The sequence below is a fragment of the Eleginops maclovinus genome, chromosome 12, assembly GCF_036324505.1.
Source record: "Eleginops maclovinus isolate JMC-PN-2008 ecotype Puerto Natales chromosome 12, JC_Emac_rtc_rv5, whole genome shotgun sequence".
Classification (NCBI taxonomy): domain Eukaryota; kingdom Metazoa; phylum Chordata; class Actinopteri; order Perciformes; family Eleginopidae; genus Eleginops; species Eleginops maclovinus.
Genome location: NC_086360.1, coordinates 27380465 through 27441412, shown reverse-complemented (window position 1 = coordinate 27441412; position 60948 = coordinate 27380465). Strand labels below are relative to the sequence as shown.

At 40.6% G+C, this 60948-nt stretch overlaps 1 protein-coding gene across 1 annotated transcript; it reads left to right on the top strand.

Moving 5' to 3' along the window:
- Positions 1-1499: 1499 nt before the first annotated feature.
- On the top strand, positions 1500-39948 carry htr7c (5-hydroxytryptamine (serotonin) receptor 7c). Its single transcript, XM_063896480.1, has 2 exons — positions 1500-2243; positions 38261-39948. The coding sequence occupies exons 1-2, from the start codon at positions 1756-1758 to the stop codon at positions 38997-38999; spliced, it is 1227 nt and encodes a 408-aa protein (XP_063752550.1). The 5' UTR covers positions 1500-1755; the 3' UTR covers positions 39000-39948.
- The last annotated feature ends 21000 nt before the right edge of the window (positions 39949-60948 follow it).

Genomic DNA, 60948 nt, shown 5'->3' with positions numbered 1-60948 from the left:
AGAAAAAAATTGGAAACAAGGGAACAAAATAAAAAAGGGGAAAAGGAGAATAAGAAAGAACAGAGCCAGGGGGCAACAAACACACCACAGATGTTGCTGCCTGATGCAAGCAGCCAAAATTCTGGGATGCTTTCCCATATGATCCTCTCCCATCGCCCTCCTCTGTTGATCTGTCTTCCGTGCTTATGCGTCTGAGGAGCCAAGGCAACACAGAAAGGCTTCAGCACAACATAAAGGCGTTTGATTTGAGTTTGACTGAGATGTTCTATTTGTAGACAGGCTTTTTTTTTTTTGCTTGTTAGAAGCACTGGCAAAATGCCATGAGGTCCATTTCCTGCGTCTTCTTCAAATCCGAAGGCATGTGTGGGAAAATATGCAGTTAAAAAAAAAAAAGAGCAAGATGTATGTTTCTCCAAAAAAAGAGTCTTATTCTTGTTTAAATAAATAATTTTAAAATCCCTGCATTTGTAGAGCACCAGGTGGAGCTCAAAGTGCTTTAAGACCAGTTCAAATATGATAATCTAAAGAAAATGCAATAAAATAAATAATGATCCCTCCCAAAATGTAAAAATACAGTAAAATAAATTATAAAACCTTTAAAAATAATAAAAAACTAATGAAATAATAATAATAATAAAGAAATAAAGAAAAACAATAAAAAATATTAGACCAATTTAAAAAAGCGGATGCCGAACTAAAACTATAAAATAAATAATACAAATTAAAACCAAGAAATAAATGAATAAATAAAACAAGATACAAATAAATGTATAATAAAGATTAAAGGACCAATTAAAGCCAATCTAAAAAGATGTAAAGGGTTTTTAAACACATGTCCCATGTTACATGTACTGTATGTGTCCAATAACAAGGAGGAGATAAAGTGTTATATTGTGTGAGATATTTCTGTTTCTAGAAATAGAAAACGTTAAATGATTTGACTGCACAGAAGAAAACGATGAGCTAATATTCTACATTTGGTTGTCAGGAAAGGGAATCCTGTTCCCAAATGTAAAAAACTATTACATTATTCATGCTTTTGCAAGCTTGATCTCCTTAAAACCTGGGATTTCTTTTTTTAAATGCAAACTTTGCTGCACGATTTATGTTCCTCCAAAAAGGCTTGTGTCACATGGGTGTCCAATAAGGAGGAGGAGATGTAAAGTGTTATATTGTGTGACATATTTGTGGTAATAGAAATAGAAACTCATAACTGCTTTTCTATATCAGTAAATATTGTAAATTGAATTGTCAGGGGGTGAGTTTGGAGAGGGAGTCCTGTGCCCAAATGTTACAAAAAGCCAGTAAATTATTCACGCTTCTACACACTTGGAGCTCCCTTAAATCCACTTTGAAACCGCTGCCGTGTCCTTCATGTTTGCTTTCTAGTCGGGGGACTGTCTGCGCGCCCTCAGTGATGCGTCACATGGGTAGGTGCGGTTTGCGCTGCGCAACTCTCCAAATACTCCTCATTTGTCCATTAGTGAGCTCGGGAAACAAGCACATCGGGACCATCTATGATTTGATGGTGTAACTTTTTTTTGGTTATATATATGTTGTTTTGGATTTCCCTGTAGGGATGGAGTACACATCTTTTTCTTAAACAGCCAAGACGTCTCAGTGAGTAGTTTGAAACTGTGATGTGGAGCAGCTGCTGCAACAGCCACCATCTAACACCTCTGGACAGGCACCAGGTTACTCACATCCAAATATGCGCGTAATTGGAGTGCACTTGCGAGGCATCCCTTGCAACCCATGCGGGATAACGTCGTCGTGATGTTCAATACTTCGGGAATTGAGCTCACTTTTACTAAGAAGGAGGATATTTCCGAAGTTATCAATGGCTCTCTGCAGCTTCTGTACGACGCCTTCACCACCATCGGTCCCACGGCCATGTGGAACCAGTCTTGCGGGGAGCAGCTGCAGGATTTCGGGCGTCCGGAGAAGATCATCATCGGGGTGATGCTGGCCATCATCACGGCGGTCACTGTCATGGGAAATACGCTGGTGGTGATCGCGGTGTCTGTGGTGAAGAAGCTGAGGCAACCTTCAAACTACCTGCTGGTGTCTCTGGCAGTGGCGGACCTGTCCGTGGCCATAGTGGTGATGCCGTTTGTGATAGTGACAGATCTCACCGGGGGAAAGTGGCTTTTTGGAGAGGTGTTCTGCAACATCTTCATCGCCATGGATGTAATGTGCTGCACTGCCTCCATCATGACCCTGTGTGTGATCAGTGTCGATAGGTAAGTTGCCAAAGTTATAGTAACTAGAAAAAAGCGTGATAATTTGCACTGGCATCAACATTACGCATGAAGCATGGGCGGTTCTAGGGAGGTAACTCTGCTTGGAGCCCCCTGTGGCCCCCCTCCGAAAGAATACATCCATGATAATGCATCTGATCGTGTACAATAAAATAAAATAGCCTAAAACGCAGGACTCAGGAGCACAAACATAGGGTTATTTTAAACCAGCTGTAGTCTTGATTGAGATTACAGGAATGCCCAAATAAATGTATAATAAAGATTAAAGGACCAATTAAAGGGGATGTCGCAAAAGCCAATCTAAAAAGAGGTAAAGGGTTTTTAAACATATGTCCCATGTTACATGTACTGTATGTGTCCAATAACAAGGAGGAGATAAAGTGTTATATTGTGTGAGATATTTCTGTTTCTAGAAATAGAAAACGTTAAATGATTTGACTGCACAGAAGAAAACGATGAGCTAATATTCTACATTTGGTTGTCAGGAAAGGGAATCCTAAATAGCCTAAAACGCAGGACTCAGGAGCACAAACATAGGGTTATTTTAAACCAGCTGTAGTCTTGATTGAGATTACAGGAATGCCCCCCCCCCCCCCCCCCCCCCCCCCCCCCCCCCAGTAATGTAATTAAATAAATTCAAAGTAAATTACTCAAACAAATTCTGTTACTTAAAACAAATACCTACACATATTAAGAACGTCTGGCTGCATAGTTAAAGTATTCATTACCCCAAACTGCATTAATGTCAAATGTGGAGTAAGAAATGAAACTAAAACTCACAGCTGTATTTTAAGCTGCTCTATGAAGGGCCAGAAACAAGTTCAAGCTGTTCAGCAATGAATTTGTTTTTGGTACAACGGAATGATATTCAAATACATCACCGTACATGATCAACTATTCCTCTGTGCGGATAAAACCACTGAACCACAAAATGAATACGCAGAGTGTGATTAAGGAAAAACTGAGGTGGTACAGGACCTCTAAGAGATGCAGAATCCGAACACAGGGACAAACAATGACTTCAATTAGATCCAACATGACCATAAAGAGATGCATTTATCAAAGAGATGGATATTAAACAGGACTATAGACCTACAGAACAACCAAAAAAGGGACGTAAAAAAGAATTGACATATGAAAAACATCCACAAACACATGCCTAGAGGTTGTTGCTTCCACAAAGAGGATACATCTGTATTGACAGTTTGCAGAACATGAATACACAGACATGTGATTGAGGAGAAACTGAAATACCACATACACCACAAAGTGACAGAAACCAAAGGCACACATTTGACTTCAGAGAGACGCAAACTGACCATAAAGAGATAAAGAAACCAAAACAAGACACACAGAACTCACGTAAAGACGAGCATGCACGTAACAAAGAGATTGATATGAAAAAGGACTCTAGACATACTGAACAACCACAAAAGGGACGTAAAAAATAATACAAAACATCCACAATAAGATGCCTAGAAGAGGATGCAGCTCCATTACCAGTCTGCAGAACGAATGAACACGCAGACTGTGATTAATTTGAGGCTTAATTAATTTGCCTGACCGGATGATGAGCTGTGTTTCCTGTAATTACGCTTGATTTGCGCCGATGGACCTTACAGCTGCTCTGACATTGAGACCTACGGATCGGTTAGGCTCACACCGCACCTGCTCTCTGTCAGTGTCTCACGCCCCCTTAACCTTAACTCGTAGTGCTGCTAGGGGAAGTTCATTTCTGAACTACAAATACTGTTTCGCTTTCTCACTCAACGTACGAAAGTTCTTTATTGTCAGATCAAGTCGGGCCTTTTCTTGCATCACAGCAGCTCCTTCTGCAACATCAAACAAGCACAAATATCAAGACGCTATACAAGACTGAAGACAACATGTTCAGGAGCCTCTAACGTACATTCGACTTTTGGATTCAACTCTGTGTTTAATTTTAGGTGCACAAAGGAGAGCTTCAGTCTCCCTTTATTAAATCGTGGGACCATGTATCTGGTAGCAATTCATCCTCACTGTTCAGGACCTGGTTTGGGTCAGAGATGATGTTGTTGGACAACGTCACTATTTTATTATGGTCTGCTGATTCGTAGAGTCTCTCTCAGGGTTGACCTATAATCTTTGAGCAGATTGTGAACTGGTGGAGCAGTTTTGAGTATGAAAATGAATTTCTTCGTCCCGGGGTTTTGCTAATCTTTCCTGAAGTATTCATTCAACTTAGCTCCCCATCGCCCAACAGTGAGGTGCATTACATTCCACATTCAACATGGGAAAAGTAAATTCATTCATCGAGATGCACTCTCACTATCTCAAGGAAAGTGTATTCATAACGCACCTTTCAACACAAGGCAATTAAAAGAGCTTTACCAGAAAAAAAAGACATCAAGGGTTTAAAGAATCATTAAACAACAAAGAATAATAATAATACTTTTATTTATAGAGAGCTTTCCTTGGTATTCAAAGACACTTAATGGGCAAAAATTCCTAAAAATAACACGCTTAAGATATATGAAACCCAAGGATTTAAAGCAGTTCTGAAGAGGTGCGTTTTTATTTTAGATTTGAATGAAGACAGCTGTAGTATGGAATAAAATACATGCATAGAAGTTACAGTGCAGTGTGAGATTATAGTCTTCATCCTGGATTTGTCTCAGGTGTGCTGCAGCTCTTCTGCAAAGTGCTCATCCTGATTGCTTTCCACACATGAGACATTTCCAGTGCTCCCACTATAATACACATTGGATGAAGTGTCAACTGATCGTTGTTCTGCCTCAGTACCCGTATTGAAGACAGGGGCTCATTGTAGTTTTGACGGTCTGATCAATCCTCCAGCTGATCCATCAGGTGTTGTTCCCTTAGTGCATTATGTGTATGCATGCTTCCTGCTCGTGGGAGAACTGTGGGAGGGGAGGTAAGTGTTCCTGAGGAGGGTAATGATATTATGGGAGGAAGTGGATCCCAGATATCATTGTGTGATATACTGTAATTGACAATGTGTTTGGAGCCTGTTGGACAAAGGGTTAGGTCACAGAGAGGTCACAGAGGTCACGTTATTGGACACTCACTCCCCAAGGAAGGCTAAAACACATCATTTGTCAATCTTATATTTTAGTTGTTCTATAGGCCACTAATTCCCAAACACAATCGGACAAATAATATCAATTAAGAGTGCGTGAAAAACATTTAGCAACGCAGAATAGAAATTTAAACCAGGGGATAAACGTAATGACTGAGTGGTTGAATTAATTAGTCAAAAATATATCAAAATATCTTCAATTTTAAGCTTTAAATGATTGGATAATTGTTTAAAATAGTCCAAAGTAATGCAAACGTATTTTAAAGTAAAGTAAGCCGGCTAAAAGAGTTCAAATAACTACCTTCAATAATTAGGAAAGAGTTTAAATAACTATCTAAAAATAATAACACCAATAATGGATAAATATGTATTACTTTTAATAAATACTAAGTTAAAAATATCATTATAGACGGTTAAAATAAGCTAGAAGTAAGCTATCGTGATGAATATATAGCTAAAATCAACCTCATAAACTGTTGAAATAGCGAATAGTAATACAGTATGGTTAGCAGAAAGGTGTGTTCTAAGGTATGGTTGGAATAGTAAGCTAAACATAACTTTATACACCTTATAATGTTACTTATATTTATAGGACAGGGTTGAAAACTTTAGATAAAAGTAACTTTATGGATAAAAAGCTGAAATACTTTACTAAAAAGTGACGTAATAAATAGAGATTGTTAGAATAATGAGCTAAAAGTAACTTTATAAATGGTTGAAACGTAAAACTTCTCTACAGATAGAAGTAGTTGGCTCTTTGTTGAACATAGCAACCTAAATATTACCAGTTCAAATGGATGAGTTACCAGTATCCTCTCATGAATAATGTAAGAAGGGTTGTTCTATACACCCGCATCGCTGGAGATTTGTCCAATCTGCTTCGACCTCCTAGATCTGCATTTTGAAAGAGGTATATAATAATGAATAACATTAATGTGTTAAACCAGCCTCGGTTTTCATTCTGGTGGAGCCGAGGTGGTGGGATGGCCAGAGTCTGTGATGAGTAAACAGATTTGCTCTAATACTCAGACGGGTCAAACGCACCCACCTGTGAGCGCGCACGACTGAGGAGACAGAGTAGGAGTTTAAATCTGCTGCCGTGAAATCAAAAGAACACCCACTGACCCAAACGCTACTGGATTAGCTTCCTGAGTCTTCCTGCTTCCAGACCGAGGGGCGAGAAGTACTCAAGTAGTCAGATCTTGTACTTGAGTAAAGTAGAAGTACTCAGATCTTGTACTTAAGTAAAAGTAGAAGTACTCAGGTCTTGTACTTGAGTAAAGTAGAAGTACTCAGATCTTGTACTTGAGTAAAAGTAGAAGTACTCAGGTCTTGTACTTGAGTAAAAGTAGAAGTACTCAGATCTTGTACTTAAGTAAAAGTAGAAGTACTCAGATCTTGTACTTGAGTAAAAGTAGAAGTACTCAGATCTTGTACTTGAGTAAAAGTAGAAGTACTCAGGTCTTGTACTTGAGTAAAAGTAGAAGTACTCAGATCTTGTACTTAAGTAAAAGTAGAAGTACTCAGATCTTGTACTTGAGTAAAGTAGAAGTACTCAGATCTTGTACTTGAGTAAAAGTAGAAGTACTCTGATCTTGTACTTGAGTAAAGTAGAAGTACTCAGGTCTTGTACTTGAGTAAAAGTAGAAGTACTCAGATCTTGTACTTAAGTAAAAGTAGAAGTACTCAGATCTTGTACTTGAGTAAAAGTAGAAGTACTCAGATCTTGTACTTGAGTAAAAGTAGAAGTACTCTGATCTTGTACTTGAGTAAAGTAGAAGTACTCAGATCTTGTACTTGAGTAAAGTAGAAGTACTCAGATCTAGTACTTGAGTAAAAGTAGAAGTACTCAGGTCTTGTACTTGAGTAAAAGTAGAAGTACTCAGATCTTGTACTTAAGTAAAAGTAGAAGTACTCAGATCTTGTACTTGAGTAAAGTAGAAGTACTCAGGTCTTGTACTTGAGTAAAAGTAGAAGTACTCAGATCTTGTACTTGAGAAAAGTAGAAGTACTCAGATCTTGTTCTTGAGTAAAGTAGAAGTACTCAGATCTAGTACTTGAGTAAAAGTAGAAGTACTCAGATCTTGTACTTGAGTAAAGTAGAAGTACTCAGATCTTGTACTTGAGTAAAGTAGAAGTTCTCAGATCTTGTACTTGAGTAAAGTAGAAGTACTCAGATCTTGTACTTGAGTAAAGTAGAAGTACTCAGATCTTGTACTTGAGTAAAGTAGAAGTACTCAGATCTTGTACTTGAGTAAAGTAGAAGTACTCAGATCTTGTACTTGAGTAAAGTAGAAGTACTCAGATCTTGTACTTGAGTAAAGTAGAATTACTCAGATCTTGTACTTGAGTAAAGTAGAAGTACTCAGATCTTGTACTTGAGTAAAGTAGAAGTACTCAGGTCTTGTACTTGAGTAAAGTAGAAGTACTCAGATCTTGTACTTGAGTAAAGTAGAAGTACCAGAGTGTAGGAATACTCTGTCTCAGTAAAAGTATTCTAAATGTTCCTCCAGTGAAAGTAGAAAGTACTCTCCTCTAAATGTACTTAAAGTAGCGACAGTAAAAGTAGTCATTGTCTGATTGGTCCATTTCAGAATAATATCTCTGATATGTTTTATAATGATTGATCATTAAAGTGTTCTCAGAGCTGGTAAAGGTGCAGCTAGTTCTAATGGCTTTGTATACTGCAGGGTAGCTGCTGGATTTACTGCAGGTGAACTAAAGTCTGATTTAAGGGAGATTATATTTACCATCTTTAATCCTAATCTGCCTAGCAACTAAATAAATGTAGTGGAGTAAGTACAAGTACCTTAAATTGAATTTCAGTACAGCACTTGAGTAAAAGGACTTAGTTATTTTCCACCTCTGCTTCGAGACAACTTAATCATAGTTCTCTGAGCCGTTTCTGTTGTTCTCCCTGAAAACAGACTCATTTGAATTAGAATTCAGTGTGTGTTTGGCATATGACTCACAATGGGAATCTTAGAGATAATTCATCAGGATGGGAGTTGCCAATTAGACCCATGATTAGCTGTAATTAGGGCTCTCTTGCTGTCATTTAAGGCTCCCCAAGGACATGCATTTTAAATTTAAACCATACAGTAGCTGCAGATGAGGCTCAGGTTTGAACAGGTTTTGGGATTATATATATATTCTCCCTGAGGAATATGATGCTCTGCTGCAGGGGGATATTGATTGTCTCTCTGAGCTCCTTTAGGTTGACTGAGGGCAGCTTATATGTATATGTCAATATGGACAATGTGGTGCTGTATGAGTGGTCCCCTGGTGTACGGTGGATGAGTTTATGATCCTGCACGGACTTGACAGGCTTTCATAGAGAGTCTCCTGGTGGAATACACACCCTCTGACATTCAGTATCCACTTAACACAAACCTAATCAGCGCCAAATTAAACCACTGTAGGGTCCTGGGGACAGAAAGAAATGGTAGGGTAATATAATCTAAAACATATGACACTACATACTGATATACACCTGAACATCAGCAGGAGAGGACTCTTTAAAGTAGAGACACTACATACTGATATACACCTGAACATCAGCAGGAGAGGACTCTTTAAAGTAGAGACACTACATACTGATATACACCTGAACATCAGCAGGAGAGGACTCTTTAAAGTAGAGACACTACATACTGATATACACCTGAACATCAGCAGGAGAGGACTCTTTAAAGTAGAGATACTACATACTGATATACACCTGAACATCAGCAGGAGAGGACTCTTTAAAGTAGAGACACTACATACTGATATACACCTGAACATCAGCAGGAGAGGACTCTTTAAAGTAGAGACTCTACATACTGATATACACCTGAACATCAGCAGGAGAGGACTCTTTAAAGTAGAGACTCTACGTACTGATATACACCTGAACATCAGCAGGAGAGGACTCTTTAAAGTAGAGACTCTACATACTGATATACACCTGAACATCAGCAGGAGAGGACTCTTTAAAGTAGAGACTCTACATACTGATATACACCTGAACATCAGCAGGAGAGGACTCTTTAAAGTAGAGACTCTACATACTGATATACACCTGAACATCAGCAGGAGAGGACTCTTTAAAGTAGAGACTCTACATACTGATATACACCTGAACATCAGCAGGAGAGGACTCTTTAAAGTAGAGACTCTACATACTGATATACACCTGAACATCAGCAGGAGAGGACTCTTTAAAGTAAAGACTCTACATACTGATATACACCTGAACATCAGCAGGAGAGGACTCTTTATAGTAGAGACACTACATACTGATATACACCTGAACATCAGCAGGAGAGGACTCTTTAAAGTAGAGACTCTACATACTGATATACACCTGAACATCAACAGGAGAGGACTCTTTAAAGTAGAGACTCTACATACTGATATACACCTGAACATCAACAGGAGAGGACTCTTTAAAGTAGAGACTCTACATACTGATATACACCTGAACATCAGCAGGAGAGGACTCTTTAAAGTAGACTCTTTAAAGTAGATTCGGGGAATAAATCGTGATAATGTGGAAAATAATTGGAAAAATAATAAAAAGACTACTATGTGTAAAGTTTTTTTAAATCTTGAATGCCAAATCAAAGTACTTCATCTTAACAATTATGAAAAAATCAATCCCTGCTCATTGATTCGCAACAGCTCCCTCCATCCCCTAATAGACCCGGAGATATTAAACAGATATCATGGGGTAAACCATATGGGGAAATCTCCGTTCCCTGACAAATTTATATCATCTGCATCTACTTTCCACCCGGCCCTATTTAAAAACCCATTATGATTCAAATAAGCGGAAATTACTTTTCAACTGATGGAATAATATTTCACTTTAATGGATAAACAAACAAAATAATCTGACCTGAATTCTAAATCTAAAAGTCCGACCTATTGCCTCGTTTCCCCCCCCCGGATAAATCAGCATTAAAGTCACTTTTAAAATCTACTTTCTCCCCAAAATAACAGCAGGATTTTGATACACTACTCTTCAGTGGTATTGATTTACTGCATGTGCAATGGTGGATTTATGGCTGTGAAGGCCATGCTTATGGATGAGTACCCATTCAACACCTCCAGCCTCTTTAAGTGGAGATTCAACAGTGCAGATTGACCCCCTCACACCGCGGCATCGACCCATGCAGACACAGCAGAAGAGTCCAGTCTGAGTGCTGGGAAGTGATTAAAAGAGACCTGAAATATGAAAGCAGTTTTGCAAGATAACCCAGCATGCAAAGCAGCTTTAGTGCCAACTTCCCCTTAAAATAGTTAGTATCCCTTTTGGCTACCGTCACTTCTTACCTTCACTGAGAGTCATGTGTTGTATGCTCAATAATTCAATAGTCAAATATGAATGATTTATTCACCACCGTGGTGAGAGATGGTAGCCCTTTTTGTGTAGACATTTAGTGCCAAGAAATAGAAGCCAACCAAATATATCCTGTTTTAACTGTTTGTGAACTTGTGGAAACCCGATGGGATGTAAGTCGAGAGAAATATCACATAACTGCAGCACAGTAAACTTTTCTGCCAAGGTTCAGACTGCAGAAAAACACAGTGTAGGTGTGATCACACCCGTAAGCTTCTGCAGGGGATTGGAGGGAGGGAATCAGCCTGTAGCGGCAGCCTTTAGATGACAGCAGGATTACCCGCAGCCTTCACATGCCAACTGGTGTGTAAATGATGAGCCGAGTTCACACACAGCTCACACGACGATGACCCATCCGCAACGGCTGACAATATATATTTTTTGCGAGGTCGGCGAGTAGGTTTGTCCCGAGAGAGACAGTTAGTGCAGCCGGGGAACATGCACCACCCGGCAGCAGCAGCAGCAGCAGCAGACACAGATGACTTGACCTAGCTGACTGTTCCTCAGGTAATACGATGTGACGCCTGAGCTCCACTCTCTCAGGCACTTTCCACTTCCCACTTGTAGGCCACCTCGATGAAATGTGGAGGATTGGAACATTTGCTGCTCGGGCCAGTGGGATCAGAGTAAAAGCACTTCATGCTTGTAAGGGAAGGATGAATCGAGACAAAACTTTTTAGTATTTTTAGACTTACAGTGAAGGCTTGTGATTACAACCACTTTCCAGAGAGTGCTATATTTTAAGAGAGTTTAGAGCACGGATGTCTAAAGAGAAGGGGATACAGCGTTGGAGGCGGGACCCTGTTGAAAGTGTCTCAGTGGTCTGCTTACGCCTCCAGTCCACAGCATCATGGTCAACTCGGCTCAGTCAAATAAATGGAGTAACTCTGGATTTAACTTTTAGCTCATTTGACAACTTTTAGACTCTACTGATTTAAACAAGAGCCATAAAAGTGTTCGGACTGAATAGTTGATTAAGTAAAAAACATATCTGCTAATTTACATATGTCTCTCTCCCAATGTAAGTCAATGGGAAGACTTTTTGGCCACTAGGAACATTTGCTTCAATGCCCGGCACATTTCCTTGGGAGTTCAGAAAGCTTCAAGAGACGCTTTTATTGTACCTACTGCTGTTTCATACTGAGAAGTCTAACCACTGTGGTCTTTAAAGCGGAGACAATTCTAGAATTTACTGGTTTCAGATCACCATTATTATGAAATGCTGGGAGGAAGACATTGCACAAGTTAATCATTAATAAGTGCTGCTTGTACTGTCGACCGCAGCTCAGTTTCCGTCCTGTTTGACTGTCTGTTTGACTTGTGAGACGTATTTTCTGCTGATCGTGTGGTCAGATGGAGCGGTGTGTCTGGGAATGAGCTCATTCAAAGGGGGATGGGGAGACTGAAACAGAAAGTCGTAAGGGGGACAATGACGTCAGGGACTTGATGTTTGTTGCTTGACTTGTAATATATTATCATGGATTAACGGTCACTGCAAACATTTTTAGGTGAGTGATCGTTAGAAATTCTACTACGTAAGCTATCATTCTTTTTGGTTCTTGTCGTTGGTTCATTAAACACAGATATTTTTAGCTCTGGCTTGTTGTCAAAAAGCAGCATTCGGTCAATTGTGGTATGCTGCATTTACGTCGAACAGAAGATACCATGTTTATCAGATCTCAACTTGCTTTTTGTGTAGTGCAGAAGGGAGTAGTCCAGTGCAATTTACTATAAGAAGGAGAAAAACATTACCAACAAGATATATATGCACAAAAGTGTTTTAGGACAAGGAATCTTGTATGTTCAAAAACTAAATCCATTTCTGACTCCGATCATTCAGAAATATCTGAAAAACCAACATAGGCGGTTCATGACGGCCCGAGTCAATCACTCAAGCTAACTGCACCCTAATTACATTCACTGAAAATGTAAATAACCCACTTTATTACTGTCTGATGTTGTCAAATGGAACAAACAGTTTCATTTCATGACCGAACATTTCCCTTCCTCACCTCCCACGGGACATTTATAACTCATCCACCATCATACACGATCCTAGCATTCAACTAATCAATAACATGTAAGTGTCTTTAACTCTAGAGGGTAAGTTATGTTGTTCTAAACCACGGTGCACAATGTCAATGTGTGGCCACATGCATGTTTCCATTTCCTTTATTTCAATTTTCCCCACCCTTTTGCTCTCCCTGTGTTCATTGTCAAGAGACCCTACTTTTTTGAAAATAGTTCAAGGAAATTGGTACTCAGCGAGGTGCAGAAATGCTGAATGTTATCTGATGAACAAAACAGGAAGAAGAGGAAGAATAGAACAAGGCTAACAGTCTCCGGCAAAAATAGCTGCCATTGGAGGCTGAATTTAAGACCCAGTGGTGCCCTTGAGCTAAATGCTAACATGAGCGGGCTAACATGCTCCAAATGGCTAATATTCTGATTTCTCAGCAGGTATACATTTTAAAAACACACATGCTTATATTTGTCTGCATGACATTTCATTCAAGTATGTTGAGACATTTCACTGGCAGAGGGAGAACTATACAAATAAAGCCTGCACTCTCTTTCTGAACACATACATGTGTATATTTTTAACAATACTCTCGTTACTTATCTGTATGTTCTTTTAGTTTGAAGAACTCTAGAATTTTTTATTTGTTACTTACAATGTGTGTTTCATATCGCTGTTTTTCCTCTTTGTTGCTGCTTAAACATTCAAATTTCCCCACCGGGATTAAGAAAGGTACATCTTATCTTAAAATACAAATGCTTGGGCTAAATGCTAACATTAGCATGCTAACATGCTCACAATGATAACATGCGGATGTTTAGCAGGTAGCCTATAATGTAGGGTGACCAAACGTCCTCTTTTGCCCGGACATGTCCTCTTTTTACATCCTGTCCGGAGCGTCCGGGGGGGTTTTATAAATTCATGAAAACCTGGTTTTCACTGTTGGGACCATTAAAAATTGACTGGCGCTTCCCCCCACCCCCCAACAATCGCAAGTGTCCTCTTTTTCGCCACCTCAAATCTGGTCACCCTACTATAATGTTTGACATTTGCATGATTTTGGTTTAGTTTGCTTGCATGTTAACAGTAGCTGTAGTTGTTGAGATGCTTTATTCTGGACCAAAGTTGTAATCCTGCAAGCTACGTTGCTAGCATGGCTAATTTCAAACCAAAACAGTGTTTTCTCTCTGTCTAGATAGAAGATAGAATCGGAGGATGAAACCCTCTTTATTAGTCACATACATGCACACAGCAGAGCACACACAGTGAAATGTGTCCTCTGCATTTAACCCATCCTAGTACTAGGAGCAGTGGGCAGCTATCGTGCAGCGCCCGCCTTCAAGTAGTGCTACATGTTTCACAGTGCATTATTTTGACTACTGCTCCTCATAGCTTTGTAAGAGGAATGCTTAAGCTGGACAACTAAGAAGAAGAAGAAGGATAATAAGGGACTTAGTCAGGATTTAATGACAGAGAAAATATTTGAAACTGCTCCTCGTTTTTTAAACAGCACAGCTATTCATGCCTCACTGACACATGATCTGCTATTTGATTTATGTTCTTGGTTTATGTGTTGTCTCTGTAGGGAGCCACTTAAATCGGATTTGCCTACGCAACTAATCAGTGAGCTCTTGAACCAGATCCAGCTTTGCATCATATTTGAGTAGTAGTAGTAGTAGTGGAATTGATGGATCAGAGACTGAAAGGAAAAGAGTGTTTTCCCCACTGAAAATGAGGTTATGAAAGGGGGTTATTTTGGGCTGTTCTGCTGATGTTTTGAATCACTAACTAATTAATTAATGTCCCTTCTTTTGGGTAAAAAATACATTCTAATCCGAGTTTGATGCTTCTGTTTCACTCTCTTGATCTGAAATTATAAACAGTTGTTGATGTTAGGGAGGGAGTTTGATCAACACAGTGGAAAAGAAAACTGCAGGAAAAGCAGGGGATTCCCACGTCATTCCCAGGAAGCTATTGTTGCACTTTACTGTGCATTTTGACCCAGAGGATGATGGATTAGTAGGCAGTCCACAGATAGAAATCTAAGGTTTGTTTCCACCAGTTTGTCACCCTATTTACCCCGCAATCTCACGGAACAAGAAATATAAAAGGGCAAAGTGACTTTAGTGTGGCATTAATCATGCTTTGTGTTTGCCATAACAAAGGTGCTGTCCATTATTCATTAAGATTAAACAAAAGGAACAGCTAAGCAACAAGATAGTGGGTTTAATGTTAATGAAGCCGAGACGCTCGTACGATCATCATGTGGTGGATAGCAGTTTGGTACATAAAGCATATTGACGCTGTTGCAAAATAAGTATGCAGCTCAAGCTGGGGCATTCGGTTCATCTGTGCACATGAACTTAATATTTGTACTCTCCATTAAATCAAGCATGAATGCAATACACAATAACTTTTTTATTCTGTGACTAATCCTGTGCATCCATGTGTATTATTGTTTAAAAGATGCATGAAGTGAAAGTGTCTCTGTCTGAGCACAGTACTGTAATGTGGCCAAAGGCTATACAGCTCATAAAAGCCATTAATGAATTGCATCATATTTCTCTCACTCACTCTTCATAAATGATCACTGCTCCGAATCAAACAATACAGTCAATCACAAACTCATTATCCAAGAGGAGTGTATGATTGAAATGTTTATTGGACGTCGGTCAACGTCACTTTAAAGTCAAAACAGGTCCCAAGTCATGTAGAAGCTAAGAAGTGGGGGATTGAACCCCCCAGCGCTGAGCAGAGTTCATATTCCAGCTGTGATTCAGAAAGAATTGATTGATGCCAACCAGTCACTGCCAAACTGCCCTTTAGCAAAACACTGAATCCCATAACTGACCACTAACTGGGTCATCGCACTAAAGGCAGCGCTGCACTCTTTGAAAAACCTCATTGTGGATGTGACAGCCGACCGGGGAAAGCAGAATTCAGTCCCAAGCAACATCAAAAGTAATCCAGAGAAAAACTGCTCGGATAGGAAGTTCATATTAAACAGTAGCTGACCCAAACAACTGATCATCTTCAATTGAACTGGGAAAACCCAAGCCAATTAAGAAGTTGGAAGACTAATTATGGCTATAATGACTAGCAGCATCTCAAATTAATATCTGAACCTCAATAATTTAAACCCAGTTGATAAGAAATCCTAGAAAGACTACTCATGGCTATAATGAATCCCGAATCGACCAATCAGAATCAAGTGTTCGATATCCAGCAGCAGTGTATAACATTTTAAAATGTGCTCCAAATGGACCATTGATTAGCACATTAATGCACCAAATATCATAAAGCTGCTTTAAGGATATTTCTGATGCAAATATTTCAGTTTTTCTGAACGCAGGACTTATGTAATGCAGTAGTTTTACAATTTAGTGTTCTACCTAAAAGGTCTGCCAACACTGCTTGCATGTATGTCAGTCCCCCCTGGATGTGATAAACCCTTAAATGCTAACATCAGCATGCCAACATGTTAAGCCTGTTCGCATGTTCTAAATAGCCTTAAACATAAACCCATACAGATGAGGCTGATGGAAATGTCATGAGAAAAGTCATAGAAAACTGACCACATTAAATTGTCTGGGGACCTTGAAGGTCTGCAAGGAATGTTGTCCAAATCCACCAGGAACATGTTTCACTGGATCAGAAGTGAGAATCTTGACTTAAAACTGAGGAAAAGTTCTTAAATTCCTTAACGTTTGTTAAATGCTTGAGCAAAGTCTGATGGTAATCCACCCGACAGTTGTTTAGATGTTTCTCTCTGGACTCAAGTGTTAGAATAAGCACTGTAATCCCTAGAGCAATGCAGCTAGCAGATACAAAACAGTAAAACTAATATTAGGTGACTTAGTCAGTGTTGATGGATGGTTTATGTGTGTGTCATGGGCAACATTGAGCCAATTTCTGCATTGTAGTTAAGCCTGTTCACATGCTAACTTGAACTGAATAACCCTCAAAATAGGCTAAACCCATGCAGATGTGGCTGATGGAGAAAAGCTAAAGTATGCATGTTAAAGTTTGCTGAATGCTTGTGCAAAATGCCATGGCAACGCAGCTAGCAAAGATAAATATATTAGCTTGCTAACTCAGTGTGTGTGTGTGTGTGGGGGGGGGGGGGGGGGTGTTGTGTCTGGGAGGATGTAGTCTACAAAGGAGTAGCTCCAGTGGGACAAAGCAATGTATTTACCATGCTCTATGTCACTGCAAAGTCAAAAACTGTGTGTGTACAGCTTAATGCCCAACATACAGTAGTGTTTGTAAAAACAGAGCCAATGTCTGCGCCTAACTTTAGCCTCTTCACGTGCTAGCATGTACAAAAGTGCCTTAAACATAAATACAGATGTGGCTGAAATGAAATGGCCCAAAATAATGTTAAATGCTTCTGCAAGACGTCATGTGCAATCCATCCAGCAGATTTTTACACATTTCTTTCTGGACCAAAGTGTTGGAACAAACACTGCAATCCCCAGAGCTGCGCAGAAAGCATGGCTAAAAATATTAGCTTGCTTTCTCAGAACTGTGCGCCAGTATTGGAGGATGGTGTGGGTGTGCATGCGAACATGGAGTCGATTTCTGCACCTTAGTTTAGCCTGTTAGCGTGCTAGTCCTAAACAGCACCAAACATAAACCCATACATGGAATGGAAATGTAAGAAAAGCCAGAGGATCACCAAATACATTGGGATGAATTAGCATGGTTACACTATTTGTTTGCTATCTCAGAACCATGTGCCAGGATGGTGTTGGTGTATTAGTGTCTGTGAGGATATAGTTTAAGTGAGTGTGTTCCGTATTTACTCTCACTATGTTCAAAACAGTGTGTGTACAGCTTAATGCTCAACATACAGGACAGTTGTGTTTGTGAACACCGAGCCAATGATCTGGCTAGCACAGATGGACGACTTTAGTGTCGCTTAATCTCCCCAAAATCTGGTGTGTAATTTTGTGATTTTAAGCCACAAAGCTTTGGTGACATTTAGTCCACAGCAAACTACTGTAGCTAGAAATATGGACCTTGATTTTTTGGTTCATCTGATCAAATTCTGCTGTTAATCCCTATGATTTGTTGACTGTTTCTCACCTATCATTACGTGCACAACAGTGACCTTTTCTTTTACACCGGATCCGTCGTATCAGTATTATTATCTGGTTTCCCCAGCATTGCTTGCTCACCCATAAATGCCTTTCATTTATCTACGTTTCAAATGTGTTACGATCAACCCTGGAAATGTACAAATGTGATACTGTACACCTAAATGTGCTTTGCCAGGAAAGAGAGGCTTATTAATTTCACCCTCTCTCCGCTCGAGATAAACAGCCGTAAAATTGCTCCCGTAATGAATATTCCTGTAATCTGTCAGAGTTTATCCTGCTCAGTGCACACTGTGCTCAGACAGGAACACAGTTTCCTTATCCATATCTTTTGTTCCGTGGTATTTCATGTGGTGCAAAATCTAATTACATTCAATTAACTTTCCTGTCCCCAAAAAACATTAATATCAGTCTTGCTAATGTAAGCAGAAAAGCTGCTTTTATCAATTTTTCCTTGAATCATTGCTTCTTGACAAGCTGAACATACAGTCGGCCTATTCCCGTTTCTCCATTTTTAATCAAAATGGTTCTTTTAAATAATACTACTTAACCTGCCCGTTATCCTCGAGTCGACACGTTTTCAAATGTTACCTTTGTCTGAAAAAGTTATAGCCGTATCTAGAGACTCTACATACTGATATACACCTGAACATCAGCAGGAGAGGACTCTTTAAAGTAGAGACACTACATACTGATATACACCTGAACATCAGCAGGAGAGGACTCTTTAAAGTAGAGACACTACATACTGATATACACCTGAACATCAGCAGGAGAGGACTCTTTAAAGTAGAGACACTACATACTGATATACACCTGAACATCAGCAGGAGAGGACTCTTTAAAGTAGAGACTCTACATACTGATATACACCTGAACATCAGCAGGAGAGGACTCTTTAAAGTAGAGACACTACATACTGATATACACCTGAACATCAGCAGGAGAGGACTCTTTAAAGTAGAGACTCTACATACTGATATACACCTGAACATCAGCAGGAGAGGACTCTTTAAAGTAGATACTCTACATACTGATATACACCTGAACATCAGCAGGAGAGGACTCTTTAAAGTAGAGACACTACATACTGATATACACCTAAACATCAGCAGGAGAGGACTCTTTAAAGTAGAGACACTACATACTGATATACACCTGAACATCAGCAGGAGAGGACTCTTTAAAGTAGAGACACTACATACTGATATACACCTGAACATCAGCAGGAGAGGACTCTTTAAAGTAGAGACACTACATACTGATATACACCTGAACATCAGCAGGAGAGGATTCTTTAAAGTAGAGACACTACATACTGATATACACCTGAACATCAGCAGGAGAGGACTCTTTAAAGGAGAGACACTACATACTGATATACACCTGAACATCAGCAGGAGAGGACTCTTTAAAGTAGAGACACTACATACTGATATACACCTGAACATCAGCAGGAGAGGACTCTTTAAAGTAGAGACGCTACATACTGATATGATCCTGGACCTGATCAGAATAGGACCTGTTGAAAGCTTGAATTGTAAAGTACATGACAGAGACTCATATCTTCCGTGTGTGCACACGATGAATCCTACAAAAAGAAGAATACGTTTATCTGTGGCAGGTGTTCTGTTGTTCTGAGCTGCGTTTTGAAATATCACTGAGATTTTCATGACCCAAAAAAACAAAAGGTCAGTGAGAGAACACGAGTCGGAGGGAAAAAAAACACAGACTTCATGTTCTCCTTTCATCGTAGCGACTCAGAAACAAGTTGCGTACCACTCCTTCTCACCAGCCTTTCTTGTATTTGCAGAGACACAAAATGATGCCCTATAATGGGCCTGATGCGTCCACTGCTGGCTGGATGCCACACTAGCAGAAAGGAGCTGCCCGTGGTATCCTTGGTAACGAAAATTGTCAAAAAATGAAGAAAAACCCTGAAAATGTCAGAAGTAAAAATGGGAGTGGAGTGGAGTAAAGTATTCCTCCCCCACATCAGAGACATTCCTCTAAGCTTACTTAATTTTCCCGAATTGTCCTTTGATAGAGAGTGTGTGGAGAACCGAAGGGCAGACGACGAAGATGAAGGGGCTCTTCACATTAGGAAGAAAGAGAGGAAGATAGACACCCTGGCACCTTACAGACTTGAGTCGTTGTATAATAATGACTGTGATGGAGCATAAATATTTAAGTGAGGTCTTTGGGGTTCTGCTAAATGAGTTTGAAAGGAATGCTGACCACAGTATTTAAACATTTTGATGGGCAGTAATAGCACTTCACATGCCGTAATACACACATATTAAAAATGTTATTCATGAACATAATTCTCTGAGGCATGAGACGTACAAATTAAATTCCCTGGCATGAAGAGAGAGGTGCACCACAATGCTGGTCACCATGGCTGCAGCGATAATGGAAGTCCATTAAAGATTTGACAGGGAGCGAGAAAAAATGGTTAAATGCATAACAAGCAGGCAAAAGTCCTTTCAGGAAGGGAAAAGTAAATGATGTCACGAGGCAGACGCAGTGTCCTTAACTCACACTGAAAAACTCTCCCCAGTAAACACCACGGACCATGAAGAACCCAAGGTGTGACTGAAATACTTTGCTTACTGATGAGCTTCCTGGTCAAAAAATAAAGCATCTTTGTTGTTAATGAATATGTAAATGTGGTGTTAGACCTCGTTTTCCTTGGCTTATATAATGGTTATTTTTAGGTGAGGCCATGAGAATTAAGGTTGTGACCAATTTGCTTCCAGAATTTTAACTACAAGAAACAGTAAGACATAAAAGGGGGGGTGGGGAGGGGGGGGAGATCATCGTCTGGGTTTAATGAACAAGAACTCTGCAGTGCTCTTTAAAGGAAGAGACGCATTGTTTTTAAGCGCAATGCAAAGCCACGTTTATATGGTAGATAAATATTGGAACAGTTAGGCTAATATTTTGGCTTCAATGAGGGGCTGAAGACATGACCATGCACCAAAATAACAGAAAGAAAATAAGGAGTAAGAATATATTTAAAATCCTACACTTTAAAGACGAGATATTTCATCTTCAGCTTCATATCAGTATGTAGGAGTCTCTACTTTAAAGAGTCCTCCTCCTGCTGATGTTCTGATGTGTATATCAGTAATGTAGATGTCTCTACTTTAAGAGTCCTCTCCTGCTGATGTTCAGAGTGTATATCAGGTATGTAGAGTCTCTACTTTAAAGAGTCCTCTCCTGCTGATGTTCAGGTGTATATCAGTATGAGTGTCTCTACTTTAAAGAGTCCTCTCCTGCTGAAATCATATGTGAGCCCCTCTATTTTAAAAAGAGTCCTCCCGCGATTTTCGGGGTATATCAGATTTTGTGTCCTCCTTTAAAAAATCCTCCGGCTTTTTTTTTTCGGGTTAAATACATATGTAGTTTTCAAATTTTAAAGGTCCTCCCCTCTAGGTTCAGGTGTATATCAGTATGTAGGGGCCTCTACTTTAAAAAGCCTCTCCTGCTGATTTTCGGGTGTATGCGGGTATGTTTTCCCTATTTTAAAAAAGGATCCTCTCCTGCTGATTTTCAGGTATTCATATGTATGTCCTACTTTAAAGAGCCCCTCCCTCCCTGTTTTTTCAGGAATCATTTTAAGAGTCTCAAATTTTTAAAAAGATCCTCTCCTGCTGATTTTCGGGTTAACATAGGGTAGGGGCCTCTATTTTAAAATTTCCTCTCCTGTTTGAGTTGGGGTAATTTCAGTATGTAGTGTCCTATTTTAAAAAAATTTCCTCTCCGGCTGAGGTTCAGGTGTTATCAGTATGTATTCTCAATTTTTAAAGCCCCTTCCCTGCTGATTTTTCGGGGTATATAAAAGTAGTACGTCCTCTTTTTTAAAGGATCCTCCCTTTCCCTGTTTCCCCGGGTATACCAATTGGGTGTCTCAAAACTTTAAAATCCTCTCCACTGATGTTTCGGGGTTATATCAAAAAAAAGGGGCTCATTTTTAAAGAGCCCTCTCCTGCGATTTTCCGGTGTATATCATTATGTACTGCCTACTTTAAAAGCCCCCTCTCCTGCTTGATTTCATGTATACTTTAGAAACCTACTTTAAAGAGCCCTCTCCTCGGATTTTCGGGTGGTATCAGTTGAAAGTGCCTAAAATTAAAAGGGGAGTCCTCCCCCTGCTGATGTTTCCGGTTTAATCATATTAGCGTCCTATTTTAAAGAGTCCCTCCCTGCATGATGCCATTTATTCATTTTTAGGGGCTCTACTTTAAAAAAGTCCTCTCCTGCTGATTTCCCGGGTTATATCAGTTTTTAAATCCCTATTTTTAAAGAGTCCTCTCCTGCTGTGATCTTTGGATATCAGTATGTAGGGGTCTCATTTTAAAGGGGCCCTCCCTCCCTGAGGGGCCCTTATATCATTTTTTAGATCCCTCTTTTAAGAGTCCTCCTGCCCTGATGACCCAGGGAAATATATGTACTCCTACAAAAAGGGGCCTCCCTGCTAGTTCGGGGTTAATCAGTTTTTTAGACCTCTCCCTTTAAAAGAGTCCTCTCCTGCGATGTTCAGTTATACAGAATGTAGACTCTCTTTAAAAAAGCCCTCTCTTGGCTGTTTCAGGGTATCAGTATGTACCCGTCTCTATTTTAAAAGTCCCTCCTCGTTTGCCAGGTGAATAAAAAATATTTTTTTTGGTCTCTCATTTTAAAAAGGGTCCTCCCCCTCTGATTTTTTCGGGTTATATGAGTTATGTAGTGTCTCATTTTAAAGGGAGTCCCCTCCCTGCTGATTTTTCATGTTGCCCAGTATTAGTGTCTCTACTTTAAAGATCCTCCCCCGGGCAATTTTAAAGGTTATATCATATGTATGTCCCCCACTTTAAAGAGTCCTCTCCTGCGATTTCGGGTTTTTAAATCATAGGTAGCGCCCTATTTTTAAAATCCTCTCCGCTGATGTTCGGGTGAAAAACATAAAAAAGGTTCTCTCTTTAAAGATCCCTCCTCGATGTTCGGGTTTAAACATATGTAGATCCTACTTTAAAGATCCTTTTCCTGTTTGATTTCGGGTGAAAATTTTCATATTATTTTCTCTACTTAAAGGGGTCCCTCCCTGCTGATGTTCAGGTGTAAATCAGAAAGTAGAGTCTCTACTTTAAAGAGTCCTTCCTCTGATGTTCAGGTGTATATCTATTAGGTCTCTATTTTAAAGACCCTCCTGCGATTTTCAGGGTTATAACAGTATGTAGTGCCCTCTACTTTAAAAGTCCTCTCCTGCTGATTTTCAGGTGTAACATATGTAAGTCTCTATTTTAAAGAGTCCTCCCTTTGCTGATGTTCGGGGTTAAATCGTATGAAAGTCCCCTCTATTTTAAAAGCCCTCCCGGGCTGATTTTCATGTAACCCGGGGTTAATGTGTTCTCTACTTTAAAGAGTCCTCTCCTCAATTTTCAGGTGTATATCAGTATGTTGCCCTCACTTTAAAGATCCTCTCCTGCTGATGTTCGGTTTAATACATTATGTAGTTTTTCCTCTATTTTAAAGAGCCTCTCCTCTGATGTTCGGGTGTTTATAAATATTAGCGCCCTCTACTTTAAAAGTCCCTTCCTGCTGATGTTCGGGTTTTATAAAGTTTTATTGTCCCTACTTTTAAAGAGTCCTCTCCTGCTTTTTTTCGGGGTGTATATCATATGAAAGTTCCTCTTTTTAAAGAGCCTTTCCTCCGCTGATTTTCAGGTTATATCGGGATGTATTCCCCACTTTAAAGAGTCCTCTCCTGCGATGTTCAGGAAATATCATTTTTGTGCGCCCTCTACTTTAAAGGTCCTCCCTCCCTGTTTCCTTGTAAACAGTAGTAGTGTCCTAATTTTAAAAGGGCCCCCTCTCCGGCGGATGTTCAGGTGTATATCAGTATGTAGATTTCCTACTTTAAAAAAGGCCTCTCCTCTGATTTTTCCGGGTGAAATACAGTATGTACTGTCTCTATTTTAAAAAGAGTCCTCTCCTGCTGAGATCAGGGTATACGGGTATTAGGGGTTTTTCTATTTAAAAGAGTCCCCCCTCCTCCCGATTTCGGGTGTATATCAGAAATTTAATCCCCCTTTTTAAAAGATCCTCCCCCTCGGGATGTTCGGGTGTATAAAATTTTTTAAAGGTCTCTCCCCAAAGACCCTCTCCTGCTGATAACGGGTTTTTATCATAGGGTACGTCTCTACTTTAAAGAGTCCTCTCCTGCTGATGTTCAGGTGTATATCAGTATTTAGAGTCTCTACTTTAAAGAGTCCTCTCCTGCTGATGATCAGGTGTATATTCGTATGTAGCGTCTCTACTTTAAGAGTCCTCTCCTGCTGATGATCAGGTGTATATCAGTATTTAGAGTCTCTACTTTAAAGAGTCCTCTCCTGCTGATGTTCAGGTGTATATCAGTATGTAGAGTCTCTACTTTAAAGAGTCCCTCTCTTGCTGATGTTCAGGTGTATATCAGTATGTAGTGTCTCTACTTTAAAGAGTCCTCTCTGCTGATGTTCAGGTGTTTATCAGTATGTAGTGTCTCTACTTTAAAGAGTCCTCTCCTGCTGATGTTCAGGTGTATATCAGTATGTAGTGTCTCTACTTTAAAGAGTCCTCTCCTGCTGATGTTCAGGTGTATGTCAGTATGTAGTGTCTCTACTTTAAAGAGTCCTCTCCTGCTGATGTTCAGGTGTATATCAGTATGTAGTGTCTCTACTTTAAAGAGTCCTCTCCTGCTGATGTTCAGGTGTATATCAGTATGTAGCGTCTCTACTTTAAAGAGTCCTCTCCTGCTGATGTTCAGGTGTATATCAGTATGTAGTGTCTCTACTTTAAAGAGTCCTCTCCTGCTGATGTTCAGGTGTATATCAGTATGTAGAGTCTCTACTTTAAAGAGTCCTCTCCTGCTGATGTTCAGGTGTATATCAGTATGTAGAGTTCTCTACTTTAAAGAGTCCTCTCCTGCTGATGTTCAGGTGTATATCAGTATGTAGTGTCTCTACTTTAAAGAGTCCTCTCCTGCTGATGTTCAGGTGTATATCAGTATGTAGAGTCTCTACTTTAAAGAGTCCTCTCCTGCTGATGTTCAGGTGTATATCAGTATGTAGTGCTCTACTTTAAAGAGTCCTCTCCTGCTGATGTTCAGGTGTATATCAGTATGTAGAGTCTCTACTTTAAAGAGTCCTCTCCTGCTGATGTTCAGGTGTATATCAGTATGTAGTGTCTCTACTTTAAAGAGTCCTCTCCTGCTGATGTTCAGGTGTATATCAGTATGTAGTGTCTCTACTTTAAAGAGTCCTCTCCTGCTGATGTTCAGGTGTATATCAGTATGTAGTGTAATAGCATAATAGGATTTGCAATTTTAAAATATATGAATGTAACTTCTCGGAGACAGGGTCGTCCAGAGACAGAAAAATACTCGATGCGCACTCTTGAGATATAATTCATACATTGTCTGAATTGCAGAGTAACCAAGCGAACATATTAGACTGGTTTGGCCAAAATTGTGTCATTTGTGAGGAATAAGAGGAAGAAAAGTGACAAGTATAGTCAAAGTCTTACACTCTAAATTCCTGCCGTGCTATTTACATTTGTGCTTGGGATTTGAGGGGCAAAGAAACACAGACATTAGAGGAATAAAGAGGCTTTCATGTCTCAGTTTAAGCCCAGTCAGAACGATTGGCGTCACGGTGTACTGTGCACCAAAACATAGTTGGTTCAACCCAGGGATCACAAATTGAGATGTGATGTGTGTGAGTGCTTCTGAAGTATCTTGAGGACTGGAGGAGCCGAGAGGAGCTCTCCATTATCTGAACACAGAGGTTGAAAACAACCGTTAAAAAGGGATCAGGGTCAGAGGATGTCTGCTGGGACGGGGAATCTGAAGAGTGAGAGGAAAAGAGAGGACAACAATTTTAAATAATGCGTGTGATGGGAATTATATTTCCTTCCCCTTTAAGTTAAGAAGAAGATACTGTATGTAGAATTGAAGTATATTAAAAATGTTGATAATTTGATCTGTTGATCGTCTGCATAAAACGGTGTTACCTTTGACATTTTTGAATCAATTATTATCATTTAGCTTTTATTTCTTTGAATTATTTGACTGAAAATGTAATCAATATAACCTTAAAAGTCAATATGAAGATGAAGAAGATGAAGATTCAACTTTATTGTCATTGCACAGAGTACAAGTACTAGGACAACGAAATGCGGTCTCTGCATTTGACCCATCCTAGTGTTAGGAGCAGTGGGCTGCCATTATGTACGGCGCCCGGGGAGCAGTGTAGGTAACCAGTGTCTTGCTCAGGGACACCACGGTGGCACTTGGTCTTTCGGGGACTTGAACTGGTGACCTTCCAGTTCCCAGGCCAACCCCCTATGGACTTTGCCACCACCGCCCACAATATAAGCCACACTTTTGTTTTATTTACTTTTTGTAATTATTCATCTACATCAGGGGTGTAACTTTTTTCACCGAGGGCCAAATACAGAAACACATACGAAGGGATGGGCCCCTCACTAGAGGTGAGCTATATTGCTTCATAAGTTAAGTTATACATTTGAAAAATCAATCAAATGTAGGTAAAGTATGCTTTACGCCTACTGCATATAACAGCTCTTCCTAGGGTTTCATTTATTTAGTTTGTAGTTCCTTAAAAGAGGAGCTTCAGATTGCTTAAAATAAAGAGAAATACGAAGGGTATTTTCAAGCTTGTTATGCAAATACGTTTTTCCTTATCAACTTAGATTTGTTAGAGACTTTTTGAACTTTAATTGACTGAATTTATTGGAAATGTGACTTATCAACACATGAATACTACTGTGTGTTTACATATATATTTAAGAAGTACACTATAAGACAAGCCGTATTCATGTCCATTATACTTTCTGGGCCATAGTTTGGACACCCCCTGATCTACGTGAACAGGTTATTAATAGAGCATATTATATATTGTTATGAAAAGCTATACTTTTGTACTTTTAAAAACTTTACAACACCTGCTGGAGCATAATCTTTTTAATTTTTAGGAAAAGTGTTATTTTTATTTGACATCTTTTTAAAGTTTGTTAAAGAAAAAATAATCGTATTAATACATTTTAATAAAACCATTAAATTCATAATATTTTTTAAGGAAAAGCAACATTTTTAAAATAGTTTTCCACAAAAAAACTTTCATCAATTTAATATATATCATATTTTTTCGGGAAAATAAATGCAATTTATAAAAACTATTATTCTACTTCTTACTTTACTTTTTAATAACCTTCCCAGCAATCATCTGGACCTGGTCTCGTCTGAATGAATGTCTCACCTCTCTTTCCTGCTAGGCTTTCCAAACTATTTCAAGCGTCACAGGTTGAAACAGCTATAAACTCCCCCCCCCCTCCGACGTTGAACTACATGCTAAATGAACTAGATTATTTTCAGTGAACCAGACTGTGAAGTCACGGGGCTTTTCCTTGGAGTGTGTTCTGCTCTACAAAGCTGGAAGCATCACCCCTAACAGTTTTGTTAATGTGTTCCCTTCTCATCGATGGCAAAGCCAAACTAAATCACGTCTTTATCCTCCTATGTGCCATATTTTGTCCATTCTACGGCCCTATCATCTACACCACTCCACTCTGGAGCCTGTGGAGTGTTAGCTTTGTCTTCCCAAGGACACCCAGCTCAGACAGGGATGGACACGCCGACTGTTGGAAGGAGAATCCATTTGTCTCCGTGACACTAATAGCCGCCCATCATCTGTATTACTGTGGGAGCCAGTTATCACCCGATAGGGACAGGTGGTGAGCTGTGCGGCGAGAGGCCATAAAGTATCTGCGGTACGGCTTTAAAACAATTAGCAGGGAGTAAAACAGACATCATAAAGGCGTCAGGACTTCAAGTCGGAGGAGTGGATTATTGTTTTTAGGTGTGCCTTTAGAGTGCACTCAATGGTTCTGTAAATAGTTCGCCATTGAGGAAACGACTGCACATAATGTAGAGTGTGAAGCAAATAGCTTTTTAAGGAGCAGCCATCAGTGGGCGATTCAAGCAGAGTTATGTAGGGAGTCCACCGAAGATCGTTAACCATGCTGTGCCCCTTAAGGGGGTCGCTGTTGTGGCGTTTGAGTGATGCAGTGATGACAAGTTTTTTAGGGTGACCTTGAAGTTAGCTTGCAATGGTTCCCTCGACATATTAACACCATTTACAGATTTTGGAAGTAAATACCTAATGTTGGGCTATAAAGGAACTACGGCGCGGTCACATGACTTCAGGTCAGCACCGCTAAGCTAAAGGCGGCTAATGTTGGGCTATAAAGGAACTACGGCGCGGTCACATGACTTCAGGTCAGCACCGCTAAGCTAAAGGCGGCTAATGTTGGGCTATAAAGGAACTACAGCACGGTCACATGACTTCACATCACCACTGCTAAGCTAAAGGCGGCTAATGTTGGGCTATAAAGGAACTACAGCACGGTCACATGACTTCACATCACCACTGCTAAGCTAAAGGCGGCTAATGTTGGGCTATAAAGGAACTACAGCACGGTCACATGACTTCAGGTCAGCACCGCTAAGCTAAAGGCGGCTAATGTTGGGCTATAAAGGAACTACAGCACGGTCACATGACTTCACGTCCCCACCGCTAAGCTAAAGGAGGTTAATGTTGGGCTATAAAGGAACTACAGCACGGTCACATGACTTCACGTCCCCACCACTAAGCTAAAGGCAGCTAATGTTGGGCTATAAAGGAACTACAGCACGGTCACATGACTTCACGTCACCACCGCTGAGCTAAAGGCGGCTAATGTTGGGCTATAAAGGAACTACAGCACGGTCACATGACTTCACGTCACCACCGCTGAGCTAAAGGAGGTTAATGTTGGGCTATAAAGGAACTACAGCACGGTCACATGACTTCACGTCCCCACCACTAAGCTAAAGGAGGCTAATGTTGGGCTATAAAGGAACTACAGCACGGTCACATGACTTCACGTCACCACCGCTAAGCTAAAGGAGGTTAATGTTGGGCTATAAAGGAACTACAGCACGGTCACATGACTTCACGTCACCACCGCTAAGCTAAAGGCGGCTAATGTTGGGCTATAAAGGAACTACAGCACGGTCACATGACTTCACATCACCACCACTAAGCTAAAGGCGGCTAATGTTGGGCTATAAAGGAACTACAGCACGGTCACATGTCTTCAGGTCACCACCGCTAAGCTAAAGGTGGCTAATGTTGGGCTATAAAGGAACTACAGCACGGTCACATGACTTCACGTCGCCACCGCTAAGCTAAAGGCGGCTAATGTTGGGCTATAAAGGAACTACAGCACGGTCACATGACTTCACGTCACCACCGCTAAGCTAAAGGCGGCTAATGTTGGGCTATAAAGGAACTACAGCACGGTCACATGACTTCAGGTCAGCACCGCTAAGCTAAAGGAGGCTAATGTTGGGCTATAAAGGAACTACAAAATATATACACGTCTATGTGCAAGTTCAAGTCTAAAAGAGATTGCAAACGGTTTGCTAATTTGGTTAAACTGACCTTTAATGCTTGATATCAAAGCCGCTATTATAATCCTGCCCTCACATCCTCCACATCTGAGTGTCCTTAATCCTCAAACGTCATAAAGTATATACTCAGTGTTGACCCATGCACATCCTGGTAAACATTTCCTTTGTCTTGGCTTACAATACCCAAGCATTTCCTTCCACCAGTCGGATAAATGAAGTGCCGACACTTGTTCGCAGTCTGTTCGACTCTTGTCTGACCTAAACTGTGAGGTAACTGACAAATCTGAGGGATGAAGTACGTCTGTCCAGGGGATGACTCAGTATGCCTTATGTAAGAGTATAAATGAGATTATTTGAAACTACTGCTACTGCTCTTTTTATTGACTCATACAACCTGAATCTGAGCAGCAGAAGAAAACAAACCTGACCTGCTGGGTTTGTTTGATCTAAAAAAAAGAGAACAGATTCTTTGTGAAGTATGACAAAAATGGGATTACTCCTCTGCTTGTTGAGGAGGAAATTACATTTGCTGTGTGCTCTGTGAGAGGAGAAGTTTAATTTATGTCTGACAGAGGATCCTCAAATAGAATACGAGAGCTGGAGCGTTCCTCGAGGACTGAGGTTGTTATTTGATGTCGGAGAAATCACAGATCTGTCACTAGACAGATTTGAACCTTCTGCAGTCTGGGGCAGCTCAGAATAAATTCTCTGTCACGGTTGTTGGAATAAACCGTTCATTTTAAAGAGAAACCCAATCAGTGTTAGGGTTATTTCCAGGTTTGGGGGATAACATATAACAGGATTATTTAATCAGGGTGCAAAAAAAGGAAACTGTAATTTCTTGACTTTATTTAAGAACATCTTAAGTAACCCTCCCAACCCTTCCTATTCCAGAGTACATTATATCTAACACTGTAACTCAAGTTATCAACAAAAGTCCCGTTTTCTTTCAATTATCTGGAAGTAACAACAGTTTCTGTAAAACAAACCAAGCATGGACACAACCAGAGGTGGGAAAGATCAGGTCTGGTTCTTGAGTAAAAGTAGAAGTACTCAGATCTTGTACTTGAGTAAAGTAGAAGTACTCAGATCTTGTACTTGAGTAAAGTAGAAGTACTCAGATCTTGTACTTGAGTAAAAGTAGAAGTACTCAGATCTTGTACTTGAGTAAAAGTAGAAGTACTCAGATCTTGTACTTGAGTAAAGTAGAAGTACTCAGATCTTGTACTTGAGTAAAGTAGAAGTACTCAGGTCTTGTACTTGAGTAAAGTAGAAGTACTCAGATCTTGTACTTGAGTAAAAGTAGAAGTACTCAGATCTTGTACTTGAGTAAAAGTAGAAGTACTCTGATCTTGTACTTGAGTAAAAGTAGAAGTACTCAGATCTTGTACTTGAGTAAAGTAGAAGTACTCAGATCTTGTACTTGAGTAAAAGTATAAGTACTCAGGTCTTGTACTTGAGTAAAGTAGAAGTACTCAGATCTTGTACTTGAGTAAAAGTAGAAGTACTCAGATCTTGTACTTGAGTAAAAGTAGAAGTACTCTGATCTTGTACTTGAGTAAAAGTAGAAGTACTCAGATCTTGTACTTGAGTAAAGTAGAAGTACTCAGATCTTGTACTTGAGTAAAAGTAGAAGTACTCAGATCTTGTACTTGAGTAAAAGTAAAAGTACTCGGATCTTGTACTTGAGTAAAAGTAGAAGTACTCAGATCTTGTACTTGAGTAAAAGTAGAAGTACTCTGATCTTGTACTTGAGTAAAAGTAGAAGTACTCAGGTCTTGTACTTGAGTAAAAGTAGAAGTACTCTGATCTTGTACTTGAGTAAAAGTAGAAGTACTCAGGTCTTGTACTTGAGTAAAAGTAGAAGTACTCAGGTCTTGTACTTGAGTAAAAGTAGAAGTACTCAGATCTTGTTCTTGAGTAAAAGTAGAAGTACTCAGATCTTGTTCTTGAGTAAAAGTAGAAGTACTCAGATCTTGTTCTTGAGTAAAAGTAGAAGTACTCAGATCTTGGAGATTATATTTACCATCAGTAATCCTAATCTGCCCGGCTCCTAAAAAGGTTAAATAAATGTAATGGAGTATAAGTACACAGTAACATAACATGTACTTTACATCACTGGATACAACTGACCGTGGGATAGAAAGAAGCCATGCTGCACCCAGTCCTCGAAAAGACAGCTCAACAGAAATGCTTTGATTTAAAGCGATTCTACATCTCTCACACAGATACGCTGCGACAGAAAAAAGATATTCTGTCCTAAACGTGACACAATTCACTTTTTCACAGGCTCATTATGGATGAATTGTAAATGCTTCAGGGAGACAAACGACTGAGGGTTCTCCGGTGGAAAGGTTCTGTGGGTTAAACATTGATAATGGGACAGACTTCCCTTCCTGACCTGTGACTTCTTTATTTAGGAGACCCAGTTCTAAATGTGCACCTCAGTAATAATTGAACTGTGTTTCCCTGCTCAGATGTAAAAGGGTTTGAGAGGTCCTCCTCCTGGAGAGGAACAGCCGGTCTGCTTACGGCGTTTCAGAGCCGGAAATAGTTCACATTACTGCCCTAGCCAGTAGCCTCGTGGAAGGAATGCTCCATTAGCTCGGGCACATTGTTTGTCAGACGCAGGGTAATCCCCGGGGGCCGCTGCGGCTGTGGATATGTTTCAAACCCTCCAGAGACTTAAAAAACACACACTCTCAACTCCCTTTGTGTGTGTCACTGTCACTGTTTGGTGCAGGGTGTTTTCTTGGAGATGAATATACTCCGTTGCCACAGTTTGATTCCTGGGAGATTTGTGGCATCCTTTATGTGTGCTATGCTACAACATAAGCACTCATGTATTGCATAGAACATCATATTCCTCAAAGCTGCTGCAATACACATTTTTATATCCATAACTGATCAAATGATGGCATGACTGCTGAAATAGACACTGTTTTAAACTTGTTACTACAGTATTTTCTGTATTTGCAAGGTGGAATAGCTACACCACAGCCATTTGGCTATTTACAACCATCGTGCACTAACGTTTTAGCTATCCACATACCGGGTTTATAAGGAATTGTTGACCACAGACACCCGGGTGCAAATAGCATTGTTTGTTATTTACACTCTAGTTTTTGACTTTTAAAAATGTCCGATTATTTCTTTCAAAATGATCACTTTTCCCTCAAAATTCGGACTTTCTTTTCAGATTCATGACTTTTTTTCCTTCTAAATTGTGGCTTTTAAAAATGTCCTGCTATTTTCTCATCATTCATCTCCTTTTAAAAGTTCACACTGTCTCCCACTTTTCTTTCCTTTTGATTTCCTTTTCAAACTTCTGATATTTTGTTCAAAATGTCGACTTTTTAGAATTTCCAACTATTTCTTCAAAATTTGGTTTTTTTCCTAAAAGATCAGATTTTTTGTTCTAAATTTCTGGATTTTTTTCTAAACGTCAACTTTTGAAAATGTCAGATCATTTTTTCACAATTATGACTTTGGGTGCAAATAGCATTGTAACAAAAACACTGATTTCCTTCAAATATTTTTGCAGTATCAGTGTTTTTCTGGGAGGGGAATATAACATAACACTTATTTTACCCGCCCCTTCTTAAAAAAAATAACAACATCATGAAAAAAGTCAAATAAAAAGCAATATTCTGTCAATCAAAGCTGCTCACAAATACTTACAGAAATATTGACGAATCACGCGCCGGGTTTATGAGGTATTCTTGACCATAGAAACCCGGGTGCAAATAGCATTGTTTCTATAGACTCCATATAGCATCAGCCTTATCTTTTTACCTTAAGAGAAACCGTATCATGATCAGGGTTAATGCAGCGTGCATTTACACACAGAAAACAAGGACTTCCTTCAAATGTTTTGCAGTACCAGCAGCGTTTTCTGGGAGGTGAATAACCTGTTGCCACAGTTGTTGTGTCGTAGTGTAAGTCCTGTGAGGCTTCTGGTATCGTATCTATTGTATGCACACAGATCAAATGAGTGTGTAGTGTGTGAGCGGTGACTCGTAGAAATGACACCCCAGATAATTATCTCCTGATTTTGCACTTCGTCTCCGCTCTAATGAGGTCTATTTTTTGTATCTTTCTTATTAATGCTACGGCCGCAACTTTGAATCCCTGTCACAGCTTTTCAAAAGCCTCATTTTCAGACACAGCAGGCAGCTGTTTTCAGCTAAAGAGCTGTAAAATCGCACTGTGATCTACCTGCACCTCCCCAAAGGTCATTTTCACAACAGGCTGGTGAACGTAATGGAGTGTTTTTCAGCTGCAAATCGACCAGGAAGTAGTACAGAGCAGAACTTTCTTTTATTACTTATTTAATCATGGTTTTTATGGATAATGTCATTGAGATACAGGGCTTCATTACCTAAGGAGACCTGGCCAAGACACAACAACACAAAGCTTTAGCCATTTTCAATCGGCCCTCAGCAAATTCCAAAGTATTATGGAATATATCTCACACCTGAAACGTGTGCCTGTCTTACATTGATCTTCTTATGTTAACAGATCTAGTATTCATGTGTTAATAAACCCACTTCAAATAAACTCAGTCGTTTAGTTGATAAGAAAAAAGCCCAATAACTTATTTACATCACCAGCTTGAAATAGACCCGTCATATTTCCCCTTAGTATAAGCACTCTGAGGCTTCTGTTTTAAGGAATGAGCTGCCAACAAAGTAAATGAAACCCTAGAGAAACCCTAGAGCTGTGATGCAAGCATACTTTACCGACGTTTAATGATTTTTCTAACTTATAACTTCATTTATATGGCAGTCACTCATCTCTAGTGAAGCGGCCCGCCCTTCGTAGGTTTTTGCTGTATGTGGCCCAAAGTCTGGACACCCGTGAAAGGACATTCATTCAAAGACAACTCATACAAAGTAAACATTTGGAGTCTTGTTTCAGACCAGAAATAAAGACTCTCCAAATGAAGAAAAACATGTGACTGTTTGTTCTGGTTGTGTAAACGTAAAACTGAAAGCACTTAAAGACCGCAGAACTCTCACCAAGGCCAAGTGTCCTGTCACGCAGCGAAAGTGAAGCGTCATTTGTGCATCACGTTATTGAAATACACTCCAAACTTTATCGGTTCCTTCCATTGCCATTCTGTTCATCGTGCCATATATAACCCCTTAACAACATACAGTGATACACTCCAAATGTTGCTTCTTTCACATATCATCGTATTGATTTGGTTGTGTAACTCTATATTATTCCATGAATGCTACACCCTGCTGTTACTGGCTCTCATGGGTCAGTACATTTGAATCTTTTTATGTCAAAGCAAACAAGGTAAAACTAACCCGAGGTCCCACAGATGTTGGCATCACCCCCCACTGCTGAAACACAAGCAGGAGGCTGCGTAATGAAGTGTTAAAATGCATGCTGTCTTATCCGACCTGGCTGTTGTTTGTCTCTCCGAAGGATGGTGAGAGGATTTTGAATCCAGTGAGAGTGAAAACAGCTCTGCAGCATTAAAGGGCTGCAGATGAGTCATAGGTTTGAGGAGAACTGCCCTCCACCCCCCACCGACACACTCACATCCCCCCCAAATAAGCCCCACGTCGACCTTCGTCATTACTGAATAATGCATTCAGAGGAGAGTGTTGCATTACTTGGTTTCCATTATGTATCCTGAGAATTCCCACAGCATGCAGTGCACTCATCTCCGGATCTGTCTGGTATTTATTTGACACCGTTCGCTCGGGTGTGTTCAGCCCCCTCGTAGAGCTCAAGAGCATTTTAAGTGAGGTTGTAAATTAGGAAGATCAGTGGTTGGAGGGAATTGGAGTTGTAGCAACAAAAGTAATCATGTAATATTCAGTGAATATAACCAACCTGACCCAAGGGATCTTTAAGGACAACTCATTAACAGTGTTTGTAATGCACTGAAAACACTGAATTGGTGACTTTAATTCAGTGTTTTATGTCAACAACTTTCACACAACTGTATTCGGTAAGTCGAACCTAATCTTAATATCAACATTTTGGATTTTCAGTGTAGTTTGAGTGTCTACACAAAGATACAGACAGTTACTGGCATTCATTCTCACATTCATTCATTCCCAGACTGAACATTGGAAGAGACAATAGTGTTTTGACTCAATTGAAGGATATGTGTTGGTGATCCTTCTCATCTTTAAACCCCGCTGACTCATAGATAAGACAAGCGATTTCTTCCCATTTTTTACATCCTTTTTTTGTAATTGACGGCCTCTTCTTTCCAAATGTTATTATGATGTCTGTAAATCATTTGCAAACGCCAACTGCTTTCACCCTTTTCTCTTAACTTCGCCACCCTTTTGACATTTATTTTGCTTGTTTTATTGCTCTCGTTAGATAGCTTCAGGGCGGTGGTGTCAATATCCATAGGGACTTGGCTTTGGAATCGGAAGGTCACCGGTTCAAGTCCCGGAAAGACCAAGTGCTACCGAGGTGTCCCCGACGGCACCGTACATATAGCAGCCCAACTGCTCCTAACACTAGGATGGGGCAAATGCAGAATGTACGTTTCCCCTCTGTGGGACCAGTAAGGGTTCCTTTTACTTCTTTTGCAAATACCACATTCTCACAAGACTTGCTTGTCCTTCAACAAAACCAAACTTGAAGTAACTCCTGAGAAACAGTCATCAGCACTTTTACATTCCCCAGACATTTTCTTTCATTCGTGACATAGTGATGCTCTGACTTAAGGAAAAACAAGGTTAAGCTGCCGCCTGCCCTCCGATAAAACCAACGTTAAAGTAACTCTTGAGACATACCTTTATTCTCCCTTTTCTGATACTGAATAGTCACCAGCCCTTTTAGTCGTCACACATTCTTTCAGATGCTCTGCTTTTATGACAAAACAAGTTGGAGATGCTCACAATTCAACCTAACCAAGTGATTGAAAGCGCCATTGAGATACTACTAAGAAACCAACCATTTCAGTCATAGTTTTCTTGGTCAAACAATCCATAAAGTTATTAGAAACTCAGCTAAACATGTTCAAATGTAATTTAGAAAAGCAAGTCTGCGTGCAACCACTGTGATATAGGGTGCCCCGTATGAGGCAGCAACACGCCAGATCGGGAACCGCTGTTTATACAACACCACTCGTCCACTCCAGGAGCCGAAATATGATACCGATCGATGGTTTTATACCGGTTTGTCATTGCAACCCTGACAGAATCCTGGTATGAGTGGCATGTAGTCAAATTATACGTGGTCCTGATAGGAACTGAAAGTAATGGATTAATTGTGACTCGTGTGCATCTTTTTAAAGCTGATTAAAAACCATCAGATCTGTATCACATACATTTGAGTGTGTGTGTGTGTGTGTGTGTGTGTGTCAGGTGAGTGGATCGGGATTGCAGTGCGGGTGTAGCCTTGTTCTCCTTTCCTAACAATATGAGTGTGTAGTGGTAGAAATGCTGGGCTGGAGTGCCCTACTTTTCTGGCAAACAAAACATTTGGATAAGTCTTATTTGGTTTGCAAATGACTTTCTGTTTTGTACTGAGCACCACCAAGGTTTTGGAATAGATTTCAGACTCATGTTGCCATCACCAAAACTACACAACTCCTGTTATCTGATTGTACAAATATGTGAAGCACAGATTCCATACAGCCCCATGGCATTTGTAACAACCACACAACTGTATTTCAGGAAGGGGGAAACGTGTACACTTTCAGACACGACGTGACCCAAACGTCAACACCTTAAAGTCGTTGATAAAGTGAAGGATGCCATCAAGGCCGACTGAGGTGAATTGGATCAGCGCTGATAGCATCACACCACTGATGGACGACGGGACGAAGTGGCCGGCGCTCCCTAAAGCTTTTTATCTTGTGATTAACAACAGAGACGGAAACTAGGAAAAACAGCCTGGAGGAGGGGGTTGGGTGGTGGGGTCCAGATACACAGCTTTCATCAATGACGCATTTGATGCTGATGAAGGCTGTGTGGCATACGGCCAAAAAGCACGGTGAGATGTACACACAGATTTGTCCTTATGTGAGAATTTCCACGGTTTTGTACAAATCAAAGCCTTTCACACTTCCCTTTATCTTTATTTTCCTGACACCTCCAGCAGCTATTTGAAACCACTGAGCCGTCTGTTTGACTGATAAGTCGCTCTCTACCTGCTAAGCTTTCCCAAACAGCTGAAGGAAAGCAGCTAATGACTCTGCAGGCAGCGGCACAGCTTATGACCTCTCATTGAAATGTCCGTCTTTGAATTGACAGGCGAGTGTTTTGCGCCACTACCCTGCAGATTCTTCCGGCAGCAGGTTGCTGTGTCTCAGTAGGGCGTCTTTGTGCTTTTCAGGCCAAAACTCAACATCCGTTCTTGTTTTTGCTGTGATAAAACTACCGTACTGGACAAGGTGAAGCGAGACAACCCAGGAAATATTGTTTGTTCCATCATTTTTCAGATTCTGAGCTTTCATTACATGTCTTCATTTGGACTAAAGAAAAGAAAACATCCAAAAATACAATTCAGTTTATTTGCAATTTGCAAATATTCCCCAAATCTACCAATTTAGTTTTAGATAATGGTTATTTTTAAAAACATAACATTTGAGAAAACGTGTAATAGGAAATGTTGTTTATTTCATTTAGTCAATCATCAGGAAGTTGACTTAAAGTAAAATAGAATAAGATGAGCCAGAAATACAATGTCAAATTAAGTGCTGTTTTTACCGCAGCGTGTTATAACAAGGCATTGATTCAAAACTGAAAATTGAAACAGAACTAATATACCAGTTGATTGTGAAAGATACAAATCAGTAGTCGAATAAACAGTATGAAGGGTCACATTATTACTAACAGTTTCAAAGTCGGATATTATTGACATTAAGTGGCATATTAAATTCTACATAAGTGCCCAGGTTGGTTCTGATCTTCTCTCCTCTCCTCTCCTGTCAGATATCTGGGCATCACACGGCCTCTCACCTACCCAGCGCGGCAGAACGGTCAGCTGATGGCGAAGATGATCCTGGGCGTGTGGCTGGTGTCGGCCTCCATCACGCTGCCGCCTTTCTGCGGCTGGGCCAAGAACGTCCACACAGCCGGCGTGTGCCTCATCAGCCAGGACTTTGGCTACACCATCTACTCCACAGCTGTCGCCTTCTACATCCCCATGCTGGTCATGCTGGTCATGTACTACAAGATCTTCAAGGCGGCGCGCAAGAGTGGCGCCAAGCACCGCTTCACCGACCTTGCTCGCCGCGAGCGCCTCAGCACGGTGGCCAACGAGGCGCTGAGGATGCAGGGCCTGAAGCCTGCCGGCGTGGCGGAGGAGTGCGTCGCCCTTTCCCGCCTGCTGAACCGAGAGCGCAGAAACATCTCCATCTTCAAGCGGGAGCAGAAAGCGGCGACGACACTGGGGGTGATCGTCGGGGTGTTCGGCGTGTGCTGGCTGCCGTTCTTCATCCTCTCCACCGCCAGGCCGTTTATCTGCGGCGTGGAGTGTAGCTGCGTTCCCATCTGGCTGGAGCGAACCCTGCTCTGGTTGGGTTACGCCAACTCCCTCATGAACCCCTTCATCTACGCCTTCTTCAACAGAGACCTGCGCTCCACTTACCGGGACCTTCTGCGCTGTCGCTATCGAAACATCAACCGCCGGCTCTCCGCTGTGGGCGTGCACGAGGCTCTCAAGGTTTGAGATGCTGGGTTTGACTCTTCAACAAGAGGCGGTTTGGAGGCCGTGTGATTGTACACCTGGTGCTTAAAGGGCGGCGTTGTACCGAGCAGGCGTGCAGATAAGACTGGCAGAAGAGGAGTCTCTGTGCTGCAGGGGGCTTTCTGGCCTCTCTGCAAATCACATCCTTCTGTGTGTGTGCGTCCCAGTCTTTCTATTTTTGGAAAGAAAATCATGGAGCGTACTTGATAGGCTATTCATGTCGACAACGCTTTTGTGCATATGCCACCAATCCGGATTAATGGAAGGGTAATGTGACAAAGGAAATGATATGTAAACACAATTAATCAAGGGAACAGAAGCAAACAGATCTCTGTACATTAATGAAATTGATGTTTGATAAGGGAGAACAATTGTTTATGTGACACAGTTTCTTCATCAAAACACCCATTAGAGAACATCACAGATCCATTTCAGACAGAGGAAACACTTTGAGCTGTATTGTGCTTTGTGCCAGGATTACATTTATTTATTTATTTATACCACTTTGACTCCAGCTATACTTTTCAATTTGGTGCTCTCACTAAATTTAACCGGAGCACTTTGATTGTTTCACAAAACATGTGGTGATGCCAAGTGAGCGGAGGCGGGTGGAAAACATGGTGTTGAATGCAGAATGAAGGGAACATTTTCCATTCATTAAACCTCAATATTTGTTGCTATAAAAGTACAACTGAAAGTAGTTTGTTTAGTGTTTGCATGAAACACATGTTTACCTACATGTACGGTGGGCAGCAGGTGCAAACGCGCCACAAACAAACATTTCCATTGGAAGAAACGTGCAGCTTGAAACGGATGCGAATATAAGAACACAAATGTGCCAAAACACTTGCAAATGAAACAACATCTTCACTTGTGCACCAAATTTACTGCATCAACAAGACTCTGCAAGAAGCTCAAACCACAACGGAGACCAGGGGACACTAAAAAGTGACGCACACAGCTGGGACCGGAGCGCTGTCTGAGTCAGTCTGTCTCATAAACGGAAGTGTTTGTCAGTATACTTCAGGTTAGCTACGTTAGCTAGCTAGCTTACTAGAGTCATGCGATCACTTTGTTAAAATAAGACCAGAAAACATACATTTTAGGTTCGTTTCCGACAGCTGTGACGGTTGGAGAGTTTCGTAATCCCGGAAGGTCAACAGGCGCTCCGGTCCCAGCTGTGTGCGTCACTCTTTAGTGTCCGATGGTTTCCGGTGTGTTTTGAGCTTCTTGCAGCATTTTGTATTTTTAGCGCTTTCAATTATGCAGTGCTTATATTTTTGAGGAGTTGCGCCTGTTTCGTGAAGTTGGTGAAGCTGTTTGTTCATTGGCGTGTGATTTGGTACATTTGTGTTTAATGTTTGCATTGTTTTTGCTCCTAATTGAAGTATTTTTGACCGTTTGCACCCGTCAGCCACCGTACACATGCCACTGTAAAACTAAACCATGAGAGATTCTTCATAGCAAACATTGCACACTTGAATCCCAAATGAACTCAATTCAACATGTGTCAAAAACAATGACATCGTTATTTTGCCTTGTTTATTTTTTTTACTTGACATTTGGCTGTTGACCTTATTGGTTTGAAGCAGCTCAACTAAAAGCTGCTGAACTCCGCAGTTTCACTTTTTCAAACGTTCTTGAATCACTCATTTGAACTGTTGTCGTCAAATGTCACCATTCAAGCAGCGCGTGCTTTTTCTACCTCGATTTTGAGATTTCCTCCGAACAGTTGTACCGCTGTCTTGCATCGTTTTGTAATTAATTGTTATTTTATATATATATGGTGTAAGATCAATCTGTCTACAACTGCTCTGTGATTGCTCTCTGTGTGATCGCTTTGTCTTTTCAGAAACACACTGGGGAAGTGGCAAAGCATTTCATCACTTTGTAAATAAAGAAACACTTGGTTTAAACGTCACTGGGCCTACTTTGGTAACCTCAGATGATATGAATGCTCATGTTTGTTGAGTTTCCATCAAAAGATCCTTCACTTCTCATTTTCTAACGAGACAATTCCTCGCTTTCTAGCCCCGCAGAAAGCCTGATGCAGTGTGTCGTACACAATTCATAATCCTCGTCTACTAGACTGATAGGTCGAGGGGTATAGCGACGCTCCTTTAAGGTCTGCTATTAAAAATTCATTGCATTCCCAGAGTATTATCACCAAGGCCATCATGCTACTGTAAGGGCTCTTGAGACTTGCACAAGGATGGTGACCCAAAAAACATGCCGTCTGCTTGCAGCAAAATCTTTTATTCAGAGTCTGCATGACAGCTGTCTGCTTGTTTTTACTAACTGAAATTGTCCCATCGAGACAGAAGGACGAAGTAGAGTCTCATGTGTGTGATGTGTCCTGGTCACAAGGTGTGTTCAGATACTCAAACATAATCTTTTACACTTCTAGCAGTCATGTGTAGGAGTGTTAATGTAGGCAAACAACTCAATATAGATTTCTCAGACTGTGTTTGTGCAGAAACAAACACCTAAGACTAAATGTAATGCCACGCTACCTTTGAGAGGTTGTATTTAAGCACAGCTGATGGGTTTTATTTATTTAAAGGGGCCCTAATATGCAAATATACACGTTCATATATTACTGTCTCTCCTGGGACATGTCTACATGCTTTAATGTTCAGAAAGCTCTTTATGTTTCTCATACTGCCTGTGCTGCAGCACCTTTTTTCACCCTCTGTCTGAAACCAGAGCCCAGTCTGCTCTGATTGGTTAGCTGGACAGCTCTGTTGTGATTGGTCAAACGCTTAGAGATGTCCCGCCCCTTAGCCTATCATGTAAAATCGTTTGGAGCGCTAGCCAATACAAGCACAATTGTTACATAGTGATGTTATGTCAGGGATTTTAGCCTTTGCAGACCATTAACATGCACTAAAACCTATATAACACACTACTGGGCCTCCTAAAAAGCATGTATCTCTTTAAAACCTTCATTTAAACCTTGAAAGTCTATGAGGTTAGCTTAATTTGCTGTAATGTCCAGATAAAGAGACAAACACAAATGTGAGGTGCAAGTTCGGGTTAGGGTTTGCAAAACTGATCCAAAGCAGTTCCTTGGGTCAGGATGTGCAAGGTTTTCCCAACTAAAATGTATATTATTTATTGTAAATCTGCATTAATTTTCTTGTTGAATTTATTATCTGATTGTTCAAATTCAAAAAACAGCACCATCCTATGAGAACAATGAAAAAGGGACATTTCTGTGCACGTCTGCAGCTGCTATCTGTTACACCAGGGACGAAATGTCTTTCTGGAAACACGTTCCCAAAGCTTTTTTCAATCTTCCTAATATTACATCATTTTCACCCAAAAACCTCTGCTTGCTTATGTTTGGACACTTCATTGAGCCAATTCCTGCTGCGGTTTATCAAATGATTTGGTGGGACTGATCCAATTAGAGCATAAGCACTTTTCTAATTATACTTTTCATTGGGAGTATCTCTCCAAGTCCACTGAACACTTATATAACTCAGCCCTTTTTCATCAATAACTACCAAAACAACAGAATCAAATACTATGTTAACATTAGAAATTAAAGCCGTATGTCCAATTTAAGATAATGTAAACAACAAAATATTGTAAATGCAAGAAACTAAATGAATATATATAGGTGAAATGAAATGTTAAGAATTTAAAATGTGCAATAAAACATCAAATAAGATGATAAAACATAATAAAGTTATATTTTCAATAAAGATACAATTAAATTAAACAATCCAATATTATATAAAAACAAGGAATTAAAGTAATATATTCAATTAAAATAAAATAAAATACAAATAATAAAATAAAGTAATACCTGTAATTATGACCAAATTAAAAATAACAATTATATAATATTATATAAATACAAGAAATGAAAGTGATATGTCCAATAAAGATACAATGAAAGGTTAAGAATTAAACATTATATAAACAATAGAAGTCCAGTGCCTTCATACCACGGTGCCGGGGACAAAATCATTTTAAACTGGTCTTCGTGGAGTACTATTTGGGGCATCAAATACATGAAGCTCTGGGAAAGAAAGGGCAGAAACATGACCTTGTTGACATTTGGTTTTGCACAGAGCATCCCTCCGCAGATCTCCCAGCAGCAATGTCAACAGGCGTTACTCTCGGGGAGTGAGCAGCGACGTGAGAGGAGTGCCTTTCTCTCCTCACTACTCAGGATGAGAGGGTGAAATGTTTACGTGTGATGTAGTCGCCCATTTTCATCAAAGAGGGATGGAAGCAGATGAGTCTTTCTTCACATATGCTGCCCACAGGCTCTGACAGGCTGACGGGGGAACACACTCTCCTGCTCGGCTATTTTTAATCCGCCCCAGTAATTAAGTGGGGGAAGCTTTGATTGAGCAGAGGGAGATCTAAAGCTATTTTACTATCATGCAATGTGTCCCTTACTCCCCTGTATGTAAACACTGTGTGGTTAAGAGCAGCAGTTGAAGACTAAGTAGTGATAATATGTCACATTTTCACACATAACACAAACAAAGCCCTCAAAACTCAGCTTTTCTCTGCTGCTCTTTACTCCTCCCTTCCTCCCTCTTCTTCCTCTGTCTCAGGACTTATGTTCATGCTGTCGTTAAAATCTGATTAACTTGTAAAGCCTCGAGCGCAGTAAAAACCTCTCTATATGTCATGTATGATTTACATTATTGGTACATGAACACCCACCGTGTCTCCTTCATGGTCCTTATTTAAATATTATGATCAGCCATTATCAGAAAGATGTTTGTTGATAATACCAATAGTTTTATAAGCATTTTCTGCATTTATTTTCAGTTATCTTGCGTTTATAATGTAGTCCTTCCTTTTCAAAGTGACTTAAAGTTACATTTAGGCAATTAAGAACTTCTATAACACTTTTGTTTTCAATTAAAACGATCAAAAAAGACTGGAAATATTAGAGGTTGAGCGAGCTGGATTTTATTCCTTAGATACTACAACTCCCAGCATGCATCTGGCATGTTTTTTGTGACATCATCAAGGTTCCAAATGTTGCTAAGCTTCTTTCGTAGCACCAAAAAGTGATGGGTAAACTAAAACTTAATGGGGGAAATGTGTGGATTGCTCCTTTAAAACCTTTAAAACTACACGTCCGTAGAAATCTCACTTTCTCCATTTGATTCTTGTTTTATCTGCTTTGTTATTTTACTTTTTCTTAAGTGAAGGAAGCTTTGAGTAAGCATGCAGAGGGAGATCTAAAGCTATTTTACTACCGTGCAATGTGTCCCTTACCCCCTCCGTATGTAAACAGTGTGTGGCTAACAGTGTTTATGAGATGCTTCCTGAAGCAGAGGCCAGGAAGTCAGAAAAGTAATATTTTTCCACATTTTCATACACCATAAATCATGCATGTTACACATTCTGAAGCTCTTCTTCCTCTGGTCTCAGGACATTTGTTTATTGTGTTGTTAAAATTTTATTAGCTTGTAAAGCATGTTTGAGCACTGTGAAAAGCGCCATAGATGTCATTCATAAGTTATATGTTATTGGCACAAGAACACACAACATTTCTCCTCCATTATTCCTGGATAAGAACCAATGTTTACTACCAATTCATTTTTAGATTCGGAAAAGGAATACAAAAAATGTCCTCTCCTGGGACATGTCTCCATGGCTTTATGTTCAAAAAGGTCTTTATGTTTCTCATACTGCCTGTGCTGCAGCACCTCTTTTCACCCTCTGTCTGAAACCAGAGCCCAGTCTGCTCTGATTTGTTAGCTGGCCGGCTCTGTTGTGATTGGTCAACCGCTTAGAGATGTCCCGCCCCTTAGCATATTACTTATATTGTGTTGGAGCACTGGCCAATAGAAGTGCGATCGTGATAGGGAGGGAACGCAGACATCTTAGCCTTTGCAGACCATTCACCTGCACTAAAACCCAAAATACACACCAGGAAAGGGAAACCCTAACCCCAAAAGCTAAATAGGGCCTCTTTAAGTTACATTTTGAATGCAGGACTTTTGTCGTATCATTACTTTTATTTAACTAAAGGATCTGAACGCTCACCCCGCCTTCCTTTATTAATGTGCGTGCACAGGGCGATGTAAATCACATGTGGAAGTTTGTGTGCGCACATGTGTACGCAGCACTGTGAATTGAGCTTTACTTTCCAATCAAACGGAGGCTATAAATACCCCAGTAAACACGTCAATTATGTGTTAATCCGATTTATGTGCTGTGTCCTGAAATACCAACTTCCTCCCACGGACACCTCCAGCGGCCAATCACAGCTCAGGACTCAGTGTTAGTCTGTGCCACTTCCTGCGGGGACGGGCCTGTAGCTCAGTATTATGCAGAGAAGTTATCTGCTGAAAAATGTGAAAAAGTGACAGCCAAAATACTTCCTGGTTTTCTATTTTCTGCAGACAGCTTTGTTCGGGAGGTTGTGTGAGAGTGCCGGGGGGCGAATGCATGCTTCTTAAAGGTTGGCAGCATCAAAGGGAACCGTACATGAGGGAAGCCTTCAAAGTGAACACACAGTACGTGTCTGCCTGTGTGTGTTTTATTGATTTTACCAGTAGAAGTCATCAGGTTTTAACTTAAAGAGGCCCTATAATACCTTTTTTTGTTTGCTTTTGCTGTTGTCCGTTATATAGGTATTTAGTGCATGTAAATGGTCAGCAAAGCCTATAATCCCTGTGTTCCCTCCAGATGTGTGTGTCCCCCCCCCCCCCCCCCGTCCCTGAAACGCCACCATTGGAATCCTTTGTGTACTTGATTTTTAACCAAAGTAAAAGTAAGAATACTACATTCAAAAAAATCGGTTTCACGTTGAAGCCCTGCATTTAAAATCCTACTCAAGAACACAAGTATGGCCGTCAAAATAAACATCAACAGTAAAGTTAAGTACACTAAAATATTCAAAATAATGTTTATTTATTAGTTTATTTGTATTTTGAATCTCTAAAGAAAGTGAAAACTACAAAATTGGAATCTGAAAGTGAGTGAAACAGAGACATAAACAGAGACAGGTAGCATAAAATAAAAATACTCCAGCACAAACACCTCAACATTTTACCATACTGGATCAAATGCGCTTTATTAAATTCCCCCCCACTGCATTTTACCACCACGGTTGTTGTGTTGTTAGCTGTGGAGTATCTGTGTGAGTGTGTTGACTCATCTTCTTGTATTTTCACACATGTTCACAACACACTCTGCCAAATCCAGAGCCCTCCTACTCAACGAGATGAGTGTGTCCATTATGTCGACTGCATCCGTGATACTGAGTGTGAGCGTGTGTGTGTATGTGTGTGTGTGTGTGTGTGTGTGTGTGTGTGTGTGTGTGTGTGTGTGTGTGTGTGTGAGATGAGTAGAAAGCCACCCATATGTTCTGATACTGCTGTTTCCGTATTCACTTAATATGTTTAGGATATAAAAAGAGTAGTTGCTTTTCCTGAATCATTCTTTATTTTCATTATGAGAACTCTAATGAATGCACGTCACTGTCTGAGGATTTTCTTATCTGATTTATTTAAGAACTGGAAACATTAACGTAGCATATCTCATGTTTTCTGTTCGGTGTAAACCATAGAATGAAACCTTTTAAGACAGACCAAAAAGAAACTCGTGCTGTACGATTTGATGGAAGCGCAAAAAGTACAAGTCTTAAAATATCATTCAATCTTATAAAATACTGCAAAAAAATCTGCATTTATTTTTAGCTAATTCAATCACAAAGGTGAACTAAAACCAGTGTCTAATTTCGTCTCAGCGTTAACTTTATAACCACTTATTCGTGCGTTTTTCCTGGATCAGAAAGATGTTTATGTCAAGAATATTTAATGTAGTGAATACATTAAAGCAACTAAAGCTAAAGCAACTTCGTTTTATGCAAGTCATCGGAGACATCTTATTGTAACTGAGGTCAAAATAGCTTGATTTTTATATTCCCTAGTTTGGATCCTGCAATTTTGGTGAAGCATTTGCATTGTCATACTGTCAGATGTGTTATAAATGAGCTTCTTTGGCTTCGTCTAAACTTTTATGCAGATGACGTTGTAGTTTATTTATAGAATTGTTCTTACACCTCACACACAGTTGCTCAAATACCTCGATCCCTGTCCTCTGTCTCTGAATTGAAAGAAAGATAACAGCGGTCTGGTGATAAAAGTGCATAATGGACTGCCTTTTGGACGCAGCGGCATCAACATGTTGCTGATAAAGCGACAGTAAAGGCCTCGCAAAGAGCTTTATTTATGGTGATTTAATTCTTCGTCAATAATCGCCTGCTGCACTGGATTTATGTGCAGGAGATAACAATGTAAAACCTCTCTGCGCAGAATTATAATGTGATGTCGGCTCTTTCAGGCTCATTTAAAATGCAGTTATCTCCATCATTAGCGCTCTAAATCTGGACTGTGATGTAGTCAGTGGCAGAAGACCACTTCACAAAGGAGGACAAACTGAATTTTCTGAACTATACCCTAAAGATATTACTGCGCTTGAAGATATACATTTGTAATTTGCTTTGCTTCATATAAGAGGTTTTAATTACGTTCTGCAATCCACTGCTCACGTGCACTTTATTTATTATTACACTTTATTACAGCTGGCTACTTCAAAACATCTATATCTTCACTTTATCATTATGTACCATTCAGGCATCTACTGGTCAGCGCTCTAACACATTGTACGTGATAGGCTAAGGGGCGGGACATCTCAAAGCAGGTTGACCAATCACAACAGAGCCGGCCAGCTAACCAATCAGAACAGACTGGGCTCTGGTTTCAGACAGAGGGTGAAAAGAGGTGCTGCAGCACAGACAGTATGAGAAACATAAAGAGCTTTCTGAACATCAAAGCATGGAGACATGTCCCAGGAGAGACACTTCATACTGATATACACCTGAACATCAGCAGGAGAGGACTCTTTAAAGTAGAGACTCTACATACTGATATACACCTGAACATCAGCAGGAGAGGACTCTTTAAAGTAGAGACACTACATACTGATATACACCTGAACATCAGCAGGAGAGGACTCTTTAAAGTAGAGACACTACATACTGATATACACCTGAACATCAGCAGGAGAGGACTCTTTAAAGTAGAGACACTACATACTGATATACACCTGAACATCAGCAGGAGAGGACTCTGTAAAGTAGAGACACTACATACTGATATACACCTGAACATCAGCAGGAGAGGACTCTTTAAAGTAGAGACTCTACATACTGATATACACCTGAACATCAGCAGGAGAGGACTCTTTAAAGTAGAGACACTACATACTGATATACACCTGAACATCAGCAGGAGAGGACTCTTTAAAGTAGAGACGCTACATACTGATATACACCTGAACATCAGCAGGAGAGGACTCTTTAAAGTAGAGACACTACATACTGATATACACCTGAACATCAGCAGGAGAGGACTCTTTAAAGCAGAGACACTACATACTGATATACACCTGAACATCAGCAGGAGAGGACTCTTTAAAGTAGAGACTCTACATACTGATATACAGCTGAACATCAGCAGGAGAGGACTCTTTAAAGTAGAGACTCTACATACTGATATACACCTGAACATCAGCAGGAGAGGACTCTTTAAAGTAGACACTACATACTGATATACAGCTGAACATCAGCAGGAGAGGACTCTTTAAAGTAGACACTACATACTGATATACACCTGAACATCAGCAGGAGAGGACTCTTTAAAGTAGAGACACTACATACTGATATACACCTGAACATCAGCAGGAGAGGACTCTTTAAAGTAGAGACTCTACATACTGATATACACCTGAACATCAGCAGGAGAGGACTCTTTAAAGTAGAGACTCTACATACTGATATACACCTGAAATGAGCATCATATGTCCTCTAATAATAATTGCATTAGGGATAATAGAAAATGAAGCACTTTCATTGAAGACTTTTGCATAAGTCTCTTTCTTTATATGCACACATTTCCCACAGACCAATCTCTGCAGGCTTCCTCACTTCATTTATTTAAAGAGGGCACAATATACTGTGCTCTGATCCGCATTATGTAAACCCTTTTATCATTTTCAAGCAAGGCTGACTTTTGCCATCCTCTGAAAACTTTGAGTCTCTATCCGCATTTTATATTCTCAGAAATAAAGCAAGCTTTTAACCCGGGGACCGGCCACTAATCGCACACAAGTGGTTGTATGAGCAGCGGTGGAATGAATAAATGTAAAGGATAATTTTATTACTTCTACCTCATTTCATTTCAGAGACAAACATCATGCTAACATATTTCTAACCCTCCTCGTTCCTCATGAAAACGCATGATAGCATCCTCGGCCTGTGTGTCTGCTGAATGTGAGTCCTTTTACACACAGGAGAAAAGAAAGGGGGGGTCAAGCTTGGCGATAATGAAAGGAGCATCGTGCAGGAAGGGAGGCAGCGAAGGTCATACTGTTGGTGCACAAGGTTAACACTGAGAACATGAAAACAAATCATCTTAATAAGGACATTTCATAAGCTTTGCAACGAAGGCCGGTAAATAGAAATAAACATTAGCAAGTAAGAAGAAAAAGTACAGGAGTGCTACAATACTTCTGGCACCTCTGCTTATTTGAGCCGAATGGTAGTGACTGAATGACATGGATAATCAGCTGTTAATATGAGTGTGTGTGTGTGTGTGTATGTGTGTGTGTGTGTGTGTGTGTGTGTGTGTGTGTGTGTGTGTGTGTGTGTGTGTGTGTGTGTGTGTGTGTGTGTGTGTGTGTGTGTGCAGCCTGAGTGAAATCTGATGTGCAGAGCTCTCCTTGTCAGTGAGTTAAATGTGTGTTTGTGCAGTAGGCTGAGCAGTGACAGCTGTTAACCTGTGCGATTCGCTGGAGGACTCTCAGGTCTGCGCTGTCGGAGCGGGTTACTACAGCGCTCGCTCTGCCCCGGCCTCCTGTCGCTGCACATCGCTCCTGATCTGCAGGGTCAAGACTCTGCCAAGTGTTTCTCACCCTGACATCTTGTCTGGCTGCTCCCGTCTCCCAGAGTGCACTGCTCCTCTGTCACTTAGGTTTCAGTAATGAGGAGAGAGGATGAGACAAGATGAGGGTCTTTCTCTTTTATCAAATCACTGATTATGAGCTGGAGAGCGTAATTAAAGCTTGAACAAATACTTAGTCTATTTAGTTCCTCCTGATTTGTAGTAACATGTGACCGTGCTGTAGTTCCTTTATAGCCCAACATTAGCCACCTTTAGCTAAGCGGTGGTGACGTGAAGTCGTGTGACCGTGCTGTAGTTCCTTTATAGCCCAACATTAGCCTCCTTTAGCTTAGCGGTGGTGAAGTGAAGTCATGTGACCGTGCTGTAGTTCCTTTATTGCCCAACATTAGCCGCCTTTAGCTTAGCGGTGGTGACGTGAAGTCATGTGACCGTGCTGTAGTTCCTTTATTGCCCAACATTAGCCACCTTTAGCTTAGCGGTGGTGAAGTGAAGTCATGTGACCGTGCTGTAGTTCCTTTATAGCCCAACATTAGCCACCTTTAGCTTAGCGGTGGTGAAGTGAAGTCATGTGACCGTGCTGTAGTTCCTTTATAGCCCAACATTAGCCACCTTTAGCTTAGCGGTGGTGAAGTGAAGTCATGTGACCGTGCTGTAGTTCCCTTATAGCCCAACATTAGCCACCTTTAGCTTAGCGGTGGTGAAGTGAAGTCATTTGACCGTGCTGTAGTTCCTTTATTGCCCAACATTAGCCACCTTTAGCTTAGCGGTGGTGAGGTGAAGTCATGTGACCGTGCTGTAGTTCCTTTATTGCCCAACATTAGCCACCTTTAGCTTAGCGGTGGTGAAGTGAAGTCATGTGATCGTGCTGTAGTTCCTTTATTGCCCAACATTAGCCGCCTTTAGCTTAGCGGTGGTGACGTGAAGTCATGTGACCGTGCTGTAGTTCTTTTATTGCCCAACATTAGCCGCCTTTAGCTTAGCGGTGGTGAAGTGAAGTCATGTGACCGTGCTGTAGTTCCTTTATAGCCCAACATTAGCCGCCTTTAGCTTAGCGGTGGTGAGGTGAAGTCATGTGACCGTGCTGTAGTTCCTTTATAGCCCAACATTAGCCGCCTTTAGCTTAGCGGTGGTGAAGTGAAGTCATGTGACCGTGCTGTAGTTCCTTTATAGCCCAACATTAGCCGCCTTTAGCTTAGCGGTGGTGAAGTGAAGTCATGTGACTGTGAACTTAAAGTTAGTTTACCATAGTGGTTACTGTCTGCAATATTTCAAAATCCAATGACTCTTTCTGATAGGATATGTCGATAAATACGACCCCCCCCCTCGTAATGATTTCCTTGACACTGTGGTCCTTTTCACCGTCGATCGAATGCTGGCTCTGTGATGTTCATGCAGCATTTCTCACCTTTGAGTGGGCAGTGGAGTCAGGAGGCCCATGTGGAGAAAACCAATCACTGACACAACGCGCTGTCCTCCTGGTGTCAGCGGCCGTGGACCATCTCACACCTGGTATATATTCATTCTTTTAACAGAATCTAAGGGCTGATTCGATCATAGTTATTTACAGCACAATACATTGAAAGTGTGTACAGTAAACAAGGCCAAACATCACTACTGTCCCTCTGGTTAAATGTGAGGATGGATGCTTGTATGAGCATTAAAGATCTGTGTTTTATTTGTTAATTACATTTCTAAATTGTTTTCATACATTTTTATTATCCTTCATGTTTTGATTTAATGTTATTTATTATTATTTTCTTTATATTTTTTCTTCTTTTTTAATTATTTATTTATTTTGTGTATTATATATACTTTTGAATGATTTTCAATATAAAAAAAGACTAGAAAATAAAAGCTTTTTATGAAAATATCTACCTGAAGTTTCTTTCTTTTCTTATTTCCTGTAAATATAATACAGATTCAGAGCCTAACATAACCTCCTCATTGAAGTGCTCCACACAGAAGGCTTCAAAATCAATGGCGCTGTAGCCTTTATCAACAATACGGAGTGTTTCTCTGACGGTGAAGCATCATTTCCTGCAGTTACCATAATCATAACCCCCCACACAGTGAGCCAGGCACACAGGATATTATATATTTATATTTCTTTTGGCTCAATTCCACTTTTACTGAACAAAAACAGCACTTTATACTCTACATCCTCACAGGGGTGTAATGTAATGGAAGTACAATTACTGAAGTATTGTTTTTAAAGAGGCTCTATTCTGCTTTTTCTGGGTTTTCCCTTTCCTGTAGGGTTTTATATAGGTTTTGATGCATGTAAATGGTCTGCAAAGGCTAAAATCCCTGTGTTTCCCTGCCTCCATTGGACTCCTTTGCTGACTTCTGTAACATAGTGGCATCAATCCGGAACACTTGCGCTCTTATAGGCTAGCACTCCAACACATTGTACGTGATAGGCTAAGGGGCGGGACATCCCTAAGCGGTTGACTAATCACAACAGAAATACTAACATGAACCTGAAAACTAGCATCATATGTCCAATTTCATATTCCTCCATTTTCATTTACCCATACCTGAAGGCCATTTCAATGCACATTTGATAAGAGCGGTGAATAAACTTCTTCCAAAGGCATCACAAATAACCCACTACCCCTCTAATGAATCATGTTTATCCGAGCAGTCGATTGATTCAGGGATATTCCACTTGCTCTCCATTTTCACAGACCCTGTGAGTGTGATTGTCCACATCCATTACCCATGATATCATCAGAAGTGAGGGCTTCCTGGCTCGCTGTTAGCCGTGGACGCCTTCTATTTCTGGTCAAGGTTATTGGTGCACACTACGAAGTCAAAGAGCCCCGAACGCCTCGTGTTTAGCAATCAGGATTTATTTAGGTTTGCTCTCGTCTCCATTTGTGACCCCTGACTGCATGCGAGAGGCGGCGGAGCAGATTTAGCAGCGTAGAGATCGTATCTGTGCTGATAGCTCGGCTTGTGTTCCTCTCCCTCCAAAGGACAACGCCGCTCTGCTTGAATGGTCAGCTGACTCGTGCATAATGCATACGACGGAGATCATGGCTGTGGGAGGAATTCAACCCAGATAGCATGGATCACTCTTTCCTATATTGACGTCAAAGATCTTCCTCTTTACTGAAAGAGGTGCCAAATTCCTGTCTTCCTGGTTGGGTTTATTTGGGAAACAACAAGCAAATATTATACTCAAATTATACTCACAGATTGGTCATGTTAGAGAGATAAAAAAGCAAAGATAATGGGTTGAAATATTAAACATTTTAAAGATGAAGATGAATTGGACCAAAAACCTTTCGTTGAAACTGAGTTTTCTTTATTAAAGTTTGAGGCAACGACAGGGGTGCCTTTGAACAGTCTCGGGGGAGGTTCAGTGAAACATTAGAGATTTATTTGGCCCCAAGTAACCCTGGTGTGGTTTGATTTGGTCCTTAATACATACGTAATTGGTATATTTGCAACAATACTAAGAAAAGCTGAGTGAAATGCCAGTTATATTTTAGGCATTTGACTATAACTGGCCAAACTGATGATTAGAGATTGCATTTCAAGATTTTTCAATGTGTTTTTTTGTTACCTGAGATAAAACGTATCTCAAACATGCTTAATGCATCAGAGAGCAATTCATCACACTTCTTTGGAAAAAAGGGTCCTGCTCTCTCGAGCAAGTCTCAGCAATTTGGGGAATGCTTTGTGATATGAATAGGCTAGATAAATCATATAAAATGACGTGTATATAAACATCTAAACCCCCAAAACACAGTTCAATCCTTGTTTGATCCTGATTCTCCCCATATTGTCCAAGAGTTCATTAGAGGAAAACAGATTATACCTTTTACACATTTACCTCTCTGATTTACTGCATAGCAAAGCCCTCTTCTCACTAGTAGTGCTTTCATGCTTGACTTAAATGTGACAACATGGCAAGTGATGCCTAAGTGAGTCAGATAAGAGATCCTGGAAGGCAGACTTGCACAATATTAGCAGTTTTTCACTCATAATCCTTTGTTTGGTCTCCGTTCTGTTTATGGATCTACATTTGATGCAGATTTACTGAGACTTTAGGGTAAAAACACATGTTGTTTAAATGATCACATTGTTGTCTGAGTCCAGAGGTGTCGGACAGATCTGAGTGTCATTGAGTACTTGTCTGCACTGTTACTATGACAACCAGGCTCTCTCTCTCTGTACAATGTCTGAAATAACACTTTTTAAACCGGTCACTTACAAATTCAGAAATCTGGATCAGGATGATGGCAGCTTGGTAACACCTTTCGTGAACACGCACAGACGCCAGCACTCTGACACAGTCCTGACCGCTGATCAGCTGCAGGAGCTTTCAGGAGCTGCACTTCAATCTGCAAATCCTAATAAGCCCAATAGTATGATTGCACCTGGACCTCCTCTTTGCCCCTTTAACACAAGCACCTCCACCTTGACATTAACTTGACATCACCTGGTTGAGCTGTATGCAAGACGGCAATCAAGGTCTTCATCAGTACCGTATATCAACCACATTTGTTCCTGCCTGCTCTGTGAAACAAAGCCTTTGCTATGTCTACTCGAGCCCCTTCACTGGTTACCAGTAGCTTCACGAATCCGCTTCAACACCAGACACTGGAAATGCCTACTTGGCTGTAAATGGATCATGTCGTACATCCAGGATATGGTTAAACCACACAATCCATCCAGTGCACTTTGTTCTGCTTCCTCCTCGCTGCGATGTGGACCTTGTTATCCCTCGACAAAAACACACCGGTTTGCTATCCTTAATAAGCTCCCCATTGACCTCAGGACAGCCGAAAGTCTCCACATCTTCCATCACAGACTGAAAACCCACCTGTTTCTATTTCACCTTGACCATTAAGCTAAAGAAAACGTTAGCAGTTAGAAGGTTTAGTCCAGGTGAAACTCATGCACCAGCACTTACAATGATTGGCTCATCTGAAGTGAGGGCTAGTGACGGACTGACAGATAATGTTAGTTATGAGTTTGTGTGTGTGTGTGTGTGTGTGTGTGTGTGTGTGTGTGTGTGTGTGTGTGTGTGTGTGTGTGTGTGTGTGTGGCCTGAGTCCAAACCTAACACAAAAACAAAAATAATTGGTACACTTTAAGGGTTTTAGCACTAAAGCCAATGCACCGGCACTAACAATGGTGTGGCTTATGTAAAGCTGCAGGTTTGTTGCTGTTCTGAGTTTGTAGCTTCATGATTTATTGCACTCATTGAGAGCTGCTTTGGATAAAAGCGTCGGCTAAATTTAATGTATTAAAGCTGCTCATATCCAAGGGTAATGTGTGGGCGAGTGGGAGTGTTGATGACGTTTTTGTCGGTGTGAAACCCAACAGAAACAAACAGAAGAGGGGGAAGAAGAAGGGGTTATTTACAGGGAAAGCTGCGTCAAAGCTCAAGAACTTCTGCTGTCAAGGGCCGACCAAAATCTGATAAGAGTCTTAATTGGTTAAATCCAAATCCAAAGCCAGTGAATGACTGCGGTGTAATCCACGTCATGTTCTGCCTCCTGCACACTCAAGCCAGAAGCGTCCAATTTGCTCCAAACCAACCAAACATTTCCAGTAATTACAATCACCTCTTAAACAGCGCCAGGAATGAAAGGAAAACAATTTGAGGCCCTGATGCTCCTCATTATGTCTGGGGTTAAAATGAGAAAACATCTCATCTCTGATCTGCTGAAAAGTATTTCTCTGTTAAACTGTGCAGAGTAATATTTGACTACATGGCAGGAAATGCCTCAGGGCCACAGAGCATTAAGGATCCTGAAAGCCTCACAAACTTGTACATTAATTTGCAATACGTTCCTAAAGTGTAATCCTGTATTAATGTGACATTTAACAAATGCTGCCTTTGAGATAACAAACATTAGGAACTTAAATGATGTTATCTCTGAGAAAGGAGATAAGGGGAAGATGAACAAACTCTCCGGGGTCTTTTGGAGGAATCTCTTTGCTTAGGATATCATCTTAGGTTCAATTGCGGACACCGGTGACGATGTCCTACGCTCTAGGCTTTGCTTGTATTTAAGATCTTAGGAGGAGGATGTGCGCATTGATTTCCTATCTGAATTGAAGAGCACTGTCACACACTCAGTTTGCCTATCCAAGTGAAATGAAGAAACGTTTCCGGGCTCTCGCATAAAGAGGAGTCGTAGCGGCAGTAATGGTGATCGTCTCGAACAGTCCCAGATGCTGCTGCACGCCCAGCTGTGTGTCCTGCACAACATCTGGACTTGTTTGAGTACCCTTTGCCTTCAAATAGATTAGTTTTGGATGAGTGTTTGTGCAATAAGATGGTACCAAATGATACCCTAGAACAAATCAACTTGGAGTTTACTTTCAGTTTAGTTGACCTCATGTTCTCCGAGGCACTACTGTATGCTGTGCAAATATTTCCAGAGTATAAAGCAGAGTGATAAGAGACCGCAGAGTTCCTGTTGAGGTGGAAGTCAGTCAGTCAGTCAGTCTCTGCTTGTTGTCACAGCAAGCGTCCGTCAGGGAGATGGTTTATTGACTGCTGGTGGCCAAAGGTCAAGGGAGGGAAAAAGCAAACACTGACTGCATATACAGCAAAGCGAGGCTAGAATTCATTACATTTTTTACTGAAGGCAGCCTATCTTTGAGTAAAGGAGAACTTTCAGCAGTAACACAGACGCATTTGACAGGAAATACCTTAAATGAATCCATGTAAGGCTGGATATACACAGCCTGCCGATGCATGACAAACAAGGATCCAACAAAGACTGAACAAAATCCAGAACTGATGAGGGAGTAAAGTGCAGCTGCAGGTTGCAGGGCTGATGGGGAACAAGTGGTACGAATAAGGCTACAACAGACAATATACAAAAAGGCGGGAAAACACACAAAGACAGGAAGTAAACCTTTCAAAATAAAACGGAAAACAGGGGTCACGACACGGATACTCTTACTTTGAAAAGCCAGTCAACAGAGCTCCACTCACTCTGACAGATAACATTTAATGGATAAGGGGTTATTATATTTGATCACACTCCTATTAAACTTGGTAGCCCTTTGTACACATTGACTCAAACAATATGAAGTGAAACAACCAAAGAGTTTATTTTCTAAGCAATCAATTTGTACTGTAATGGCATCCTCCTGGCTTTCTCCTGCTCACGTACAAAGCCCTCCCTAACCTGGTCCTCCTACAACCCCTCTCGCACCCTCCTCTCATCCTCTGCCGGTCGGCTTACCGTCCCCACCCCCACGCCTCGTCACCATGGGGCTGAATAACCTGTCGCTATCATTTCTGTCCACTTTAATTGTCTCCTCCATGATTGCCTATTAGTGTTTTTCTCATGTTCTGTTGCTTTAAACCTAAAGGTCCCTCACTCACTTCTTATGGACTGGACTTAGCTTCAATTACATACGCATAAAATAACAAATGCATGAGAGCGTGACGGATAAACCTCCGAAAATTGTCGGCAAATGTTATATGTCTTAATTGTTTTATAGTAAGAAGTTATAAAGAAAGGATTGGATCTAGCTGGGCCAAGGTTTAAAGGTGTTTGAGGTGTGTGGATTTCATAGTCTCCTAGGGTCCACACGACGTGATTGGTTTGATAATTGTATTCAAAGGGCTCAAATTCAGCTAAATGCCTCAGAAAGATGTGTATTTCCGTTGTGTTATATTCCTGTTTCAAACCATTCATGGCAAAGTATATTGACGTGTGAATGTAAAAGGGCCCGAGGTTTGAGGGGCCCTTTTCCTATCGAGGTAAATTGTGCTTCATTGCTCTCTCGTTGTATTGTTCTTTCCCTTTCCCTCGCTCCACAAAGACACTTGACTAGAGGGCAGCAATAAAAGGAGGGATCGGTTAAGAGACCCCCCTGATGCACTGACACTGCAGAGAGGAAATGTTTGGACGTGTTTGTGTTACATCACCAAGAGAAGGGGGGGGGGGGGGGGCGAGTCAAGTCCAGCCGTGCAAAGCAAACCCATTTCTATATATTCTGCAGGATCTCAGAATGGATTTACGTGAGAGGATGCTGGGGATAGTTTACTTCACTATTTCTAAAGCTACACACCTGTTGCATAATTAAATGAAGTGTCCTGTGCTTTCATGATGCACGCTGCCAATTGACTTCAAGTGAGCTACATTTACAGCACTTCTGCGTGGAGTGGTGCTAAACATGTCATTGTTGACAATACCCACAATGTGTTTGACATCCACTTCAGAGAACAATGGGGGATGTTAGCTGTGGATGTTGTCAACAAGCTAAAAAAAACAACCTCTGAATCACCTCACAAAATAACATTATATTTCCTGTAGTGTGTTATATAGGTTTTAGTGCATGTAAATGGTCTGTAAAGCCTAAAATCCCTGTGTAACCTCCAGAGACGGGTGTGTGTGAGTTTCCCTTCCTTATACTTGAAGAGTACGTTTACTTTAAGCACTTTGAGCATATTCTGATGCAAATACTTCTGTACTTTTACTTAAGAAAGACTTTTATTGCAGGTCTGTTACTTATAAGAGAGCATTTTTACACATTCTAAGTATAAAATGTGAGTCCTTCTTCTCCTATCTGACTGTCATGCTTTTTGATTGGAGTGATTCGCAACTGGCGAGCAAGTCAACCAGTAACTTCAGACGCATACAAACAAAATACTTTCATTAAAAAAAACAGAACTGGCACAAGACAAGGGGAGACTGGACTGTTTAAACATGAGGTAACCGGGAACAGGTGGAAACAATCCGGGGCGGGGCTAACCCTGTCGAAGGCGGGATAACACACAATGGACGGGGGGTTGAGGGATCTGGAATGAGACACAAGCAAGCCCCCAGGAAGTGCTCGGAACTTTGAGAAAATATTCGTTGTGGCCCAACAGCGGGTACTACAACTTCCGTATCAGTCCGTGACGTCACCCGGCCCTGAAAGACTTTTTCCCATTGACTTACATTGGGAAACAGACGTCTGTAAATCAGTGGATAACTTTTTTAAACTAAAAAAACAAACCCAGTATGAACCCTTTTATATCCCCTTATTAAAAACATCATGTCCTTAAAGTTGTAAAATGTGTTAAAAGCTGAATCCAGACGTTTTGCTCTCAGGCCATTTCGTCTTCATGCACCAATAAGCCGCTCTCATAGCAATGAACCAGGCCCCGCCTCCAAAGCTGTATCCAGGGGTTCGGTCGAATTGTCCAAAAAATCACCTCCTATCTATTTTCCCTTGACCTTTGCGTGACACATCACAGGGTTAAGGAATAGTGGACAGGAGAACTCAAAAGGACTTAGGAAAAGAGACTGCGGTGCTTTGAGAATCCGACTGCACTGACACTATCCCACGTGTTTACGATGAAGGACGTTATTAAAGTGCATCTGCTTTAGGGAACTACAGCTTCTATAAAGCGGACTACTGAAAGCGACTGACAGCGTTTTCTCCTTTCCTTTCCTAAAGGAAGGTCAAGTGTTTCCTAAGCTAAAGGAGGTTATAAATGAAGTTTCAAATCTCCTTTCCAATAGAGAATTCAAACCGCTCTTATCATGGCTGCCACTGAGGTACTTCCGGGTCATTTCGCTCCGTTAGGAACCTTCCTAAGCTACTGGCTATTCGACAGCAACCCAGTTCTTATTATACACCCATGGACACAAGAGGTGAGTACCAAAATAAAACAGGAAGTGGAAGACAAGACGTGTACACTATAACTAAACAAACCATTTACCATTCAGTAAATAAGAAACATATTGGACCAGACACAACACTAAACATAAACACACAGATGAATTAGATGTATGGACTACCTATGAATGGATTAAGGGTAAAAGGAAACCAGTGGAATTGAATCCCTATTGAAAGATAAAATAGGCCTAAAATATATATTTGTTAATAGAAAGAAAAACATATTATCACTTTAATGAAAGGTGCTACAAACCTTGATCCCTCTCTATTAACCGACTGACACGGAGCTGAAATGCTAATCAGGATGACTCACATAATTGCACGAGAAGAAATAACACCTCTCTTTGTGACACCTTCGGTTTTCACACTCTGCCGTGGCGACCACAAAAAAGCCCCCACAGTTTCGCTCTCTGGTATGTGAGGGAGATTGCTGCTCCCTTTCAGTGAAATGATCCAAGAGCACCTACGACAGAGAGGGAGTGAAGAGGAGGAAGCTGAATGACTTTTCCTGAAGGGTAAAAATGTCACTGTCGATACCACAAGACAAATGTATTGCTCTGTGTTTTAAAATCTAAGGTAATACAAAAACCTTTCATGCAGAACAAAGACTATCGATGATTTCATGCACTGACATTATTTTAAAAGCCAAACAAACCAACCATTCCAATCACAGTTGTTTAACTACTTTCACAGTCTCATTGCCTCCTCAACGCTCCAAAGCTCGGCTGGATATTGTGTTTTGGGTGATTTATTGGCAGTGCAAGAGTTGTTTGGAGTGTACTTGAAATACAAATCAATGCCGGATAAGTGTGGCAAAAGTGGAAAGTCGTCCAAACCAAAAAAACTAAATACACAGGGTGGTTACACACCAGTGTTTTCTACTCTTTAGAACCTTTTATTCAGGACATCAACACGTTTGTTTTCCCCTTCAAAACTGTTGCAAATAACCCGGGTGCAAATAACATCTGCCTTATTTTTGACCTTAATTGTTCCAACTTGTAGTGTTTGTCTTTCACAACTTTAGTTCTAAATCAAGGAAACTAAAATAGACTCATTGGTACAGGACTAAAACGCCACCTCACCAAGCATAGGCCTCCTTTAGCTTAGCGTGGCTAACGTACAATCATCACTGCGCCACACCAAGACCGATCAAACCGTCAGACCAGGCTGTGCTGATCAATAATGAACCAGGATTTAGGAACTGTGTTACCTTAGTGAGTAAACTCTTTCACTCTAATGTTAATCATAGGTGACAGGCTTCAGATCCTTACACTTTGCAGATACTAAAAGTGGAAATAAATACATTCATTTGTTCATTACAACGGAGA

Excerpts from the sequence above, each read along its gene's own strand:
- htr7c (XM_063896480.1), top strand. The coding sequence starts at position 1,756 with ATGCGGGATAACGTCGTCGTGATGTTCAATACTTCGGGAATTGAGCTC. Across the intron at positions 2,244-38,260 it reads TGTGTGATCAGTGTCGATAG|ATATCTGGGCATCACACGGC; the intron begins GTAAGTTGCCAA and ends CTCTCCTGTCAG.